The 71,118-nt window shown below is 37.4% G+C and overlaps 6 protein-coding genes, 1 long non-coding RNA gene and 1 pseudogene across 9 annotated transcripts; 4 read left to right on the top strand and 4 right to left on the bottom strand.

The window, feature by feature from the left end:
* Positions 1-17: 17 nt before the first annotated feature.
* Positions 18-737, top strand: LOC112167100 (NDR1/HIN1-like protein 10). Its single transcript, XM_024304063.2, has one exon. The coding sequence runs from the start codon at positions 18-20 to the stop codon at positions 735-737; it is 720 nt and encodes a 239-aa protein (XP_024159831.1).
* A 4,480-nt stretch (positions 738-5,217) lies between these two features.
* LOC112203922 (protein FAR-RED IMPAIRED RESPONSE 1-like) lies at positions 5,218-7,217 on the bottom strand. The gene is made up of 2 exons (XM_040506750.1): positions 7,103-7,217; positions 5,218-6,744 (listed from the first exon to the last, which is right to left on the bottom strand). The coding sequence occupies exon 2, from the start codon at positions 6,736-6,738 to the stop codon at positions 5,869-5,871; it is 870 nt and encodes a 289-aa protein (XP_040362684.1). The 5' UTR covers positions 6,739-6,744; positions 7,103-7,217; the 3' UTR covers positions 5,218-5,868.
* A 309-nt stretch (positions 7,218-7,526) lies between these two features.
* Positions 7,527-10,997, bottom strand: LOC112165896 (LEAF RUST 10 DISEASE-RESISTANCE LOCUS RECEPTOR-LIKE PROTEIN KINASE-like 2.4). Its single transcript, XM_040505875.1, has 6 exons — positions 10,087-10,997; positions 9,560-9,654; positions 9,483-9,513; positions 9,121-9,174; positions 8,945-9,028; positions 7,527-8,746 (listed from the first exon to the last, which is right to left on the bottom strand). The coding sequence occupies exons 1-6, from the start codon at positions 10,991-10,993 to the stop codon at positions 7,599-7,601; spliced, it is 2,319 nt and encodes a 772-aa protein (XP_040361809.1). The 5' UTR covers positions 10,994-10,997; the 3' UTR covers positions 7,527-7,598.
* A 154-nt stretch (positions 10,998-11,151) lies between these two features.
* LOC112203921 (rust resistance kinase Lr10) lies at positions 11,152-13,324 on the top strand. The gene is made up of 4 exons (XM_024344819.2): positions 11,152-11,170; positions 11,318-11,992; positions 12,089-12,139; positions 12,240-13,324. Exons 1-4 carry the CDS (start codon positions 11,152-11,154, stop codon positions 13,277-13,279), a joined length of 1,785 nt encoding a protein of 594 aa, XP_024200587.2. The 3' UTR covers positions 13,280-13,324.
* A 7,877-nt stretch (positions 13,325-21,201) lies between these two features.
* On the bottom strand, positions 21,202-23,471 carry LOC112165899. Of its 3 annotated transcripts, XM_024302602.2 has the most exons (4): positions 23,303-23,462; positions 22,905-22,987; positions 22,428-22,485; positions 21,202-21,435 (listed from the first exon to the last, which is right to left on the bottom strand). In XM_024302602.2, exons 1-4 carry the CDS (start codon positions 23,327-23,329, stop codon positions 21,280-21,282), a joined length of 324 nt encoding a protein of 107 aa, XP_024158370.1. In that variant the 5' UTR covers positions 23,330-23,462; the 3' UTR covers positions 21,202-21,279. The 3 variants fall into 3 exon arrangements, 1 of the variants encoding a protein (XP_024158370.1); XR_005800131.1 differs by having other exon boundaries at positions 21,202-22,485; positions 22,910-22,987; positions 23,303-23,471; XR_002923059.2 differs by having other exon boundaries at positions 21,202-22,485; positions 22,910-23,468.
* Positions 23,472-31,279: 7,808 nt separating this feature from the next.
* On the top strand, positions 31,280-41,020 carry LOC121049420. The gene is made up of 6 exons (XM_040506748.1): positions 31,280-31,434; positions 32,001-32,708; positions 32,828-33,624; positions 33,739-33,816; positions 40,634-40,809; positions 40,873-41,020. Exons 1-6 carry the CDS (start codon positions 31,290-31,292, stop codon positions 40,946-40,948), a joined length of 1,980 nt encoding a protein of 659 aa, XP_040362682.1. The 5' UTR covers positions 31,280-31,289; the 3' UTR covers positions 40,949-41,020.
* On the bottom strand, positions 37,984-38,441 carry LOC112165902. Its single transcript, XR_002923062.2, has 3 exons — positions 38,266-38,441; positions 38,118-38,154; positions 37,984-38,025 (listed from the first exon to the last, which is right to left on the bottom strand). It is a non-coding gene; the product is annotated as an uncharacterized LOC112165902 (long non-coding RNA).
* Positions 41,021-56,270: 15,250 nt separating the features above from the next.
* Positions 56,271-62,360, top strand: LOC112203918 (annotated as a pseudogene).
* The last annotated feature ends 8,758 nt before the right edge of the window (positions 62,361-71,118 follow it).

Raw genomic sequence — 71,118 nt, 5'->3', positions numbered from 1 at the left:
CAGACACAAACCCTAAAATGGCAGACCCTTCTCGGCCCGTCACCGGCTACCCAGCCCCGCCCTACGCCCAGCCCTACCCCGCCAACAACGGCCAGCCCAACGGCTCCTACCCCAACTACCCAGTCTACCAGCGTGGCCCCTACAACGCGTACACCGCACGCTCCGCCTTCGTCCGCCGCTTCGTCATCGCCATGGTCTTCCTCTTCGTCATCATCGGCTCCCTCCTCCTCATGATCTGGCTCATCCTCCGCCCCAAGATCCCCGACTTCCGAGTCGACTCGGTCACCGTCACCAACCTCAACGTCTCCTCCTCCCGCCAGTCCCTCACCGGCACCTGGTCCGTCGGCTACGACGTCTTCAACCCCAACAAGAAGATGACCATCGAGTACGACGAGATCGCCTCCTCCGTCTTCTACCGCTCCGGCTTCATTTCCGAGACCCGAATCCCGCCGTTCCGGCAGGGGAAGAGAGTCCGCAGCGCCGTGAACGCGACCTTCTCGGCGGCGAACTCGTTCGTCGACGACTGGGTGGCGAGAGGGATCAATGATGACAGGGCGGCGCGTGGGGCGGTGAGTTTCAATATCAAGCTGCTGGCTAGGGTTCAGTTCCGGAAGGGCGGGTGGAGGCTGAGGCGGCGGCTGCTAAGGGTGCTGTGCCGTGACGTGCCGGTTACGATTTCGAATAATGGGACCGGGACGATGACCGGCGGAGGTAGAGATTGCGGCGTTGCTGTCTGAGTGAGTGATGCGATCTGTTGACTGGTTTGATCTCTCACTTGAGTTCTTACATTTCTCCAATTCTCACGGTTTCGAAATGGGGCTATTGATATTGATATGTATGGTTATAGGAGCATGAGTTTTTACTAATGAGATTAGTAGCTTCAGATTGATGGGGTTAGGTTCAATTGCTGTATAGAGTTTAACTTCAATTCTTTTGTTTGTTCTGTTCAGTAATTTGATATTTCTGACCTTATTATTCTGATTGTTATTAGTTTAGGATCAAGGAATGTGATATTTTAGTGGTTAGTGACCCGACTTATGTATCCAATAGCAGTATGGACTTTCGGTTGTTTCCGGTTTGATTCATGTTTGAAAGAGTTATTTTGTTATAATCTATGTAGTTTTTAACTCTTTATAACCCAATAAGAATGATGCCAATTATTGAGAAAGAAGAATAGGGCAGTTGTGGACTGTTTTTGAGTAAGCATTCTCTAGTTGTCCTCCAAATATAACTTGCCGTGGGAAACTCGGGACTTCGGGTGATGGGTGCAGAGTTAATCCTCGTAACCAAGAGAGTAGCTAGTCCTGCCTAGGTATCCTAGAAATCCTCATCAAGCTAACTCTCATTTATTTGCTTAATGAGCCATTTGGTCTTGCCTAACCTTCTTGTGTGTTGACGATTAGTGTTCCCTGTTAACTGCTGATTGCGAGCAGTATCTGAATTCAAGTATAGCTTCTATGTCATGTCGAGTTTGACAACTCACTGGGGGGTGCTAATGGTGGAACTCATATTACTTCTTATCAGCCCTTTTGTGTTATTTGATTCTTAAAGTCCAGATGTTGAAACTGGAAAGGTCAGTCTGTTATGGAGTCTGGATAGTAGAAATTAGGTACATAGCTGTTCAACCACCAAGTGGAAATAACTGTATGGACTTCTATGTTTGACTCGTTTCGGCTTGGTTATTAGTCTGTCCAACCATAGTAGTTTTCCTTAGGATGAGATTGACTTAGAAAAAAACAAAGCTAGCCGTGTATATTTATGTATACAAGAAGAAAGATGAGTACTCTACTAAACTAATATCGATCTCCTCTATGCTGCTGTGGCAAAAATCATAGATTATTTTTCTTGGGTTGTTTCCTTGCCGTTTTGCCATTTGTTAAGATTTTCACTTAAAAGTGACCTGTTTACAACTACCTGTTTACCCCCATAGACTTGAAACAAAGAGATAGAACTTTTGAGCTAGCCAGTCCAGAAAATTGAGTGGCAGACGCCCCGGCTAATCTTGGACCGGAGCATGAAATCAATTATTGATGATCTACCATTCCGCAAATTCTCTTACATAAGCTGTTCATTGCCCTCTTATTAGAGACGGGAATAAGCGGGGTTTACTAAGGGACCCTTTGATGCTCATGAACCAGTTAAATGCTAATCTTATTCATTCAAAATGGACATTTGGTAAATGGACTTGAGTATATGAAAAGGTTCTCATAATGGTCTGCGAGAAGATACCAAACTTTGAGAAGAGGGTATCTTTCATTCTCAAGCTCTTTAACCACAAAATATTCTGGGTCAACTCATCTGCAAGCTCCAACGGATTTAAGCTGTCTCCTGGGTGCAATGGGTCAATGAACGCTTCGAGCAGTTCTCTGGCAATGTGGTTGCCCTCAACAGCATCCACAAGAACAATCTGTGTTGCCCAATTGCGAAGAATCACAGTTCAACAGATAAATAAAACTTAAGAGAGAACGCTCCTTTAAGCTTGAGTACATAATTGATCAATTTTGTAGTCCGGGTATCAGTTTGAGGACCATTTCTGATATCAACTTTGTTTTTATTATTGAAAAGTGAGATAAAAGACGAGTGTACTCCTGAAAATTGGTTGAAAAGACCATACCTGAGTTCATCCCATTCTTGATAAATGAGAAGTCGGGGACCAGCGGGAAATGAGAAGACCCCAACTTTGCTATCCTATTCGTTCTGCCCGAAATTGTGGAAATGGATCGGGTTTGTGAGAAGCAATCTTTCTTTAGTTGGTTGTTACCTTGTTTTTCCAGTTTTTACCTCTATGCTCTCATGTTCACTATAAGATTTCGATTCATTGCAGAAAAGGAGAAAAATCAGAAGCAGACTATGGAACTAGACTTTGGAGTCTTGGATACTCATAAGCCAACGTTGACTGCTGCAAGTAGAACTGCTCTTTCAAAGCAATTACAGTGTCAAGTATGCTTCTTTGTGTTTCCAATGTTAAGTTTCCATGACTTTGGTTGAAATTAGATACGGTTATCTGCTTCTGAATCTTTGCAAAATATTCTATGGCATTAAAAGGCGTAGGACAGCCGTACGGCAATAAAACCTAAAACACCATTGATATTTTGATACCTCAAAACACATCTTATGAGTGCAAAGTATTACTCCTTCAGTTGGAACCCATTTTCAAGCATCTCAAGAAATGGCAAATTGTGTTGAAAACTTGGAGATATCATAGTTCACAGAGAAATGAACCAAATAAGTCTTATTTCTCATACTTTGAGACATTATATTTGCATATCAAGACAGCAATCAAAGTTAGGTGTATTCATTTAAGAGTCTACAAGATTTTTTGTATTTTGAAAGTCTATGGGTATTCAATTGAGATTTTAAACAATCCTTTAAAATCTTGATGTATTCAATTAAGATTTAAAATTATCTATTCAAATCTGTAGATATTCAAAAGTATACTGATTTTTAAATATTTCATTAAATGTTGGATTTTAAAGGATTTTATAGTGCTTTTTGTACATATCAAAACTCAAAAACAATCCAACCACTTCCCCAAAGATTTTGATGGATTCTTTCTCACTCAAAAAATGAAGAACCTCTTCACCAAAAAAGAAAAAAAAAAAAGCAGCTCTTAATAGGTGACACTCATCCATTTTGTCTTAGACATATCTTCCCACTATCCTTCTTTGCCTCTGCCTCTGCTCTCATCTAATAATTTTTTATCTTTATCACTATAGCTCTAGAAGCCTTAATCCTTATAGCTAATTAAGCTCACTTTCAATGGTATTATTAAGATGATACATACACACATGTTTTTTTTTTTTTTAATCAAACCCGAAGCCGGGTGCCGATATATATATATATATACATATATTCATCTAAAACCAGAATAGACCGTTACATACACATATGTTTCTTTTGTAGATTAGATATGAAATAAATTATGTCATTAGTTTATTACTTTATTTTTTGTATAACATTTTGGTTGATTAGTTTTCTTTTATTATTCATATAATACACAACATAAAGAATGGTAGATTGCCCCATATATATATATATATATATATATATATATATATATATATATATATATATATACAGATCCGATCCAGAGCGGAGCTCCGCTTTGAAATTAACGTGTGAAGTTCGAGTTTTTGGTCACTTTTCGGTCACATATCCACATCTCGACCGTTCAGTTTTTAGGTACTAGTGTATAGATCATCTCTGCAAATTTTCAGCCAAATTGATGATCGTTAAGGCATTGATAACTGCCTTAAAGCTATTACGGTTCAGGTTGACAGATTCAGTCCGTCCATTGGTTTAAGCGAGTTAGATATCTTAACGATCATCAATTTGGCTGAAAATTTGCAGAGATGATCTATACACTAGTACCTAAAAACTGAACGGTCGAGATGTGGATATGCGACCGAAAAGTGACCTAAAACTCGAACTTCACACGTTAATTCCAAAGCGGAGCTCCGCTCTGGATCGGATCTGTATATATATATACACTTACTTTTTTGTCACTGATATAGTATTATAGTTGGATCCATACATCTATTGCTTTTAAAGAAGAAGAAACAAAAAAAAAATTAGCCTATCAAAAACATCATAAGAACTTGTAAAATCTACACAAATACTAGTAAATCAATCTATTATAATCAATCAAAGTCCATATAGAATTTAAACAATCCGTGGATTAAGTAAATCCATGGATTATAAAAACTCAAACAAAATCTTTTAGAGGAATGCTAGCAACCTTCCCCTCCAGCCTTTCCCTCTCAACATTTCCCATTCATTGCTTGCCACGTGTATTCCACTATCCCTAAAAATCAGATAATTAATAGGCAAAAAAGACACATTTTCAATTTCCCTCTCTACCCCTATTTACTTCACCTGCATTAATTTTCACATTTATCAATTTCTTCTTTTTCTTATCTTCATTTGCATTAATTTTCACATTTATCAATTTCTTCTTCTTCTTCTTCTTTTTTTTCCATAATTTTTTTTTTCTATTTTTGTTTGGTAGGATATGCAAGCTTTTCAGCGTTTTCATCGAAAATAAACAATTGAAATAGAGCAGGGCCTGATAAGCTTGATAATAAAGCTGTAATAGCATAGCATACTTAGGATATATACTAGTACAGAGAACGTGAAAATACTAAAAGAGCAACCTGCAACATCCTCTAACAAAAGGCTTTGAAATGAAAAATGGTGCAAATACTAATCAATGACAGAGGAATCAAGGACAAAGTAGAATTTATGTCATGGCTATAACAACTGGTTAATAACCATGAACCATAGTACTATTAATTAACACATGATCAAAACTTGTTCAGCACTATTTGATCGATATAGGTAGCTTTCCCAAACAAAAACTAGTCAATTTTGCTCCCTTATGCTGCAAATCCAACTTTCTTCTTTTGTGGTGCAAATTGAGCATTTAGTCCAGCGTATTCCCTAAAAAAAAGATTGAAGCCAGTCATCATCTCCCAAATTAAAGATCTCAATCATACTTTGCCATTTGTTCTCAAAGTCCTCCTCTGTCCACGAATGGTAGATACAATCATTAAATACCGGCATAAAATTTTCATTTTCTTTCAAAAAACTACCAAGTTTTTCTGGGAGCTTCTTCAATATATGCCATAAACAGAACCTGTGTCTAGCATTTGGAAAAACTTTTGCAATTGCAGTTTTCATGGCTTGATCTTGATAAGTTAAAATGGCAGTAGGAGCTCTTCCACCCATTGCTCTAACCCATGTCTCCATTAACCAAATGAACTTCGATGTAGTTTCATCTGCAAGGAGTGCACAACCAAGTAATGTAGACTGGAAATGATTATTCACTCCAATAAAAGGAGCAAAAGGCATCTTATATTTGTTTGTGATCTATGTCGTATCAAAAGAAACCACATCTCCAAAAATCTTGTAGTCCTCCCGGCCTTTTGCATCAACCCAAAACACATTTCTCAAGCGTTGTTCTTCATCTAGATCCATTGCGTAGAAGAAATTAAGATTCTCTTCTTGCATCCTAGTAAAATGCTCCAACATTGCCTTAGCAACGCCAGATTCCAATTCTAACCGACGTTTCTTATCCAAAAAATTTCTCATATCTTTTTGTAAAAAACCAATGTTCTGATATCCTCCACACTGTTTGGCTAAAGCAGCAAAAATCTTACTTGGTTTCACTCCAACTGAATGCAAAGTACTAATATTGTTCAAGTCACCAGAAGCAATGTTTCTATAACATGGAAAGTAGTGGACATCCTCCGGAGAAAGTTCATGATTATGCTCTTTCACAAAATTTTGAACAACCCATTTCCCATCTTGCCTTCTTTTGACATGCAACATTGCCTTGCAGTCTATTTTCATGCAGGGACGGGGGTTACGAGCGTCAGTTTTTCGCTTTGACCCAAATCTTGTACAAGCATACTTTGCCTCGACCCATTCTTTAGTTACCTTTGACCGACGACAAGCTATTTTTGAAGCAGCAAACCCTGTCATCTTGGCATACTCTAAATAAAATGACTGTGCAATGCCATCAGAATTAAATTCCATTCCAACATATGGCTCTGAATTTTTTTTCATATTAATGGAGCTTTCACCACCATTACTATGACCAAATTCTTCTCCTACACCATCTTCATTATAATTATCGTCATTCATACCATCTTCATAATAATTATCATCATCCATGTCATCTTCATTATAATTATCATCTTCCTTAGCAGCCAAATTTATGTCTATTTCCAGCCCCATGAACACCTAAAAAAAATAAAGAGAATGGAGCACATGAAGTAAAAAAAGAGCATCACCTTAGTTGAGGTTCAAAATTCATAATTCTCTAATCCTATCAATAATCATAAGCATAATTTGAACTGATTGCACAAAGCCACAATTGTAGAGACGTAATGTTGTACAATTGCACAAATGATTGATTACATAATTTCAAAAGCATAATTCTCTAATCCTAATATGAATGGTAGACTTTTACAATTGAACAAATCAGAAGCATAATTTCATATTGAATTTTCTAGCCTACTCCTCAACGATGAACTATTGTTCATAATCTAATGTAATCATAGGTTTTATTAGACAGAAGAAAAAAAAAAAAAAAGGAAACCTGAATATTTAGATCAGTTGCCTTTGTTGTCTTTGAAAACCACCGCTGCTTTCGAACCCAGTGAAGAGAAAAGATGGAGACTGGAGGATGGCATCAATGGAAGTTTAAGAGCTTCTGTTCCACGACGATTCAGAGAAAAAAAAGAAAAAGAAAGAGAAGTTGATAAACGTGAGAAGACTGATGAGTTTTAATACTGTTGAAAGTGAGTAAATAGGGGTAGAGAGGGAAATTGAAAATGTGTCTATTTTGCCTATTAATTATCTAATTTTTAGGGATAGTGGAATACACGTGGCAAGTAATGAATGGGAAAGGTTGAAAGGGAAAGGTTGGAGGGGAAGGTTGCTAGCATTCCTCTATTTTAAAATCTGAATTGAATACACCCCCCTAAATTTAGTTGTATTCATACATTAAAACAAACTAAAAATGTTTTTATGCTATCAATTTATTGAGAAGTTTCATGGCCCTTACATCCACATATTGACAAATATAAATTCACTTAATTTGCATCTGCACTCAAATTGATCTCTGTAGATTCTGTCATTCTTGATGCACTTGTGGTACTTAAATTGTCCTCAACATCATCGACTGGTATTTGCTGTGGATATAAGAAAGGCTTTGGAGGTATTTGGAGGCTCTCAATTTCTCCTTCAAGCATTTCTACTACTATGCTCATTGAAGGGCGTTCAATAGGTTTCATTTGTATGCACCACAATGCCACTATGATCATCTTCTTTATGATTTTCATTTCATCTTCAGTGGCATCTCCTATTTCGATCTCCTTCCCTTGATTCAATTGATCAGCAACCCATGTAGGAAAGTAGATTTGGCTAAATTCGCTTGAATGACCTATGGCTGCATTCAAGTTCTTCCTTCTACCTGCCATTTCCAACATTAACATTCCAAAACTATATACATCTGCTTTGTATGATACACCTCCAATGTTTTTGTAGAATAACTCTGGAGCCATGTATCCTATGGTTCCTCTTGCTGCAGTCAAAGACACAATGCTGTTATCCAATGGGTATAGCCTTGCTAATCCAAAATCAGAAACCTTGGCAGTAAAATTCTCGTCAAGAAGAATGTTGTGAGGCTTGAGGTCAAAATGCAAAATTCGCATGTCACATCCTTGATGGAGATATTGGATTCCACGAGCCACTCCAACTGCAATCTCAAATATTTTCTCACAGCTTAAGGAGATAGCACCTTGCTGAGAGAAAATGTACTTGTCAAGAGAGCCATTTGACATGAAATCATAAACAAGTGCACGGTTTGAACGGTCAACACAGAAGCCAATAAGTCGCACCACGTTAAGATGGTGAATCCTTCCGATTGTTGCAACCTCATTGATAAAATCTTGCCCATTAGTTTTGGACTTACTCAACATCTTGATGGCCACAAAGCGACCACTGCGGAGCTTTGCCTTGTACACGGTGCCAAAGCCTCCTTCACCCAATTTGTCCTTGAATCCGCTAGCCATCTTTTTGATTTCCGAGTAAGAGTACCTTACTGGCATGAGATTATTGTTACTCTGCAGAAAGTCTTCAATATTGTCATACATTGACAAGTGCCTCCTTCGCCATTTGTATATTAGTATTGCAATTACAAATGGAAAGCCAATTGAAAGTTTTGCTGCTGCGAATATTCCTGTGTGGTTCAGAAAATGTAATCCATGAGAAGGATATTTAGTGATTGCTGCAAGAATATTGACATCTTCCTTGGTAAATATTATTTCTTTCCAAATCCATTGTCATAGAATCATCAATTTTTATTAAGTGGTTCACGAAAATTAAATACTTAATTTTTCATGTGTCTACTTTTTGGTGATCCACAAGAATCTCTTACCGCTATAAAAGACCACAAATAACGTAAGCAGCTTGTAAGGCCCAAGCATCACGTAGTCGAAAGCAGCACGTACAGGATATGGCACTGGAATAGAGGTGAAAAAATTCATCATGCAATGACTAAGGTAGTTAGATAGAGATAAATGGAAATAAAGTTTGACAAGCCACTCTACTCACCCAGTTTATGGATTATGGATCTGATGATCTCCACGATCTGATGATCTCCACGAACTGACCCAATTTACAAAAGAAAGCAATGACATTAATTAGCTTACTTAATTTGTCAAAAATTATAGTTTAATATAAGCATAACCATCTTCATTTAATACAGTATTTGTTTTATTTTATTATGTCAGTTTAAGAGGAAAAATCTAAACAGCCGTTCATTATGTCAGTATTTGTTTTGTTTGCATTTATAATTCTTCCTTAATTTGCAATCTTTTATTTATTTGTTTCTTTTGCAAAGAAAGAACTTTATAACCTAAAATATGGGCCAACCAACAAATAAAAGGAAAGAAAGAGATCCAAAGGACATCTACCGAAAACGATACACAATCCGATGTTGCACTTCTGGGTATTAACCCATGTACACTAGCCGGTAAACCCCGCTTAAAACCATAAACCGCGGCGGAAAGTATAAGAGAAAATCGCTGTCTTCAGCGATAACCAAAGAATGAGATGGATCTGAGAGAAAGACTAGATCTGGCATCCCTACGTTTTGAAGAAGAAAACAAGAAAACAGGAAAGAAATAAAAAAAGAGGCATAAAACCTAAGATTTGGGACAAGCCCAAGCAAAAACCACACATATGGAGGGTGGAGAAAGCACCGCCGAACCTGCGGAGGAGAAAAAACCAGGGACGAAGGAAAGAGAGAAAACCAAGTTGTATTAAAAAATTTAGCTAGTTTCTTTCTTGATTAATTGTTGACAAAAAAAAAAAATTTAATCTTTGCTTCACTTCTACATGTAATAGCAAATAATTTCATTTATAAAAGGCAAATTAATTAACTTCATTGTGCGCAGGACAACAGTAATTAATTTTCTGACAAACATTTATTTAAACTGTAAACTTTGATCCAACAGTATAATAAAATTGTCCGTGAATGGACTTTCTTGCAAAATTTCAGGATTGGCAATTGTTTACCTTTGTAGCACTCAAATCTGGTAATGTTGTCGTGGGTCAACACACAGAAGTTATCTGGTCCGCAGTTTTCTCTACACCCATAACGAACCCATGAGAGTTGAAAGCCATATGCTAGTTGTTTATATATGCCTTGACACGACTTGCTGTACTTGTCAGTGGGAGTGGGAGGGGGGGACACACGAGCCATGAGTGTTATTTTGCAGGACAACCCCCATTCAGCCGGACTCAAATCTTCTGGGGAGCCATCATCATTCAAGCGCCCAAGCATGAAATAAGAATACACTGTGGACAGGGAAGAATCAGAGGAAGAGTGGATGCCGGTATTCTTGATGCATGGAGCTGTTTCAACAAAGAGATCGGAATGATTCATTTGATTTGTGCAGCTCAGGAAAATTAGAGACACTGTTAATGGAACCCCACCAACGTATTGATAAGGTTCTGGTTCTGGATACACACTATATGGGTAGGATAAGAAGTAAGGATCATCAGAACTAGTATCTCTTTTGATAGAAGGATCATCAGAACTAGTAAAGTTGAAGAAGCTTAAAGAGTAAACTGGGTTGGAGAAGTGGTTGCCCTTGGTCTTGTGAACACCAGCATCCAAGAGTCGGATCGTGTAGTTATTGTAATTGATTGCCTGTACGTAATATTTTCCTGAAAACAAGTATAATATGGCCTGATGAGATTGACTGGTACCGTCTGCCTCACAAGATAACTCATAGCTCTTGTTGCCGCACTGTCCAGGATCTCCTTGTAAACGAAATGGAGAGCTTATCTTAATGTTGCCACAAGAAGGAGTACATTCGGAAGTAGCCCAGGAAGTTTGCAAACGACTTGAAAGCTGAAGAAAAAGAAGAGAAACTGTGTGAACAGAAAATAGGAGACTGGCTGTTCTAAACATGATCATAAAGGAGGGGCAGGAGAACAAGAACGAGAATGTTATTAAGAGCCTATTGGTATTTGAAAAGAAGAAAAGAATCTAGCTAGTACGTGATGACTGGTATGCAATTTTCGTTGGGGATGTGCTAGTAAAGTCAATGCTGAGCCACTTGATATATTTAATACATGCATCATTTCTGCGAAGGTGAGTAGGGCCCATATCTTCCAAAAAAGTCCTTATTGTGCTATGAGTTTCAGACAAAGAAGCAGGAAGCTAGCTAGTAATCAGTTTCATCTTTGGAAATGCTTCCGACTATGAGTTTCTTGTTCTGGTTGCTTCTGATATTTGTAGATGTAGATGTTGTGCATGGTGGAGGAGTAGGTCTTGAAGATTGCACTGAAACAAGATGCAGCAGCGATGGCCCAGCTATCCAGTTCCCATTTCGACTGAAAGGTAGGCAACCGGCCCATTGTGGTTACTGGGGCTTTGATCTTTCATGTACCAAAGACAACCAGACACTGCTTGAGATGCCATCATCATTTAAGCTCTTTGTTACAGAGATTGACTACACATCACAGCAAATTGGAGCAGCTCTTACACTTGATTGCTTGGACAGAGACATTTTCTACCACGGTTCCTCTTCTGCCTTCAGATATGCAGGCAACACAAGCTTATTCAGTTGCCCACCATCAACTGTAAGAGATCAATATATTACAGACAATTTTCGTTGTCTGGCAAGATTGAGCCCTTGCCATGGTAATCCAGGCAACCATATTTATGCTTATGCTTTAGGGCGAGGTTGTTCTATTGATAAAACACCCCTAGTGTCTTGTACCAAGGTGCATGACTACAAAGATGCTCTTGCATGCACAGATGATTTCTCAGGCATGGCTCTCCACTGGTCCATACCATCTTGTCAACATTGTGAAGAGAAGGGCAAGCTATGTCGGCTGAAGAATGGATTCATAAATCAGACAGATCCTCAAACTCAATGCTGGCATCAGTTGGATGTACCCAAAGCCAAAGGTATTAATTATGTTTCACACATCAATGATAGATAGATAATTCTGTTTAATTTCTTTAACATCTCAAGTCCTTATTCACCCTAAACAAATTTTACAGGTCACAAACGTGGAGCTCCAACTATAGAGATATTAGGTGAGAATCCAGAAGGTCTTTTTCCTCTTTTTCTCTCTCAATAGGCGTATTGTGTTTTCAGCTCAAATGTTTTTGTTCTGACACAGAAGGTGATATTTTGCATGTTCTTGTACAGTTTCTATTATTCTTATAGTGACGGGAACAAAAATCTACTATGTCTATAGCTCTGTGAAAAGAGAAGAAGAAAATCAGCTGAGAATTAAAAGATTCTTGGATGACTACAGAGCTCTTAAGCCAAGCAGATATTCTTATGCAGATATTAAGAGGATAACAGAGCAGTTCAAGGAGAAGCTGGGTCAAGGGGCCTATGGAACTGTGTTTAAAGGTAGGCTTTCCTCTGAATTACTTGTTGCTGTGAAAATCCTCAACAATTCAAATGAGAAAGGGGAAGATTTTATTAATGAAGTGGGCACAATGGGTCAAATCCACCACGTCAATGTGGTACGCTTGGTTGGTTACTGTGCTGATGGATTTATACGAGCTCTTGTTTATGAATTCTTACCAAACGGTCCACTCCAGAATTTCTTATCACCAGCAGATAATGAGAGTTCGTTCCTTGGTTGGGATAAGTTGCAAGATATTGCTTTAGGTATAGCGAAAGGAATTGAATATCTTCACCATGGTTGTGAACAACAAATCCTCCACTTTGACATCAAACCCCATAATGTGTTGCTAGACCATGATTTCACTCCAAAAGTTTCCGATTTTGGTTTAGCCAAGTTGTGCTCTAAGGATCAAAGCGCGGTATCCATGACTGCAGCGAGGGGAACCATGGGCTACATTGCACCAGAAGTCTTCTCTAGGAACTTCGGTAACGTGTCATATAAGGTAGATGTCTATAGTTTTGGAACATTGCTTCTTGAAATGGTTGGGGGCAGAAAGAATTTCAAAGTCATGGAAGACTCCACCAGCCAAGTCTACTTCCCAGAATGGATCTATAACCTCTTAGAACAAGGGAACGACCTTCGCATCTATATTGGGGACGAAGGAAATGTTGAAATTGCTAAGAAACTTGCAGTTGTGGGTCTATGGTGCATCCAATGGTATCCAATAGACCGTCCTTCCATGAAAACAGTAGTTCAAATGTTGGAAAGGGAAGGTGACAATCTGACCATGCCCCCTAATCCTTTTGCCTCTACTTCATCTTCGAGTTGAATGAGAATTCATGTGCCAGCAAGAGCAACCAGTCAAGCTCAGGTGTTAACATAATAAGATTAATTGTTATAGTGATGTATTATTAGCAGATCTACTAAGAAACTGCTTTCAATTGTTGAATAATTTCATGCATGGATTTCTAGTATTATATATTTTGTTAGTTGCGGTCGAATATATAGTACGAGAAATTCTCTTAGTTGTACCAGAATATATCTATTAGTTTGGTCTATTTGAGAGTATTGAAGTGCTTTTACTTGGTGTCACTTTTGTTAGTACTTTGTTTTAGCTAAATGAAGTTTGACCAGAACATCTTTGCGGTGCTTCTCTGGGAAGTGCTTCTAATTGATTTGGTAATTCCAAAAAGCACTCTAATTTGTTCTTGCCAAATGGTCTACAAGTGTTTAGTCTTTATCGTTTCATCTTTTGGCATTCCAAAGTCACTCTCAAACAGTTATACATATCTTGACATATATAGGACATAAGTGAATGCGATTAAAATGAACGTGGCAAGGGGTTCAGATGACTTTATGCCCAATAATGGATTGCCTAAATAAGATCTGTCAAACACGGCTGCCATAGTGCAAGGGGCTCTTCTATTTCGACGTCAATATTAACCTCAAGATAAATCAAACTATTGGCATCAATAGAAGTCTCGACATCTCCATCATGATCACTCCAGCAATAGTCGAATAGAAAAGCAAGCCCTTCTTCTTTCCTTTTTATTCATAATTGACATATTATAGAAGAATTTACCAGATGAAGTGGCGTGGCTATAGGAGTTTCAATAAATAAATATTGCACTCGTTAGACTGAACACTCAAATTCATGTACAAGTAAAAGGATAAAGAGTAGAAGAAGAAAAACAAAGAAGAACCTACACTTTAATTTGTACATAATGGGCATCACAGGGAAAATTTGTGGAAATTACAAGCATCTTTTTGTAAATGGCCGACGTTGGTTATGCAAGGTTAATTGGCAACAACATATCTCTTTTTGAAGAGATCTTCAATACATACTTGGAGACATGCATAATTAATCATATATAGAGAGTAAATATTAAGGCTAAACCCCCATTAGAGAAAATAATATTTCGAATTAGTGGAGGATCAGAGTCTGAATTAAGAGGTTGAGATGACTTGAGAAGATTTCTCCAATTAGCGGACGGAACTTCCATGTTTTTCTATGATTATTTGGTAGGAAGTGTGTGAAGTCTTTACCCCTTGACAGCAGGTCTATGATAGACAGGGCCGAGGTCTTCTTCTTTTTACTCTCATTTTTTCTATGATATTATTAGGTAGGAGGCGTGTGAAGAACGTGTGGCGGCGGCAAGGCCGAGTGGAGGCCACTGCCCCGAGTGGTTTTTTCTTTTTTTGAATTGGGCTTCACTTTTTATTGAAGGTCATGATTAAGTTCAACCTCTAGTCTCCAATAAACCTTGAGATATTCAGCTTTACTAACCTTTTCATTGAAATGATAAAACTTTATTTCAGAGGATAAGATGGAGCTTCGCTTCCTCACTTTCTATTACCATCCTGACTGAAATAATGGAAACAGAGAAATTCAGTGATTTATAAAGTTTGATTTCATGCAAAGAGAGGGAGACATATATATGAACTTAAAGACCAGCTGCAAGTACCGGGCTATATGAGAAACCCCATAAAACCACACACTAATTTGAGCGTATTGATCAATTGCATGTTCTTTTACAAATGTTGATCAATTGCTTTTGCAAGTTAATTACCTTTCTAATTTTGAGGATTTTATTCATAATCAATTTTTTCTTCCCAGCAGCACAACTTATTATGATAATAGCATCAATTAGACCCTAACAGGGTTCAAGTGCTCTTTTAATGTGTTATTTTGTTCATTTTTGTGCTGAATGATTGAATTATTAGTAAGTTTTGCATGGTATTCAAAGATAAGTAATGGCAGTTTTGATTTATTGTTGCTTGTCCTGTGCTTGTTTTCGGAATAGTTGAGTGAAAATAGTTTGTGTTTTAAAGAAATGTACTAATTGAAAGTTTATCTTTATATTTGATAGAAAATGGAGCGATTGAAGTTTGTTTCATTCATCAAAGTTTTATTTTATGGATGTTCATTCTTTTTTCGCCCCCATGTCCAAAAGTTTTTGCATCCGCCACTGAGTAGCGCTACCATAAAAGTTTCTTTATGTACATCTAAAAAGACATGCAGAGTAAGGAAGTAAGAAAGAACTACACTTTGTACATAATGGTCATCAGTTGGAAAATCCCGAACAACACACCCACATTGTCAAAATTACAAGATCAAAATTTTAGGAGCATGATCTTTTCTGAGGTTGGAAACCTTAGCCATAAATCTTATTAGTTGTCAGTGAATCAAACTTATCACAACATTCCGCTACAATGAGAGCTGCTTAATTACTTCAAAACCATTAGGTGTCTTATGTCTTTCGTTGAGTAAATCCAGTCTATCATAATTTTAAGAGGCACACGGTCCCCTCGACAACTAGTCAAAGGAATGAACAATACTGAATACAGTTTCGAACACGACTACTACTTAATTATTGATTATTGATGTGACTTGTCTACATTTTAAGTTCCAAAAATTATTTCGGCATCTATCAAAAATGGAAGACTTTGACCTTTCCATAACCACATGAAGGTAGTATCTAAGTGCGAGACTCAATAAAGGAATGATTTGGTCTTTTCTTTCATGCCCAAAATGTGGGGCTTTGATCAGAACCCAAAATTGGCAGTTTTCATATAATTTTTCTATTTTTTATTTTCTTCAATGGGCATTGATAATGCACTTTGTAGTTGTTAATCTCAAGGATTAAAATATCTGTATCTACATATCTATTGGAATTTTGAAAAATAGAGATATCGGAAATATCAGGAATATATCGAGGATATAAGAGAAAATATATCATTTTTGAAAGAGTTAATTTATTTGAATTACATATAAATATATATGAATGTCAACTTCTTCTATATCCAAAAAGAGACTTAGGTGGTTGAAAAGCCACTCGTTTGTCTACGAAAATGTAATAATCAGACCAAGACGTATGACCCATATAGTACGAATTGTAGTGATGAACATGATATTTATAGATCTCTTTAGAGCTACCGGCTATTCCCCTTATAAAGGGATAATAACTCAAGAGTGTGTTATCTTCATCTGAAAATTTAATATAATTGAGGTCAATCTCATATAATTAAGAAAGATGAAGTGAATGAGTTACTTTTTGAAATTGCTTCATCATGAATTCTCCTTGTCCAGATTTGTCTTCAGGGAATTTCTGCTCACTTGAATTCCACTTCTCACTCAAATTTTCCTCAAAGGGGATACTCCTTATCCAAATTTGCTTTGAGAAGATTTCTCTTCACCAATATTCGCTTTGAGGAGATCTCTTCTCACACAGATTTGCATTTAGAATTTTAGAGAATTAATTCTCACACAGAATCGCGCATTGAGGGTATTTCTCCTCACCTGGATTCACCTTGAGGGGATTTCTCCTCACCCAGATTTCCTTTGAGGAGATCTCTCTTCACACAGATTTGCATTTAGAGAAATTTCGGGGGAAACGGTAGAAGATAAGACATTAACCCCCTAAGATATATCAGCCCGTCCAAAAAGAAATATATATCGGAGAAAATATTGCAGATATTTCAATCCTTGGTTTATATATATATATATATATATATATTTATATATATTTTTTCAAAGAATTGAACCGCTAAGTTAGTCTAGTCTTAACTTAATTTCTAACAACCCCCACCCGGCCATCCCTTTCACAACCTAAGCAAACTCCGGGGTATTGCCTTTTTGATTTGGTTGTAGTGGTTTTTTGTTTTTTTGTTTTGTTTTTTCCTCAAGTTCTACCCACCCATATCATATATCAGTGAAATGAATCATGAGGTTCATGTTGTGTTAAAGTATTAAACATGTCATAATAGACAAACTCAAGCCCAAATACAACTTATTTATCACCATGACTTGCCTAACTTGTTTAATAAATAGTTCGTGTCAAGTTTAATTTAATAAATTATTCTCACCATATAAAAGGGTTACCTTTTCAAGAAGAGCTTCTACATTTGAGAACTTCATGAGAACTTTCTAATTAGTAGTTGTGAGCATACCGTAGTTACGGTGGGAGTTAGAAGGGTTAATTAAACCTTCTCAACTTTTTATAATGTCATTTGATTGGTTGAGTGCCTTCAACTTTTCTCAAAATGTAATATCATAATTCAACATCTTGATCCTTCTGATAGAATAGGAAAGTGCCTTCTACTTTTCTCAAAATATAATATCATAATTCAACATCTTGACCCTTCTGATAGAATAGGAATGTGCCTTCTACTTTTCTCAAAATGTTATATCATAATTCAACATAACCCTTCTGATAGAATAGGAAAGTGCCTTCTACTTTTCTCAAAATGTAATATCATAATTCAACATCTTGACCCTTCTGATATAGGGGTGTAAATGAGCCGAGCCGGAGCGAATACCACGGTGATCATGTTCGGCTCATTTGTTTTTTATCTAGCTCAAGCCAGGCTAAAGCTTGAATTTTTTTTTCCATGCTCAAGCTCGGCTCGGCTTGAATATTTTTCTTAAGCCAGAGCTAGGCTCGCTCGGCTCGATTTATTGGACAAGATCGAGCTTTAATAGGCTCAACTGGAAGAAAGAAAATTTAAAATAATAATCTAAAATTTAATGTCTAACCATCACACAAATCCCATTTGACTTTATTGTAATATATTTTACTTAAAATCTTAGATTCTCTTCCAATTGAAAAGGAATGTAATAAAAAGAATTAAAGATTTGAGATCAGAAAAATTATATTTTTATTTATACTATAAATTTTCATGAGTCGAGTTTTAACAAACGTTAAGCTAACAAACTCGAGCTACTCATGAGCTAGACGAGCCGAATATATCCTTGTTCAAGCTCGGCTCGTTTTTTTGTCGAGCCTAATATTGAGCTCATACTCTGCTCATTTATCTTACGAATACGAACCAAGCAATTGGTTGTGAGTATAGCGTAGTTACGGTGGAGTTAGAATGGTTAATTAAACCTTCTCAACTTTTTATAATGTCATTTGATTGGTTGAGTGCTTTCTACTTTTCTCAAAATGTAATATCATAATTCCACATCGTTACCCTTCTAATAGAATAGGAAAGTGCCTTCTACTTTTCTCAAAATATAATATCATAATTCAACATCTTGACCCATCGTTACCCTTCTAATAGAATAGGAAAGTGCCTTCTACTTTTCTCAAAATATAATATCATAATTCAACATCTTGACCGTTCTGATAGAATAGGAAAGTGCCTTATACTTTTCTCAAAATGTAATATCATAATTCAACATCTTGACCTTCTGATAGAATAGGAAAGTGCCTTCTACTTTTTTCAAAATGTAATATCATAATTCAACGTCTTGACCCTTCTGATAGAATAGGAAATAAAAACATAAATACAAAGAATACCAAAGCCCATTAAATCCCTTTATTTTCTAAACCCTAATCTCCAGTCAAAAATCTTATATTTTACTTTTATGTTCCTTCTATTCAACCATTTTCTTTTATTTCGTCTTGACACTAGTAGAGGTTGATAAGCTAACCATTGATTCAATCTTCAATGTTATGTTGTAAGATGCATGCACTTCTCTGAATCAAAATCTAGAATTTTATGTGTTATTAGATATAGTAATAGCTATTTAAATTTTGACCCTCTTAGAAAAAAAATCTGGCTACGCCACTGGTTGTGAGACCTACTTTTCAATTGCATTTTGGCAAATTAACTATTAGATGTTTAGATATGCTAATAAACAATAATCTGTTAAATTTGAACCATTCATGTTAATAAATGATAAACCACGATTGGGTGAATGCATTAACGATTTTCAATTTGGATGAAAATTTGCATAAATCTAACGGTTGATTTGCCAAAGTGTGAACGAAAAATGTGTCTCACAAGGGTTGATTAGAAAGTGTTCATGAAGTCCCCATTTTAATGGTCCTTATTGAAAGCACACCCCACCTTTTGATCCATTGAAGACATTTTAAGGCGACTTAACTGAAAATTATGCATGAAATCTTGAAATAACATATAGTGCAAAACTTCTCAAGCTGGGCCATCGAAGACGTTGAAGTCCTAAATATGAGACAAATGTAACCTCAGATATAGAGATACATAGAAACTTGAATTTTTTAAAACTTGTAAGATCTTACCTACAAATAAGGCATATAAATGTAAAATAAAAATGTCTAATCAAACTGTAGGAAAAAATATTGACTAACACCATAATCGATTCTATATTAAAGATACGCAAAAACTTCTTACCAAGTCTATAATAAAGGTAGCTACCAACTGAATAAGTCAGATTAGTAAGACATAAAAATGAACTAAGAAATGAGAAGTCACACCAAAGATATAGATATGAGATAAGAAGAAAGAAACAAAGCAATGAGAACCATGTGTTGGAAGAAAGATGTGTGCGTGTGTTTGGTGGGGTGGTAATTAAGACAATGATTTTCTATTTGGGAGGTCATATGTTAGAGTCCCATGGGAAATGGTGGAGATAAAAAAAAAAAAAAAAAAAAAAGTTGTTGCAAGAAAGATAATGGACGAAGCAAAGGAAGAAAGAGATGATTCAATAGGAAAAGAAGGAAACGTTGGGACTGTTGGGTGCTTAACCCACATATAAGAACTTTATAAAAATTAATGCACTAATCTAATATGACAGGTGAGTTACTGGACCACAATTAACAAAAAAGATTTGTGTGGATTGCATCCAACATAAAGGATGAATTTTGGACTTAAAATGAATTTATTCATAAATTTAAGAGCTAATTTCCTTTTACATCCCTAACATTTCCTTGTTAAATCAGTTGTGGCCCTGCACTTTTAATTTGGCCACATGTACCCCCTGTGCTCTCAAATTTAATCAATCATGTCCTATAGTTCATTTTTTTTGTCAAGTATTTTGTAAATTGAAAATGTGGCTCTAATGGGCTCTCTTATATGATGACGATTCATTAATGTGGCATGCAAAATTATATCGTATGTGACTACAATTTCAAAATACGTCACATAATAGTTGGCAAAAAAGCCAAGGGTTAGACAAGATTGATCAAAATTAGTAAGTACAAGGGCACGCGTGATGAAATTAAAAGTGCAGGGGCGCAAATAATTTAAGGTGTAAATATCAGGAAGGTAAAATAAAATTTTCCAAAATTTAAAGTTAATTTTAATGGATTGTGTCTGCAGATTTTATATAACAAATCTACAGCAATGATCACACGATCACCAAGTGATTAAGGATTTTGTAGTCACTCACCCTTAGATTTAATTTCTAGAGTTGAGATTAAAAACACTTTAAATTTATTCTTTTAATCTCAACCCTTGATATTAAATTTTATGGTGAGTGACCACAAAATCCTTGGTCACCGGTAACCATGTGAATATTACTCACCAAACCTAATCCTTTTAATAATGAGTTATACAGGTTCATTCGTGTCGGCGATTTGACATGCAAATGACTCGCTCTTTAGTCGTGTCACTACACCATAAACTTCTATTGATAGCATTTGAAAAACGCTATAGTAGGATAGCATAGCGTTTTAGTAAACGCTATGTCTGCCCCAACTATAATAGACTCGAGATCTTTCATAGCGTTTGAAGAAACGCTATAAAAAGTCTAGCATCCATAGCGTGTGTAAATGCTATTGTATACGATTCAACAGCGATTCAGAACGCTATTATTGAACAATATATAGCGTTTATTAAATGCTCTTAATAGACATACTGCATCTTTTAAAAAACTCCACTACATATATTTTATAGCATTTCAATGGTGCTATGTCCTATATGTTGTAGCAACTGAAAATTGCTACTATCCATTGCCACAATATATACTTTCTAAACGCAATAATAAGAAATCAAAAGTATATGGACTTTCATTAAATAATCTCAAAATACAATGTAATTAACATTCATAAAATTAGACAAGTACTACATTGTCTCAGCCATCAAGTTCTTTTGCCCGTGTACACTGATGATACAAATCGAAAGTCTTAATAACAAAACTAATCTATTCGTCGAAAGCAGCTTCCAAAACTCACAGTGTATCTCAGAATTGAACTGAACTTCCAAAAGTGTAAAGGTAATCTGAAATTTCACACAAACATATATAATAAACTAAAACATACTAAGTAGATACATGAAACTTTAGACATATTATATACTTGATGAAACTTAAATGTGCGATACTCTTACCTATGAGTGATGGTTAAATATGAAGAAGTCTTGGCCTATTAGCTTATTCGAAAAACAACCTCTATCAGCATCTAATGTTACTACATTAATCATTTCTCAACAAGACAAATTACTAAATATATATTCCTCTGCCATCAGACCATACCTTTAGGGAATTAGAATTCTATAGCAACAAAGCAAACCAAAGCCCCAATTGCAACACATTAAACAATTCACATATAAAAAAGAGTGAGAGCACTAAATGCATTATAACAAGAACTCAAGAACAAAACCAAACATAAACTGGAAACGCCAAAAAAAAAAAAAATCAGGAAAAACAAATTAAAACCAAACTCAAAATCATGATAAGAAGGAAAAACAAACAAACATTTCCTTAACAGATTGTGAGGCAAAAGAAAAAAACAACCAAATTTATTATATTACTGAACAGAATTCTTTGAGCGAAGAGAAAGAGTACACAAATTTAGAGCTTTTTGAAGTATTTATTCATTCCATCTTGCAATAATGTACAACATAACAATCAATAATGATAAAGCTTATGTCAGTCATCAAGAGTGTATCAAAGCTAGAATTTTATCATTCACTAGTTGTGTTAGCATACCGGCCATAAATTTCAATTTAAGAATGCAAATTATAATACTAAGATGTATTTGACCTATTGTGACCATTTAAGATATTGAACCATATGGATATATTTCTTCAAACTAAAGAGCATGAACCAGATGTTGATATTAAAACTCTAATACTGAGCAACCCACAAATTAACTATACCCAAAAGTTATGCAAACTGTGCACAATGAGATTTAACAGAACCTAAGAAGAAATGAAAATAGGTAAAGAAAAATAAAGAAAGAACAACAACAAAAAACAAAGAGAATGTATACCTGATTATTTTCTTTTCGGAGTTGAACCAAACAGAACAAACTAACTTCCACTCTAAATCTGCAATTGACCAAATAAACAGAAAAAAAAAACAGAACAATTAAACTCATTAAGATTTGTATACAACGTTCAATGATAACAAGGCACTAATGTGAATCTTGGTCTTCTTCTTCTTCTTCTTCTTCTTTTTTTTTTTTTTTTTTTTTTTTTTTTGAAGATCTTGATCTTCTTATGTAAATAAAAATAATAAGGCAAAGTCCAGATATCGATGGTTTCAGGGATGATACTAATGCCAGACTTCTCTGTATAACATCTCCACCCTATTCCTACAATCAATAACTATGAAATTCAATAGTAAAGAAAAACAAACAAGAGATCTAATAAGATAAACAAGAGATATAATAATGGCGTTTCAATATCTATTAAGATAAAAAACAATAACCAGTCTAAGTTGTTTGAACTGCAAAATTTTGCAATACCTTACTTGGAAGCAGTGAGATGCTCTGCTTGTTCCCAAAAAGATGTTCTGGATCAACGCCAATATATACTCTCTTTCACCAACCTATTGAGTATTGATGTTGTCATCAAAGTACCTCAACCCCGTATGCAATCCGGCAAACATGATATAAATATGAAAACATAGATACATATACAGTGAATCCAATGCCTTATCAAAAAAAATCATATTCCCGTTTTGGGGCTGTATTTGAGATTGAAAGTTTACATAAAAGAATTCTGATTCAATCTGAAAACAATTCATAAAAAATAAAAAGTAAAAATACAAAAATCCCCAATTTAGATTTCTCTAAACCCTAAGTCAAATTTCCAAGAAATAGGAGAATCATAAAGACTAAAGAAGAGGATAAGAGATCCTTACCGATAGAGAATAGAGCTCCACTACCATAGAGAACAATAGAGTTAAAGATTCCAGGAGGAGATGGAGTCTGCGTTTTCATTCTGGCCGGCCAACACTTCTATCTATTTATCTTGTTAATTTGGGGCACGACTTCTAATCTTCTATCACGTTTTCCCTTTTCGAAGGTGAAAATTTTAAAACCCCGCGTCTTTTTTAATGACCCGCCACCTACCCACATATAATAATGGCGTTTCAATACCTATCATAGTGACTGTAACTTCTACAGATTTCCAAAATTAACCATTTATATTAGGGCTGTCAATTCCGACACGACCCGATAACACGACTCGAAACCCGCAAGAAATAAAGCGGGTTGAACCCGCACGATTAAAAAGCAGGTCAGCCATGGGTCAACCCGCCATGACCCATTTAATAAATGGGTCGGCCACGGGTCAACCCGCTAACACGAAGTGAACCCGTATAACCCGATTATGCTATACTTCATCCTAAAATTTTAGACTTTGAGAGTATTTGATCATAGGATTAGACAATTTGAAATATTTTACTTTATAATTATTGGATTTAATTATTTATGAATTATATATAATTATTTATATTCTTCGTCTTGTAGAGTTTTTAGTGAATTTAATCAATTTATGCATTTTTTTAGTTAAATTGGTCGCATTGTTAACCCTTAAATGAGTCATTTTGTCAAACACGACACAACCTATTTATTAAATGGGTTAAGCGGGTTGGAAACGGGTAACCCGTTTAATAAATAGGTTGGGTTTGGGTTTAAATTTTTGACACGATTATTAAATGGGTTGGGTTTGGGTTTGTATCTTGCCACACGACAAATACTTTGACCCGACACGAACCCAACCCGACACGACCCATTGACAGCCCTAATTTATATCATTTTGAGAAAATACGCTATAACAAAGTGCTATCAATACTAGGCTTAGTTTGGGATTGATTCTTGAGGTGTTTTTGGGAGTGCTTCTGCTTTGGGGCCAAGAACATAATGTTTGGTAAAATATCTAAGAACATAGGAAGCTACAAATTGTAGCTTTTGAAGACCTGCTTTGGGAAAACAAGGAGCATGAACAGTAGAGTTTAATGAAAATTTGGAGAACTGCCAATTCTGTCCTCCTCCTTTTCTAGAAATTACATCGAAACAGCAAACCCATCGCGGCATACGTCTCATTCCACATCTCCTCCTTCCTCTTTGCCGTCACTGCCATTCCACATCTCCTCCTTCCTCTTCTTCGGTGTTTGGTTCTCCCTAGTTTTCTCTCAGATCGCCTTCTTCTTCTGCTCATCGTTGGTGACCTCATTCAATTGGTGGATTGTCGCCGCCTTCCTCCGCGCCGATTCCACCTTCCTGCTACGCTATTCCTTTTGTCCTCCATGTTCTCAACTGTGTTCCTCTGATTAGCCGCTCGCTGAGAACTACACAACCGTTGTTTTACCCGTATCTGAGGACTCTTGGCAACATCAGCTCCTCTGGTGCAACCGATTTGCGGGTAATTCCTTTTATGCTAGGATTTATTCTTCGCCAAATTTTTGTTCTTCGTCCTCAGTTTTTATTATGAATTTGGATGATGGGTTTTGTTGGATTTTGGTTGTTCTTATGGGTTTTGTTGTTCCTCCGACAAAGAGGAGGTGAGAGTGAAAAAGAAAGAGAGAGAAGAGAACAGGAAATAAGAGAAAGAAGAATAAGAAGAAGGAGACGAAAAGCTCTCTGGGTTTTCTTTGATCTGTTGGTATTTATGGGAATCTGATGTTGTTTTTGTCTCAATTTTCTGATTGAACTTCTTTCTGGGATTTCTTATGGTTCCTGTATTTGTCTTCAGCTGACCAAAGGAAGATTCGTCTTCAGCTGACCAAGCCTGTTACTTAGCCTCCATTGGTATGGGGAGTTTGCAGAGCTACTGCCTCTGGTATGCTCCTTGCTTCTTCCTGATGGTGCCGTCTTTGCATGTTTATAATTACGTTGTAGTTTAGTTTGACAACTGCAAACAAATAAAGCATAACCGGATGATAAGTGAATTGGTTAGTGTAGGCAAGATTATTCTGATAATTATGTTGTAGTTTAGTTCTCAGCAATGTTAAAAAAGATTGCTTGCGAATTGATTTGAAATTTCCTATTCTTTAGATTGATTAACAATGCATGTTGCTATATTCTACTATCTTTATATTCATCAATATGCACCAAAGAATTTCTCATGAAAATCATCTTCATATCTCTGTAACAGAATGTCACACCCCGAATTTTGAAATAAGGATTCAAATTCGGAACATGACTAATAACAATACAAATAACGTTATGAATTTTTCTCTCAGAAATAACCACTAGTTACACCTCTTGATATTACATAAACCAAATCCTCAAGCTATTTATTACAGCACACTCTCACCAAATCAAATTGTAAAACTCAAATGAGTATAATTCTCCTCACAAAACAAATGCTATAAATCCAATACTAATACTCTAAACCGCACGATCACTGCCCTGATTCTCCTGACCTGTGAGATTACCCGCTACACAATTTGAATAGTGTACTGGGAATTGCAACAACACAAAACCCGGTAAGCTTTTGACAGCTCGTGAGTAAACAAGAAAGAACTGTTGATTTATTATGTTACAATTATTATAACTCAAGTAAACAATCAACACACTCACAAGGTAACTCCAAAAATCACAGAAACATAAAAGTAAGTATTTTTCGATACTCTCTTTTAAAAACTCAACCAACAAATATTTCAACATTAATATGTGAAATAACATTGAAGCAATGCATGCTTGATTTTCTTTTTACTAACACCTTCACATATTCAAAATATATCATGGATAGATATTTGATCAAAATAACATAAGTACACTTCTCTTTTTAGTGAATTTTCATATTAACTGGTAACAAATCATAAATCCACGTATTAGGGTCCATAATACCAAAACACGGGAAAACCAGGTTGACTGGTAACAAATCATAAATCCGCGTGCTAAGGTCCATAATACCAAAGCACGGGAATCCACATGCTAGGGTCCAAAATACCAAAGCATGGGTAAGCCGCAGCATACCAAGGACACCCTCCAAAGTATGTATACTCAAAGTACCACCCTTCCTAAGAGTATAATAGTGCACTATCTGAAGGGACTAGGGCCCACAGCTTAATCGTCATCATAACATCAAAACACATTTACCAGTAATTCACTTAAGCACGGGGTTGTTGAAATCACCCGGCTTCATAATTGTACTTTTCAGACATAATCAATTTCACAACATACAATCTTTATAAATTTTAGATCGTATAATTGTATATGTACACCCATATAAAGAGACATATTATTTCAAGACAAATCTTTACTTCTTAAAATAATTTCCACATATTCACAATTGGCCATATAAAATAGCTTTCACATCATATGATCAACATTTCATTATTCAACAATTAAATGGGAGATTAATAGCTTGAATAATATCCAATCAATTCTCAATCATTTCATCATACCAATCACACGCCAATTAACATATATATTTCACGTAAATATATATATACGTAATCATCCGCTCAGGAATGACCACTAATACCAACTATAGTTCAAGTATAAAAACCGTGAAATTCATTTGTATAATAAAATCATTTTACTTACCTATGGACCGTAGTTGATCAAGTCCATATGATTTAAAACAAATATTTATTCCATAAATATTTTCACACAATTACCACAAAAATAAAGTAATTAAATTTATTCGGTTCGTAATATGAACCATGTGAGGTTTACTCACCTCTAATCCAGCTGCGTCTTCTAAAAAGTCAAATATAACAATATTTCAAACGCTCGTCAACTCAAACCGTCAAGTACCTAATCAAGTACGGTCTTTGCTTAGTAAACGAAACACCAAATAACCTTAAACGACGATCCAATGGTCAGATTCTAAAATAAAGACGATCCAACGGTCGGATCCTCACGGATCGCCCTTAGGATCATCCTCCAAAATTATCACGAAGATCCAACGGTCGGATCTTCCTGAATCGTCCTTACAAACATCTCCTCAAAATTATACGAAAATCCGACGGTCAGATTCTCACGAATCTCCTTCCGAATCACTATTTCACAATTATACGAAGATCCAACGGTCGGATCCTCGCCCGTGACCTCACAAAGTCATCGGGACAGTCATACGATCAACATATTAAAATTTGAAGTAAATCTGACGGTCTGATCTTCACAGATCGTAAACCGAAGATAAAACGTAAAAACGTTAAATAGTAACGTCAAAACGTAAATCCACTATTTATCAACTTTTTCAAAAATAACCTTGTAATATATCAAAACGCTCGTATGGATGCGTAGATCATCGTCCAGATAATATAAACTCAAAATATGGTCCGACGCGCCGCCACAAGCGGTGGTCAGACGGCGGTCAACGCGGCGGTCAACACGGCGGTCAACAACCTCCGATGCAAAAGTTGTCAACTACAAACTTCTTCAAAATGAAGGGTTGATGAACTTTCATACCTGGAGCTAAGTCTGGTTCGGCCTAGATCGTCCTAGATCAAGCTTTAAAGTTTGGATCAATCTGGTGCGTCTGATCAGATTCCAGATTGAATCAGGGACGTCGAAATCTTCAACTCGTGATCTTTCACTCCACACTCAAAATCGTCGTGCAAGGCTTATATGGGGATGATCAGGGGGAAGAGTAGATCACAAAACTGGGAAGGATCGGCCCGTGCAACGCCGGCACGACCAAGATCCGATCGGGTCAAATTCTAGGCTCAGAGGTGCTTCGATCCAGCTAGTGGTGCGGCTGCTGTGCAAGGCGAGGCCGGGGAGTAGCTGGGCGTGCGGCGGCGAGTTCGGCAAGTGTCGGGTCCGAGGTGGTGGCGGCCGGGAAGGGATGTTTCCGGCCGGGTCAGGTCGGCGGTTCGACGAAGGTGGAGAGGGGGTTTCGTGCGAGAGAGAGAGCGGAGGGGGGGGGGGGGGTCTATTGCGCAAAAATGAATTTTTTTCGTCCTTAATGAAAAATCCGGAAATTCCCTCTATTTATAGAAAATTCCCAAATTTCAAATATTCATAACTTATTCACACGAACTCCGAATATTGCGTTCCACATATGCACGCGATCGTATCGGCGAGCTCTACAACTTTCATGAAGGAAATTTTCCCAAATTCCATACGTATAAAAAGTCACTTTTTGAGATCCCCTAAATAACGTTCGATTTCGAAAATAAAATCGTTCGAACTACTTCCACAACTTCTCCAAGCTTCATACTCGCTCCTAATACCGAGAAATCAATTCTAAAAATCCACGGAATTTAATTTGGATTTTTCGGGGTATTACACAGAACTCGCTAAATTGGGATCCTTATATTCAATGTCTTTTCAATAGTGGATGTGGAATAGTTCTAATTTCATGTGTTTCTAAAACATGAGCAAGCTAATTATGATATAAAGCTAATGTCTTTACATTATTTGGGTTATTATTATTAGGGCTAAATACGGGTTACTACCTTGTACTTTGGGTCCGAAATCAATTCAGTCCCTATAGTTTCAATTTAATCAAAAACACCCCTGAGGTATCAAATTTTGTCTAATCGATCATTCCATTAGCCATCTGTCAATTGGCATCGTTAATCAGCCTATGTGGCGTGCCGCGTCAGCTCATGTGGGACCCACCAATCAAGTAAATTTCCAAAAATGCCCTTGACTCATATCTGACCCAGAAACCCTATTACAGCCCCCCAAACCCAATTACGCATATCTTGTTTCGTGACTGACCTCCTAAAACTGTCCCAAATCCAGAAATCCTCACTGGCGTGCTTTCAAATTGAAAAAATCGAGAAGGCTGATTGAAGGCTCAAAGAAACAAATGCGTCTGCCTTGATTAGAAGAAGATTCGACATGGCCGGCAATGAGATCGAAGTTTGGATACCCAGAAAAACGAAGGGTGGAGATGATATTCCTCATTACGGTGAGTTTGGTGTTTGGGGTTTTGGATTACGGTTTTGGATTAAGATTTTGGATTACTGTTTGAAATCTGGTAAATCGAGGTTGGTTTTTGAAATTTTGAAATTGGGGAAAAAGGATCTGGTGTGTTGGGTTTGAAATCTTCGATATTGGGATTAAAAGGTTTTGGGTGTAGATTTTGTTTGAGGTACAGGGTTTGAAATTTAGGATTCGAAATTTTGATCTGGGGTTCAGAAGGGTTTACGTTTTCTGGACCTGGGTTTGGTTTTAGGGTTTGATATCTTCTTCGGTTTAGAACCTGGTTTTAGGGATTTAGGTAGAATAGAAGTTGGGCAAACTTGAAGAAGTAGGTCCTTATGTAGTGGAAAAATGGTTCAAAGACAAACATGTGTGGAATAGAAAACAATAGTTTCACCATTTCTAGAAAAAATACTTGCTTTTTTCATTCAATTTGTCTCATTTGATAGACTTAGTGCTTATTCCGATTTTCAGCGACCTTATTATCAATATTATGTAGAATATATTATCAATATTGTTTGTTTGTGTTGGTTGGTGGCTGGGAGATTAAATTATGTTGGTGCATGTGAAAGTTATTGGTATAATGAATATGAAAGTTGTCTGTTTCTTATCTTTTGGTTTTGGTCCTTGTACTATTGGTTATAGTAATTGTTTATGGCCTTAGGGTGATGGATGTTTTGGTGGATATTGCCCTTTATTATTTGGTAGTATCCACTGAGCTCTTGTATAAGTGGTCCACTTTTGAAGGTTGACTGACAACATTTTTTTTTCCTGTTTTGTGGTTTCATGCAGAACACCGTGATTACTTTACCATGAAGATTTATCATGGAGGGAACATATTCGGGAACAAGTATGTAGGTGGGAAGATCTCATATTATGATTACGTGGACAAGGATAAGATGTCTTTGACCGAGGTAGATAACATGGTAAAGGGGCTGAACCCAGATTATGGTGGGAGTAGGATAGATTATTGGTTTAGAATAGGTTCAGAAGATGATGCTTTGACCAAGTTAAATTCAGATTTGGATGTGATGACCATGGTGTGTTGTGTACTAGATGAGAAGTTAGTGATTCTATACCTAGATCACATATATGAAGGTGATGATGAGGAGGATGAGGTGTACATGTATCCAGCTGACTTTGACTTTATGTTTAGTCAGTCTGGATCTACTGGTGTGGTGATTGAAGAGCTCCCTGATGAGCCTAGACATAAGCCGACCTGTGTGATTGAGGAGATATTTGATGATCCCAAGAAGCCTACTAATGAGACTAGGAAGCCAAAGAGAAGTACTGGTATAGTTATAAAAGAGGTTGATGATTGCACTCTTACGCAAGGCAGCAAGGTTTCTGATGCAAATCCGAAAGAGAAGGGGAAAGGAAAATTGTTTCCTGAGGCTAGGGCAGATGAGGTTAGTGGTTTAGATGAAGAGGGTTTACATGACATAGACATTCTTGACTACATGCAGTCTTTTGGTTGCATGCGTAGTCAAGAAAAGAGAGTTGAAGATGAGTTTGAGGAGGATGATAGTGAAAAGGATGAAGACTACATACCTGCTTTTGAGGATGAGGATTATGATTATGGGATTGTTGATGATGAAGATGAAGTGTTAGATGAACAGAATATAGGGTTGGAGGTTAATGCAATTGGTGAGTGGTTGGGACCAAGCATAAACGGAAGTGAAACACAATGTGGAGTTCGATAGTGGGGCGGAATTTCAAGATAATGAAGAGATGTTTGGAGTTGCAGATTCAGATGAAGAAAGACCTGGGCCAGCTTTGAATTCTGATGGTGAGGAGGATGTCATTTTTCCTGAGTTTAATCCTAAGACAGATATGCAAAATCCAGTTTTTTGTAAAGGGATGATATTTGGCACATCTGCAATTTTGAGAGAGGCTATAAGGGAGAGAGCTATTAGAGATGGCTGGGAGGTCTACTTCATTAAAAATGACAAAACAAGAGTGAGGGCTATAAGTAGGGCACAAGATTGTCCATTTGAGCTCTATGCATCTAGAATGCAGCACGAAAGCTCTGTACAGATCAAGACATATGAGCATGAACACAATTGTTCTAGAAAGTTTGAGTCATGCATGTTGAGCGCTAAGTACTTGACCAAGCGCTTCATGGAAAGAATCAAGCTAAACACTGGATGGAAGACAGGTACACTTGATACTTCATTTATATTTTTCAAATTTTCTTCTTATTTTGTAGCAAGGATTGTGTTTTCCATTTGATGATGCTCCGATTATACATTCAATTTTTTTTCTTCTTATTTTGGTGTACTGTACGTTTTCCATTTCAGGATGCTCCTTTTGGCCAGCTTTTTTTTTTTTTTGCTTCTTATTTTGCAGCAAGGATGTTGGATTTGGATTTCAACTTTGTTTTGGTTTTTTTTTCTTCTTTTGGTTTACTATTTAGTTTTCCATTTCATGATGCTACTTTTTTTGTTTTGCTTCTTATTTGGCAGCAAGGTTTCTGCTTTCCCTTTTATGATGCTCAAATTATATTTTTTGTTTTGCTTCTTATGTTGCAACAAGGTTTCTGATTTCCATTTCATGATGCTCAGATTATATTTTTTGTTTTGCTTCTTATGTTGCAGCAAGGTTTGTAATTTCCTTTTCATGATGCTCAGACTATATTTCTAGTTTTTTTTCATATGTTGGTTTACTATTTATGTTTTCCAAACATGATGAGTTAATGCTTTGGTTTCTGATTTGCTTTTGTAGAGTCTTTGGCTCAGACCATGTCTTCGGAAGTTAGAGTGAAGGTCTCCAAGCAGATGGCATATAGAGTGAAGAAGGCAGCCATTTTGGCGTTGGAGGGAACAATTAAGGAGCAGTATGCAAGACTTAGAGATTATGGGAATGAGCTTAAAAGGGTGGACCCCTCAACAACCATTGATATTAAGTGTGACTTCAACAACTCTAACAAGGATCCGGTGTTCAAGAGGATGTATATTTGTCTTGGAGCTCTGAAAAAAGGATTTAAAGCTGGTTGTAGATCTGTGATTGGCTTGGATGGTTGCCATTTGAGGTCTGCTTTTGGTGGCCAACTATTGATAGCTGTGGGAATAGATGCCAACAACACCACTTGGGTAATTGCCTATGCCATGGTTGAAATGGAGAGCAAAGACAGTTGGATTTGGTTTTTAGAGCTTCTATGCAAGGACCTCAGTATAAGGGAGGATGGAGCAGGTTGGACTTTCATCAGTGATAAGCAAAAAGGGCTTCTCCCTGCTTTTGAAGAGGTTGTGCCATCTGCCCACATTAGATGGTGTGTTAGGCATATGTGGACTAATTTTACCAAGTTATTTCCTGGGAAGGTATTGAGGGATCAGATGTGGGCTTGTGCAAAGTCAACTACAATTCCTTTCTTTACAAAAGAATTGGATGAGATGAAGCTGCTCGATAATGAAGCATACAAATGGATGATGCGTGAGTTTCTGTTTTAATTCCATTCATGATGCTTCATTTATATTTTCTGTTTTGGTGAGCCATTTTGTTGTTTTTTGTTAACATTGAGATAATGGTAGCCTACTTTTGTTGTATTGCAGATGAGGACAGGCCGGCCAAGCATTGGTGTCGAGCACACTTCAACACATGTTCGAACTGTGACATTATGATCAACAATTTATGTGAGAGCTTCAACAGTTACATATTTGACGCTAGAGGAAAGCCACCTGTTACTATGTTTGAGGAAATTAGGGGGAAACTTATGAAGAGGATACAGTTGAGAAGGGAAAAGATGCAATCAATGGTGGGAAATATATGCCCCAAGCCGAGAGATATACTAGAAAAGAACAAGGTGAAGGCTGCCACTGATTGTATTCCAAATCTGAATGGTGGTGACATTTGTGAGGTGGAGAATATTGAAGGCTCAAAGAATGTGGTTGACCTCAATGAAAGAACCTGCACATGCAGAAGGTGGGAATTAAGTGGTGTTCCTTGCAAGCATGCAGTCTCGGCTATATACCATAAGAGGCATAATCCGGAAGACTATGTTGCTGATTGTTACTTGATCAAGACTTACATGTCTATCTATGACAATCTAATCCAACCTATTAATGGAATGGAGATGTGGAGTAGAAATGAAGAGGCCTGCATACTTCCTCCACAGTATTCAAGACAGCCCGGAAGGCCAAAAACAGTACGGAGAAGGGATGCATCAGAGAAGTTGGCTGGAAATGGAACAAAGCTTGGAAGAATCCAAAAGTCACTTAAGTGTGGGAACTGTGGAAGAGTTGGCCACAACGTGAAAACATGTCACAGGCATCTTCCTCCAAAGGATAAGAATGCTGCAAATAAGAAGAGGAAGAGGAAGATGAACAGTGGAGATGCTTCTTCATCTCAGGTCTTGATTTACTGTCTATTTCACAGCTTTCTATTTCTGTTTCTATTTCAAAAGTTTTAGTTTCTGTTTTCAGTTTTTGGGAAAGCTGATACCTACTTTTTGGAAATTTTGCAGCCTAAACCTGGAAAAAGGCCACCATTGAGTAAAAATGAATTGAGGAAAAAGCATTTACAAGTGGCAGAATATCAAAGGGTATGGAATTTCAATTTTAGCTGGTTAACTTTGTATGTTTTGGTTGCCGAAAAAGTTGTATTGGTATGGATGAGTTGATGAAAAGGTTGTTTGCAAGTTTGGATTAAGGTATTGATGTGTTCATGAAAAAGTATGTTGCAGATTTGGATTTCGGTTCATGTATTGTCTTTTAATAGTTTGGAAGTTTGGATTATGATCACTACTACAAAAAGGTCATCAGACGACGGTGGATTTGTGTTGTGTGATGACCAAGCTCACCGTGGTCTAAGTGAGTGTTGTGTGATTGAAAAATCAGACAACGGTGATTTCACCGTTGTGTGATAATAGTTTTCTCAACAGAAATGCCTATTTCCGTTGTGTGAGTTCTGCGCAGCATGTGCCTGGCATGGCATGCGCGGCGATGCCTCGGCACATTCAGATGACAGAAGATGAAATTTTGCCGTTGTCTGAGATTCATAACACACAACAGGTATAACTTATTTTTTGTTGTCTGAGATTCATAACACACAACGGATATAACTCATTCTTTGTTGTCTGAGATTCATAACACACAACGGATATAACTCATTATTTGTTGTCTGAGACTAATAACAGACAACGGATATAACTTAATATTTGTTGTCTGAGGTAAGTAACACACAACTGAAGTAAAATTATCTCCCTTGTCTGTTAATTACTTAGACAACAGTGATCATTTTGTTTCTGTTGTGTGTTATGAATCTCACACAACAGAATTTTGTTTTCTTTTGTTGTTGGTTGTTAGTTCACACAACAACTATATTTGGTTATCCGTTGTGTGAATATTGTTAGCAATTGGGTACCAACCAGTGACTGTTGTAGGAGAAGCCTCAATTTTGAACTCTTTTATCATCATACAACACATGGTTTTGCATTAAAGAGTTGCATGACTGAATATTAGATAGTAATTAACACATAAACAGTACTCTAATCCATATCATTCAATCACCATTTTTCAAACATCCATACATTCAAGATAGATAATGTACCAAACAAGAAATCATTCCTAACTACCTATACATGAAACAAAAGCTGGTATAATATCTTTTCACTTCAACGAAGTTTCCTTTTGAAGAACAAGGGCAGTCACAAGAGACTTGTCATTTGGCCTCTCATGAGGTTCATACTGCAAACACCATGATGCTAACCGCACCAACTCAATTCCTGGGATCACTCTTTCTGCCAGAGAAAAGATATTAACATTCAGATCAACTAAAAAGTTTCACCTCAATCAAGAAATATGTTCAAAACTCATCCATACAAATTGTACATAATTGTAGCACATCTGCAAGTGCATAATTGTACTCAGGTTTAGGATGTCAAATTTGAAATATGCAAAAGCTGAAATCTTGTTTAAAGAACCTTAATTAGTAACGAATTTTAACTGAAATAAACTGGGAAATAATTCAACCGAAAACTGAGACTAGATTGATCATGCAGCAGCAAGAAGCCAAGAGGATGATGTATGCTTTGTCGCTTGCCTTTTTATGCAGAGAAACTAAAGCCCACCAAGTTTAAAGGCTTGAGAAACCTAGAAAGAATAGACAAAGGAAATTAGAATTCATTATCAAGTAGCATGACATGGTAACCACCGAAAAGGCACTACATGCATAGTGTAGACAATACCTGGAATGATTAGTTTGCTAAATTCTTGTACAAACGGACCACAATGCATTATCTATCTGCAAAAATACTCTAACAGAAAGGATTCAGAAAGCAATTAACCTACTCTCAACTTCTTTTCTGAATTCGAATCCTCAGCACCGTACATTATGCAAAACATGCATAGTATTGAGTGAGTTAGAATTTAGAAAACAACAGAGATTACGGAGTTAACAACCTCCTCCAATGATTCTTTAATCCAGCATTTAGCACAACTGAAACTAACTGTTTTGGTCAACCAACTGGGGCTTCTCTAATATCTCTCTCCCCTCCTGCCCCTGTACGCTCTCACTCGCTCTCAACTACCAAAATAGACAGATGGATGCGAAAGACAGCAGCTATAATCAATTGACAGTAGTCCAACTATATCTACTTCCCTTGTTTACCAGATCAAGCATCAAAATACCTTTCTGGTCACTAGTCCAACTATATCTACTATCCTTGCAGTTATACGACTAGTAAATGTGCAGTGAGATTTCTGAATAAGAGGTTACCTTTCTGGTCACTAGTTGCTTTCCAAAGTCCACCCATTTATTCTTTGCAGCCTGGGCGCAAGCTATTTTGAAAACCGATGCATCAAACTTTTTCTGCAAGTCACACCAGACATGGTAGCAGAAATCAAATGGTTCAAATCGCCAACTGTACAAAACATAATCAATAATCAGAACTCCAATCTGACTATCAAATGACATCAAAGTATGTATAAACATGTTTATATATCAAAATACCAATTCAACAATTAAAGCATATCAGTCTGTACCAACATGACCATATATCAAACACCAATTCAATAATAAAAGGATATCACAATTTATACAAAGATAACCACATATGAAATAGCCATCCAACAATCAAATGATATCACAGTTTGCACCAACATAAATATATACCAGAAACCTAATTCCACAATCAATAGATAGCACAGTTGTACCAACATAAACATATATCAGAATTTCAATTCGTTAATCAAAGGATATCACAGTTTATACCAACACAAACATATTCCAAATCTTCACAGTTTGTAGCCACATAAACATACATCAGAATCCCAATCAAGATTAAAATAGAATCAGAATAGGATCTTACAGCTTGGGGCACTGAGCTTGAGTGTGCGGAAGCAAATGTCATAGAGAGCTTCGGCTTAATCTGCCAGCTTGAGTGTGCGGAAGCAAATGTCACAGTGACATCCCGAAAACCATACAATATGACAAAAACATGCCTCCTGAACCAAGGAACTGTGGAAGAGTATTCAACGATCCCCTAATATCTGATGGGGCAGTCTCGGATATGTAGACTGGGACAAGAGTAACCGCTAAACCAATTCCAAATCCATCTAATAGCCTTGCAAGACATAGTACATACACATTGGGTGACCACAACATCACCAAGCCACTCACAAAATAAAGAACTGATGATGCTATTAGCATTGGCCTCCGACTAAGCCAATCTGATATGGCTCCTGAGCATGTTGTAATAACTGTTGCCCCGATGAGTGACATGGCCACAACAAGACCTTCTACCGAGCTACCTAAATCAAAATCGTCCGTGATGTAAACAATAGCCCCTGAAATATGAGCACTAAATGAGAACAAGCAAAAACATGAACTGAACACAACAAAATGGACAAACTCTGATTGAAATGCGTAAACCAGATAAAATTATTGGAAAGATTCAATGAAGCACAATACACAGAGCCTACGAAAAACAAGAATTGAAGAAAGCTAAAAAATTTCAAATAAGTACCAGCAATTGTAGCATTGTCCCATCCTTGCAGAAAGTTACCAATTGTAGCAGCAAAAGCCACAAGCGCAGCTCCCTTCATGTTTTCACCAATGAATGAATGTAACCCCCAATCTCAATCAAACCTGAAAACTGAAGCACCAACATTGTAATGTCAGAATTAGGAACCACACGAGTGCAACTTAAACAAGGTGATTAAGACAACTAAAAAAGAGTATAAGGGTTCAGAGCCGCCGGGGCCTAAAACCTTTGGCTGTTTACCATCTGGGAACAACTCTGTCACAAGTTGTTTGAGCTTTTTCATGTCTTTGGCATATTGTTCAGCTTCTATTCTTGCACCTACCCCACTCCCACATAACTCGTTTCCTGTTAAACCACACGTAGTAATCAGATTAACATACCAAAATTGTATCTATATATACAGTCAAAAGTAAAAGTGATTTCATATACCAAGCTCATATGACTCAGCAGGGTAACCCTTTGAGATGGTGTACTCCATGAGATCACGAGCGTTTTTTGCGTCCCAATCACCAACCCAAAGAATCTTGTCTTTAAGGTCCGCTTGCTTCCCATGAAGGGCATTCAATCCAAACAAGAGTTTGGCTTGTGTTTGGTTGAAGAACTCATGGATCTCATCCCATCTTTTCGGCTGAGGACAACCGCCACGGAACAAGAAAGGCCCAGAACCATCTTTCACGATTTGGTTGCAGTCTTTCACTCCATAACCAAAATTATAAATAATTTGGTCTTGCAATGAACGTCCAATTCTGATCCTTATTGTATTGAATGCTGAAATTTAACACAAGAGTCAGTTTCTTCTGCAACACTTCAACAATATCAGTAACCCTAACTTCTACTCAAAATATTAAGAACCTACTCACCCTTTACTGCATTGATCAAGGTCTTGTTCTTCAAATCCTGCAAATTAGTTTCCAATTACGCAAGAAGGTTAACTCAGTTCCTCATCACTTTGTTAACAAATTAAACAAGATGAAACAGTGAGAAAGATATATATATATATATATATACCAGATTAAAAATTCCAGCTTTTCCCCAAGGACATTGATTGTAATCACATTTATCAGTTGGCCACCAATCCAGGGTTGCACATATGAAATTGTCATCTGTGCTAGCTATCGAAACCACTCCTCGAACCCTGACATCGACATATTCAGCTAAAGCTACTGAGAACAATGACAACAGAATGCAACATGCTATAGCACTCGACCCCATTTTTCACAGAAAGAGAAGCTGATTCTGATGAATAACCTCAAGAACATAAGAGTACTTATATAGAAAGGAAGACTAATTGGTGCTTATCTTTTAGTAGCATATGGATAGGATCAGATCTAGCTATGCATTAGATATGTGTATCTCAACATAACTATACTAACTCAGTCTTACTAGCAGTCTAGCTCATCGAATCCATATTGAAACCAACATGTTTAGCATTCCGTAATTTAAAAAGCAACAACTCCATAACAGAACCAAAATAAGATATAAGATGGGCCCGAATTTACCTTGTTGCCTTGGGTGTGGAAGACTCCTCCAATTTCAACAAAACTTGAGCGTTGAGATTCTTCACTAGGGTGTCCAAGTTCTTAAACTGTGATGAGTAATTACTACCCTCATTTTCTTGCACATAATCACCAATACTGCAAAATTGTTTAAAGAAAAAACCCAAAACCCAATTAACAACCAAGAATTCAAAGACTACCCAATTCCAAAACAAACACAGAATCAAAGCAAAAACCTACTTAAATTCACAGTGAACGTTCTGAGAAGCCCCATCAGCCAAAGCATCTACACTTAATGTTCCATCAATCACCTAAACCTTCTTCGAACCCTTTTCTGGGTTCAAATACACGAACGCGTACTCGTTCTCGAACTCGTTCCATTTCTCAATACCCACTTCCTCTACAAAACCCCCCAAAATACACAATTTATTTAGGGTTTGGGGTTTTTAGGACAGAGCAGGGTTTAGTACAATTCAAAAGGGTGAGTGACGTACCTGGCCGTTAGATTCAGTAGGGTGAGCGGCGAAGCCAAGAATGAGAGTGAAAGGAAGAGGGAAGAAGAAAAGCTGGGAAGCAATGCCTGTAGACGACGAGGGACCCAAACGACACCACTTTTGGAGTACCGGAACACCAAGTCACTGAGCCAGAGGTACCAATCGAGGCGGAGAAAAACCGAAACTAGCTAGGACGAGGCTCAGGCTGTTGAGGATGGTGACGGCGTGGGAGAAGAGGTTGAGAGGATGAGAATAAGGAGCGGAGTACAAAGCTTGAAATTGAATCCATTCGCCGGAAAAGGGTTCGAAAGAGAGATGGGTTTTTTGTCCAGCTTTGTTTGGAATTTTCAATCTATGAAGAAGAGGACTGAGATCGAGATGGGTTTGTAAGAGAGATGGGTTTCTAGGTTTAAGAGGCTGAGATTTCGTTTAGGGTCGAGAGAGAGCTGAGCGTCGAGCGTCAAGTGTCGAGAGGAAGGCTTTGTTCTTCTTCCTTTCTTTTGGACACGATGGCAATTAAACCTAGCTAAAAAATTTCAAAGTTATTCACACAACCCAAACCTTACTAACTGTCGTCTGAGTGCAGCACTAAAAATCAAAATGTGAAATCATGGAGGGAAACATGGCGCCTACATCATTTTGGCTCAAAATGTTGCCGCTCAGTTCCAAGTTCACACAACAGAAAATCTTACATCTGTTGTACAATTTCTATAGCTTGCACTAGGCCTATCTAGGGGAAGACATTCAAGCAAGCTTCCTCAAAACTTTGATGCTTAGTTTTTCAATCACACAACGGAAATAGTAAAACCCGTTGTCCTAGTAGCCCAAATTTCAGTGTTTCAAGAGCCAACCAAGACACGAAAGTGGAGGGAAATCTGTCGCTAAAGTTTTTAAGACTCAGACGACAGACATTACTTCATTTCCGTTGTGCCATGTAGTTATGATAAAAAAGTTATCACTTAGTTGACATTCACACAACAGAATATAAATAAAACCTTTGTATGATAGAACTTACTTAAACACACAACAGATGATTTCTATTCCGTTGTGTGATTAGTGTTGTGTGATTAAGTTTTTGTAGTAGTGGATATTGATGTGTTCATGAAAAAGTAGGTTGTAGATTTCGATTTGGGTGCATATGTGTTATCATTTAATATATAGTTTGAAAGTTTTTGGACCATGGTACTGATGTGTTGGTGAACAAGTAGGTTGAAGATTTGGATTTTTGGTGCAGATGTGTTGTAATTTAATAGTTTGAAAGGTGGAACATTTTGTTATTGAAATATTCATATAAAAGTAGGTTGAAGGTTTCGATTTGGGTGCATATGTGTTGATTTATAAGTAGTCTGATGCATATATGTTTGGTCATTGTTTATGTGAGTGTAGAAGAAGATGGCTGAATTGAAGGCATCAAGGAAACAAGGAGCCAAAGCTACTGCTGCCACAACTGCCAAAGCTGCTGCCACATCTACCTCAACAAGCACAAGGCCTCCAACTTCAACCAAAGCATCAAAGGGTCAAGCTCCAATAGCTTCCAAATCATCTCAAAGGATCAGGGACAATTCTGAACGAGGGGGAAAATAGGAAAGAGAAGTAGAATGTCACATTAGCAAGCTCTACCATTTTTTGTCCAACCATGTTTTGTGTAACTTGGTTGGTAGCTCTAATGCCCTTTTTGTTAACATGATTAGAGCTATTTGAAATGCAAACCTATGTTATGTTGCAAACACATTTGAGCTGCTAAGTCTTTTGGAAATTTAAGAAACTTTCATGTTTCGTATGAATGTTGTTTAATTTTTTTTTTTTTTTGGAATGTTGTTTAATTTATGGCCCTTAATTCTAACTTCAAATGTGTTCCCCTACAAGTTGTGAGCTTTGCGAAGTTGTCTTCCGAAGACAATACCTTATGTTTGATGCTAATCAAGTACATTTCAATTATGGAGTATGATTTTTTTTTTTTCAAGTGTCCAAGTTTTTGGCGGGAAAATTTAGGGAAAAAAAAAAGGGTGTGGGGGGCTGTAATAGGGTTTCTGGGTCAGATAAGAGTCAAGGGCATTTTTAGAAATTTACTTGATTGGTGGGTCCCACATGAGCTGACGCGGCACGCCACATAGGCTGATTAACAATGCCAATTGACAGATGGCTAATGGAATGATCGATTAGACAAAATTTGATACCTCAGGGGTGTTTTTGATGAAATTGAAACTACAGGGACTGAATTAATTTCGGACCCAAAGTACAGGGTAGTAACCCGTATTTAGCCCTTATTATTATTATAAAAATACTAGTTTTGTGATTCTTTTGTGAATTTCAGTACAAGAATTGCATAAAATAAAGGAAGAGTTGTTGGAGTTGAAAAGGAAGAGACCACTAGATCCCCTAGCTAAGGAACTTCACGAACAAAGGTCAGGATTAATGGTTAACCTCTACCACACTTCTGGTCTTTTTTGTTGTCGAACATCTCCATTTCCTTTATTAATAGTTAGGACCATTGTTCCAAAGTGTTCTAAAATGCTATGTATTTTTTTTTTTTGGACAGAAACCCTTTTTTAGTTGCCCAGCATTTGCATTTTGTGCTGCTATGGTTAGTTAGCTTTTATTGGTTTTTATGATTTTCATGTTCATTTGTTAATGCCTACTGCCTGCAATAGTTCTTGATCAATTAATTTTGATCTGGTCATGATAGATGATGATAACATTGTGCCGGTTACACAGTAAAAGTCTCACATACAGGACAATTGGCATAGGAGTTCAGTAAACTTATCTAATTAGTCAGTAATACCTTCTATTTCAAACTTCCAATGCTTTTGTATAGAGAGATATTAAACTTGGAGAAAAGAAAATATCTGTCAATATTACCTTGCTGCAATATTAAATAGAAATAATAAGTTATTATAATAAGTTCTCTTGATTAACCTCTATATAGTTTAAACCAATTCAGCTCGGCTTATGCACATGGTGCGTGTATTCTAAAGTACAATAGAAATAGCTGCATTTTGTGCCTGTTTGCCGCATTTAATTTTTTTCTCTCTCTCAACAATCTATTCATATTCCTAAATATATCAACACTGTGTATACCTTGCTTTACATTTTAGGACAAGCTAGTGTTTTGCAGAGCTAAAATAACCAGATTTGTGCCTGAAGATGCATGGTTCTATGCAGCCGTCCTTCAAAGCAAATGAAGAAAAAGCCAGAGTCAACTACTAATCTGCCCATATCATGAAATGCAGCAGCCACTTTACATGTAAAACGCAATCCAAAATTTAGATTAGCGTCTTCAATTTTAAAACTATCATGAAAGATGGAATATGATAGCCTAAGCAAACTGTGTAACATTGTTCCTTTACAGTTTGTTTCAACATCTATATCAATAAATAAGCAAAACTGTATTTCCAGTCTGTTTGCTTTTTAAAGTTATGTTTTACGATACCATGAGGGAATCCTGTAACTACATAGAAGGACTGAAAAATCGAAAAGATCGGCGAAATTTCGCCGAAAATTTCGTTTTTTTGGAGGCCTGATATATCCATAGCATACTATGACAATTTCGGTCGAAATTTTCGATATTTCCCTATATTTCTCGAAATTTTCGATATTTCCCGATATTTCCCCATACATTCCATCTTCACCAACAATTCTCACATACAAAGTCAATCTCCGTGGGCCCAACATGTGTGGTGGATGAGTAGTTGGCATAAAATTCAATCCAAAAAACCAACAACAACACCAAATATCGAACCTTGGTCATCCCACTACCCTTTGAGAGGGTTTGCTAACTCTGCTGCACAATTTTTTATGTATTAATTACAACATTCTAATATATATTCATTTGCCTACGAATCTGAAAACTTAGATACACGTCAAATCAATAACTAACTTGAAACACTTAATTACTATATTGAATTTATTTTTTTACTAAATGTTCAAATATTTTACAACAACATTTCAAATTATAACTTCTATAAATAGTTTAAAATAATCTTCATACCTTGCACCAAATAATCTTCATACCTTGTACGTCATAGGTCTTCTACGTTGTTCTAAGTTTCTCATGTAATTCAAGGTGTAATGTATGATATGTACAAAAAATGTATATAAGGCGTGATGGCTTAGCCTCTCATTGGGTTTCTAGCCATAAAAAAAAAAAAATTAGATGTTTATTTAAAAAAATTTCAGAGTTATCAGTGATTCAGCATTTACCGTTTCATCTTAAATTATTACAAATTACTATATAACAAGGTTTTCTTTCTATATATAGTAGACAATTGATAAAATAAACATATCTAAAAGTTTCACTTAAAATTTCCATGTTTTTCTTCAAATTTCCATCATTTTTCTTGATTATTTACCGAAATCGATATATCCTCGATATTTCCGTCGAAATTTCCGTTTTCGGGACTATCGATATTTTCTCGAAACTCGATATTTTGGTCCTTGACATAGACCATAAATTTTGATACCTCATAGTACAATTCATTGAGCTCTTTTAGGTCTCAATGGTTTAGTTGCAATGCTGCATAGAAAATTGGAGGTACATTCTAATTCATGGTTTTGTAATAACCATCTTACATTGAAAGTATATAGGAATTGAAGTTGATGGTTCCATATGGTTTTGTAATAACCATCGGTCGGGATTCTTTTTCTCATCGATTTTTGGCCGATGTCTGAGGGCATAATTCTAGTAGTTGTCCGGGAAGACAAGAAATAGAGGTGTTAAGAAATGCAATTGCACAAAGTTTAATGAATGCATTTACTAGTTTCATTTAGTTGCAAATTTCAAGTGATTTTAATTTATTTTGTGTAATTGTTCCAGTTGAACTATGGTCGGGAAATTAATCCAAATATTTTATATTTATTTTGTGTAATAGTAAAACATAATATGCATATTGAAGGGTTTAATTTATTCGGTCCAACCAAGGGTAGAAGAATAATACATGAGAAATTTTTTCATTTGATATGGTTACATAATCAAAAAACAAAATTATGTATTTTAGTAGCATATCTTACTATGTATGCCCATTTTGGTAATTATTCACAGCCAAAGCACTTTTGCCTTGCAACTTACCAAACACTTAGAAATTGCTTTTCGTTCTCACAGCACTTTTCAAAACAGTTTACCAAACACCTCAGCTGCTTCCTCTCACAGCAAGTTCGGAAGTGCTTCCTCTCACAGCACAGCAATCCCAAACTAAGCCTAGGTTTTGTTGTAGTATGTGAGTTCAACCTACTTTATTTCGTGCAAGTTTCAATCTATTGAGTTCACACTCTTTCGAGTCAGTGTTGTAGTCTTGGATTCCAATGGGCATATGTATTTAGGTAGTTAATTTGTTATCAATATATAGGACCCAGTCCCTAGTCGATTTTAGGGTGTGTGGTTTAGTATTTACCTGTTCAGATGTGATTGACATATCTTGGGATGGCTCATTCAACAATTTACTGTTCTTATCACATGGCCCAACTATTGCTAATTTTGCTTAATTGATTTGGTTAGTTGCTCAATCTTGTTCTCATCGTTGATTCCATTGGCATGTTAGTCTCATATTTTCGCTAATTTGAGTCTTAATTTTGATGCCCTCTTTCCAATTGTTTTTCCTAATTCGGTTTTTCTGGGTAAATCAGCTACTCATCGGCGATCATTGATTTCTAAATGGTTAGACATTCGAATTGGTAAGATTCCCTTTACTTACTTTCAAGGGCTTGCTGATAGGGTAAAAAGTTGTTTCTCACAATGGCGTGGAAGCGCTCTTTCTATGGCTGGTCAGGTAGTTCTTGTTAATTCAGTGATTAACAGCATGTTCTCTTATAGTTTTTTGTATTTATGCCTGGCCTCATACAATGTTATTAGATTTACGGCGGTGGGTAAAGAACTTTGTTTGGACAGGAAATGTGCTTACTAGTGGTTATTTGTCAATTTTTTTAAATATTTCCCGAAATCCGAGGTGTGAGTAAAAATAAAAATAAACGAATAGAAAATAAAATCGACACTTTGTTAATTGAATTGACTTCTCAATTCAATATAAGGATAAATCCAACTCAAGATCACTAAGAGTACTCACTTCCGGAATAATGATCTTACATATACAAAACTCCAACTAACTCTAATTGCTTTCGATCACTAATCTTCATAGTTCTTGTGTTTAATAACCTGCAAGACTATTAATGGGTGAGCTCAATCTGTGGCTCAGTAGGGAGCTATTTCTCTTCACACAAAAGATAACCAAACAAATATCATATGGTATGCATGATTGCATGTTCTATTCCCCGTTAATTCACATAGCAGAATAAACTGAGCCTACATGTCTCATACCATGTATCTTACCACGAAGGTGACTCAGAATACCCAACTGTATGAAACTAACCCCCACCCAAAATCAATCCCCCTAACCCTCTTTTGCTAGTCATCTTGTCCATGCCCCTTTCGCTAGTCCCGAATTACCCTTTCAATCCTATACTAATTGCGCATTAACAATGGGCATACCTGGGATCTGGTACCTGCTGAGTTTATGGACTCAACTATGCAAAAGATAAATTTCAAACTTTCTTATACCGATAACATTACACATATCACCATTGCCACCCTTATACTTCATATGTACTCAATGGATGATGCATCAATTGATGATATATACTTCGCAATGTAATTGCATCAAATATACATTCATTCCATAACAAACATGTCAGGCAACATATATGCATACAATATAATTGAGTAGAGGTTCCCCAAATCCCCCTACCTAGATTCCAAGCTATTGTATAGATACACATTCTTGCATAAAAAGTAAATATCCAAGTACAATTCACGTTTTCTATGCATAAGCACATAATTTATTTTAAACATAAAGCTATGATTCTGACTAAAGAACATACTTCAATATTGAGCTTATGTCTTAAGAAAATGGTACCTAAAATCTCAAGCCATTTAGATTTCATTTGAAGTGCTAACTAACCAACCAAAATATCTTGCAGATTTCTTATGAAGAAAAACAGATATGGCTAGCCAATTTCACAATGACTTAACTATATGAAATAAAGTCTAAAAGTGGTGTCATAAGTTTGTTAAGAATGCCTATGTTCAGTTTGTGAACAAGTTTGAATAAAGGAAACTATTGAAATCAAATGAAACAAACAGAAACATAGTGACAATTGAAGAATTTCCTGATGCAGACCCTCAACTTCGAAAAATGATAACTTACTCTAGAAAAGTATTTTTCATGAGATTTCAATTCTGAAATGATCTTTGAGATGTCTACTGAAACTTTCATGAAGATACCAACTTCAAATACCCAGCCGAAATGTACAGTTTTTAGTAAAAAGAAAACTGGGTCAAAAACAACAGATTGCAGACCTCTGTTTTAACCTCAAAATTAACCACTGAATCTTACATGAAATTGTATGAAACTGTACAGATATCAAGCTTACATTATAAGCTTTCAATACACGCAAATGGTTTCTAAAATGAAGGTCTAGATCAAAGGATATGTTTGCTCAAAATTAACTAATGATTATAATGCAAAAACTTGTTCTAGCTTTCTCCAATGCCTACAAACTAATGTTTGAGGTTACTGCTCAGTCTAAGGTTGTTAAACTGATGCATATAGGTTCTTTGATCAGTCTAACCTCTTGTTGTTAAGACAAAATAAGAATTATAACCCAAACAGCAACCTAAGAATTTACTCAGGACACCCACCTTAAGAAAGCCATCTTTCTTATCATCTTAATCTGTTTCTATGCTTGCATTCTGTTTGAAAATCATTTAGGTTACTAATTGTACAGAAACTTTGTTAACGTTAGTGATCCGTGGGATCTCTAGTTAGCTTTAGAGAGAGAGAGAGAGTGACATGAGATGTATAGTGGTTCGTCTCCCGCCTTAGCGGGAAACTACGTCCACTTGAATGTTATACTAGTGTGTTGAGCATTTCGGCCCAAGGGGATTACAAAAGATGTAATGGGATGATCTTGAAGTGGGAGGAGGCATTCCTTTTATAGGTGAAGGAAGCCATCTCCTTTACATTTTCTTAGATGTGGGATGTAAAACCACTATTCTAGTCTTATAAATGCCTATTATGGAGACAACTTGGCAAGGCTGGGAAGGTGGCTTCCCAGCGACGTATTTGCCACTTCCGGATACCGTGGCGTAGCTTGAACATAGGGCTACAAGGTGCAAGTAGCGGTTGGGCCTCACCATGGCTTGTGGGTGTCCCAAAGAGGGTGTTACTTATGCTTGGTGAGATAGCAAACTAGTCATGCTAGTAGGTATCTACAAGTCCCCGAAGTCCGCAAGCAAGAGAAGCTTCTTGGTTGGGGAGTTATAAGCATGAAGTCAGCAAGCATAAGTGACCGGGCGGCACGGAGCCCCTACAAGTCCCCGAACTCCGTAAGCAAGAAGGGACCCGTTTAATCCTGCACAATGAGACAAAAAAAACGCGCATATGTAGAATGCTTGTTGTATTGGTTACCGTTCGTATTAATGGAATGCGAAAAGAATTCGATTTGTAGCGAACAACAAATGGTAGAAGAATTCAATATTCCATTAATGTGTATGAACATGTAAAATATTGGTAGTTGTATATGTGGATCTTATGGCCATATAACACGCACAATAGATAGTGGCAAGTGTAATGGGTGTCCAAAGTAATTTTGTGGGAGTAGTCCCGGTGACATAGAATGAAGCGTTTGTGAACTTGGGGCTTAAGTAAAACATGTTGGACATGATCGAGCAAGTTGGGTGTAGTTGAGTGTGTAGGCGCTGTGCGAGCATGCGAGGAGTGGCCCAAGCGCAAGTCGTGGCCATACTCGATACCCAAGTGAGTCGTAACCCGAGCAAGTCATTTATCCGAGCATGTTAATTAAGTCGTAAGTGTCACAAGCTTCTAGATGCATGTCACATGAAAGTGCATTTAAGCATGTATGTGTGTAGCATGTACTTGTAGTAAAGTTGCTAATAATATTTTGTAGGCATGCTTAAGGGTCATGGAGACATGTATAGTTATGGCAAAAGCTCTATTTGCAAGAGCGTAAGAGATAAGATATAGTGACTTATCTTGTGTCGATTTGGAGGCTAGCGGAGTTATCCGAGCATGACGCTCCATTGTTCCGACAAAGTACCTTAGTCGAAAGGTGATGATTTCGCTAATTGGAAATGTGATCGGTGATTATATCTCCTTGAAACAAAATAGGTGATTAGTAAATGAGTATGTAAAATCAACACTAGTATTTTGTATGATTAAATACTTGTTACTCCTCAAAGTTTTGCCTGAAAAATAGTTTAGTCCCTTGCCTTTCAAATTAAACTGGATAGTCCTTATTCTTTCAAATTCTTACACAACCGGTCCAAAACAGGTCTAAAATGACTATTCTACCCCCAAGATCCTTTTTTTATTTTTTTCTCTCTTTTTTCAATTTCTCTCTCTTTTTTTATTTATTTTTTCTGCTTTTCTCTCTCTCTCTCTCTCTCCCTCTCCACAAATCGATCTTCTATCTCTTTTTTCAATTTCTTTCTGCTTTTCTCTCTCTCCCTCTCCACAGATCGATCTTCTCTCTCTTTTTTCAACTTCTTTCTGCTTTTCTCCCTCGCCCTCGCCACTAAATGGGTTTTTGTCTTCCTCGCCCTCGTCTTTCGATTCAACTCCCTCAACCGGCTCAGCAGCACCGCCGCCTCCGACGCCTTCTTTGGCTCCAACTAGCTCGGCTTCAGCTTCTAGTACTAGTACTACACAGAAGAACAATAAGCTTCAGCTGAATCCGGAGAAAGAAAGCGATGATCGGAAGCAGTGAGGTGGCAATTTCTCTCTCTTTGTTTGTAATCTGGTAGGATCGTAAAAGCTTACAACACAAAACTTGAAATTGCCATGCAACTGGTTTTCGACAAGAAAGTAGGAAAGCTTTTGATGTGCTTTCATGAAGCTGTGTTTTACTTGCTCCTTTTGAGTTTGGGATTGATAACCTTTTGATCGGATTGACAAACCACGAAGCTCTGTTTGGTTAGTGAGAATTTTTTGAAAAAACATAGAAATATTGAACCCTATGAGGAATGTTTCCTCTCGTCTGGATATTTGATTTCGGTTTTGTGATTGAAATGTAATTCGATTTCCTCTGGTATTCAGACAAGTAACAAACCTTTCAATGTCGTTTCATGAAGCTGTATTTTCCTTGCCCTTATGTTTGACCAGTGCTTGGAAGATATACATTACTGTTGATATTTTTCGTTTCCCTAAATTCAATATTAATTGTTGCAGGTCTTGGGATCATCACGATATTCTCTCTGTTCTGCCTGAATATAATTCAACTAGTCACTGCTCAACTAGTGCGCGGTTGAGATCAGTTGCTTCTTATATTGGTAGGAAGGAGACTGTTGTTTATGCTACCGACGTAAATACTGGAGTTGTGATTCGGTGCAAAGTTTTATCGACAAACTTTCCAGAATCCAGATATTTCATAATTATGTTAAACTTGACTTAGATGGGCTTGCCACTCTTCAAGTCCGTGCCTTCGATGATGAAGGTATTTTCATGATGCTGGTTATCACAGTATGTTTGGGCCTATTAAATTATGTATTTGCGACAAGAAATTGAAAAAAGAGAGAGAAGATCGATCTGTGGAGAGGGAGAGAGACAAAAGCATAAAGAAATTGAAAAAAGAGAGAGAAGATCGATCTGTGGAGAGGGAGAGAGAGAGAAGCAGAAAAAATAAATAAAAAAAGAGAGAGAAATTGAAAAAAGAGAGAGAAAAAAAATAAAAAAAAGATCTTGGGGGTAGAATAGTCATTTTAGACTTGTTTTGGACCGGTTGTGTGAGAATTTAAAAGAATAAGGACTATCCAGTTTAATTTGAAAGGCAAGGGACTAAACTATTTTTCAGGCAAAAGTTTGAGGAGTAACAAGTATTTAATCCTATTTTGTATATACATGTTGCATATGTACTTTGATGAGATTTTAGGCAAAGTGTATATGTAGTAGTTGATGACAAATAGCATGCATATATATCCATTTTGAATGTCAAATTTGTGTTTAACCGAACGCATTCGGTGCCATGATAATTGGAACATATTAATGACGGCATCAATTATGTGTAAATGCACTAGTCATGTGGCAGTAGTGAGATAATGTTTTTGGTATACATATGCAGCAGCTTATACACGTATATAGGTCCCTGCCCAAAATATATGGTAGAAGCATGAGCTTTTGTTGGCTGCCATATGAATTTCAAGTTGGTTATGATATTTTAGAGACATTTTGAGTGAAATGGCACTCTGCGAGGCACAAGCCTTGTTTAATAGTCATGTGGCTTAGTGCGTAGCACATGCATGACATAGTGGCTGTGCTCAATATATATACATGCTCCTGGGTCGCCCAGCTATGTACCAATTGTGACCATTTATATATATATATATAAAAAAAAAGGTGATAGACATAGTTGATGAAACATATATCCGACCTAAAGACAATTAAATATGTACTTGTCAATTGTCATAGAGGCATGGGCCTAGCTAGCATGTTTAATAAGTGATGATATTTTATTATCTTGCATGCTGTAGGTAATGAGTAAAGGACAAAATGTCGTGTATCGAGCATCATCTAGATGCTTCAGTAAGTAGCATAGCACGAACAAAGCAATTATGTGGCTATGTGTGTGTGCGCAGGTGGACAAATATGACATGTTGCTCGGGTGCTTTATATGGATAAATTATCATTTCCCACTTTTGCTAAGCTGTGGGTACGTGGTGAGCATATAAAGTCTACTGATCAGATAAAGCAGGAATGAAGATAACTTATCTTTGTTGGCTGTTCAACCACCACAGAAACCCAGCACCACAAGCAGGTACTCAGGTCGACTACTGGAGCAGGATACTTGGATAAGATCCCGGTGGGTTAGTGTAGGTTCAGCCGAGATATGAGCGGGCACCTGTGTGGTTGGAGTTGGTGGGTGTCTTGATCACTTTGGGATGCTGGAGAGGTGATGTAGATGAGCATCGTGCTAGTTTAGCGGGGCCTTGGCTAGCGGATGATGACTGGCAGAGGTGGAACTTTGCTCAGCAGTGGATGCCTTGGTCGGCGGTGGCTCCTATCCGGCGGAGACTTTGTCCAGCGGTGAAACTTAGCGGTGACTTTCAGCGGTGCAGCTAAGCAGTGAAGTTCCGCGGTGAACTTGCAGCGGTGCAGGTCGACAGCGAAGTTCGGTGGTGAACTTCCAGCGGTGCAGCTCGGCGGTGAAGTTCAGCGGTGAACTTGCAGCGGTGCAGGTCGACAGCGAAGTTCGGTGGTGAACTTCCAGCGGTGCAGCTCAGCGGTGAAGTTTAGCGGTGAACTTGCAGCGGTGAAGCTCGGATGTGAAGCTATCCGGCGGTGAAGTTTAGTGGAGCATGGCCAGCGATGCTTTGTTTTTTTGCCGGCGGAGGCAGGCTAGCGGAGATAGTCCGGCGGAGCTTGGCTTGGCAAGGAGCTAGCTGCCCAGCGGTTTCTGGTTGACGCTGGAAGAAGGCCTAGCGGAAGCGCCAAGCAGAGGATGGCGTTTGGCAGGTGTACAGTCGAGCGGAGCTTTGATCGAAGGAGGTGGCTAGCGGAAGAAGACCGCTGGGGCATCAGCCTGCGAGTCGCACTAGCGGGAGGTAGTCGTTGGCGGGAAATGACCGCTGGGTATTGCTAGCGCGCTGGACACGAGCCGTGCTAGCGGAAGATGTCGCTGGACTCGCTGGAGGATGGTGCTTCGTTTGAAGAAGCGGGGCGATGGGTTGGTGCTGGACGTCGGGGCTGCTGAAGCGCGCTCTGGTGATCGGGGCCTTGTCCAGCGGTGGTGGCCAAGAGGCACGGGGTGTAGAGAAGGACTTGGTGCGCAGCGGAGCCTTGGGAAAATCAGCGGAGCTGAATCTTGGTCAGAGGAGGATGCCAGCGGAGCGGTGGCTGGGTGTTTAGCGATACCGCTGACAGAAGTTGGCGGTGCAAGTTTTGTGTTGCCGCTGAACTAGTGTGGCGGTGCCGCTGATGATGATTGAAGAGTGGCCATGGGAGCCCAGAGAAGTTCTCTGGGTGTCTAGAGTAAATCAGAACCAAATTTTTTTTTTTAGTGTTGACTTTCGTTGTTAGCGTTGACTATTTGTTGACCATGTTTGTTCGTCGTTGACCGAACTTGATCAGCCCTGAAGGGCATTGACCGGCTCAAGTTATGAGTGGGTGTAGCGTTGACTTTTCTTTAACTTGAAACCTTGTAACTTAGCAAGCATTGGGAACAAATTTATGTTGAAAAATTTTGTTACCGCCAAGGATGGGGCTGGGTGCAATGCTTGCTGGCGGTTTATATAATAATTCAAAGATGAAAAAAAAAAGAAAATGGCAGTGAGCAATTTTGATAACTCAAAGAAGAGAAGAAAGAACTCTTTTGAGCTTCGTTAAGATGACTTAACTCAATGGTAAGTGACGAAGCCTTTGTATTGGCTTCCCACAGACGGCGCCAATGTTAACGTTAGTGATCCCTGGGATCTCTAGTTACCTTTAGAGAGCGAGAGAGAGTGACACGAGATGTATAGTGGTTCGTCTCCCGCCTTAGCGGGAAACTACGTCCACTCGAATGTTATACTAGTGTGTTGAGCATTGCGGCCCAAGGGAATTACAAAAGATGTAATGGGATGATCTTGAAGTGGGAGGAGGCATTCCTTTTATAGGTGAAGGAAGCCATCTCCTTTACATTTTCTTAGATGTGGGATGTAAAACCACTATTCTAGTCTTATAAATGCCTATTATGGAGACAACTTGGCAAGGTCGGTAAGGTGGCTTCCCGGCGACGTATTTTCCACTTCCGGATACCGTGGCGTAGCTTGAACATAGGGCTACAAGGTGCAAGTAGCGGTTGGGCCTCACCATGGCTTGTGGGTGTCCCAAAGAGGGTGTTACTTATGCTTGGTGAGATAGCAAACTAGTCATGCTAGTAGGTATCTACAAACTTAAACCCATTTAGACAAGAGCTAAGCTAAAAATAATAACGAGAATAACAATTGGAATAGCTTATAGGATTGAATTCACCTTTGAATCCCATTCAGAATATAAATCAAACTTCTCTTGTTAATTCCTCCTTCCTTCACTTTAGGTATCTCTCTCACGTCTCATGTTTCTCTCTTCTATTTTCTCTTCCACTCCTAATTCTGTTTCTTCTTTCATTTCCTCTAATCTCCTCTATTCTATCTTGATCTCTCTCCCTTTTTTTGTTTTCTTCTTTTCTTTCATGCTCCTAATCTCCTATTCCTCACGTCCTCTATTTTCTCTCTTTAGTTTCCTTCCTGTTTGTTTCTTTCTTTCCATTCTACTCCAGCCCTTCTCTCTATCTCCCTCACTCTCACGTTATGTTCTATTGTATAGTCAATGTGAATAAGGTAGATAGCTCCTATTTATACTAGTCTTATAATAAAATCTGCATAAATGTGTTTGTCCATACCTATCACTTAATGACTTAATCACCAAGCATTCAGTAGATATACTTGTATAGTCCTATCTCTTAATAGAAGCCTTCATCAGTAAGTATTGCAGAGATAGGTATGAAATCTCTTACCCCTTAATAACTTAATGACCAAGGTTATATATAAAAACATATATGAAGAAGATAAGCTTTATTTCTATAATATAGGGATATCCAAGTGATAGCAGTAGACTAGAAGTTTTAATGATAAATAAATAGAGCTTAAGCTATAAATTGAGAGATGCCACCTCGAGCTACTAGCTAGTCTACAGGTTCATCAACACCTATAATTCCTAACTTTGCATAATCACCTAAATAGATCATACTTGCTCACACTTGGATATGAACAATGACTAATAAGAGATTCATTGATTGGGTTTATAAGGTCTCATCCGAAAATGTTTAAACCAATTGAGTAAAACTAGCTTCCTCACAAGTCTACATGTAATAGGTAATAGACTTCTCGAACACACACACACACAAGCTATGGCGTCTTACTACTGATTGGTTTAATTGTCGAGCTACTCTTGCTACTATGAATGTAAAAGTTTCACATATTTTTTGGGAAGGTAATAGTGTTGCTGATTGCTTAGCTAATTTGGGTGTGGATAATGTGGGAGTTCATTGGTGGGATTCGTGTCCTGCTTGTGCAATTGCAGCCTATTCCCATGATTTAACTAGTTTTCCCAACTATCGCTTCATTTTTTGAATGATCAGTGGCTGTCTCCAGGTTTTGAATCTATGGACCAACGTTAAAGGAAGCTTTCCCTGCTATTCTCTTAATTTGAAAGCTGCTGCTCTAGTTTTGGCTCAGTTTGTGGAGCTACTTTGTTGCGGGTGGTGTACCTTATATTGACTTATTCTTCTCTAATTGCCTTCTTCATATGAGCTGGTCAATGGGGTCTATGGCTATTGTTTGTTTAGCTATTTAATTATGTATCATTAGTGCCTTGACTTTGTGGGATATGGTGTTGATAAAGAAACTTGGCTTGCTATGCACTTCAGTAATTGAAGTCACATTTGCAGAAGCACTGGATTCTGTCATTGGTTTCTGGTTTGTTGCTTTTTGGCCTCCAAAGGAATGTTTTTTTGTTGGTTCTTATTTTTGGGTGTCCTTAGTAACTCCCAAGTTTTTGTTTCGGGTTGTTCTTTTTTGTTTTCGGGAGGGGTTTTGGTTTATGTCTCCCTCTCCCCCTTTGTACTTTTTTTCTTTTTTATTCAATAAAATTAAATAGAGGGACAGGCGGTGGGTTTCCGAGTGTAGTGGTCCCTTCCTCTTTACGGGGAGGGTAGGCGCTCTGTGCAAAGACCGCTAACAAGGTGCTAATATCGCCTAATCCTCTGTTTTAAATTAAAAAAAAAAAAAAAAAGCTAAGCACAAACACAAACCAGACTCACCAAAACTCAGCATGATGAAAATTAATGACGTGGTCTATACTTATATGTCTAATCCTTGTAGCTAACTAGCTAAGCTAAGCCTGTGCCTCTAATAAACAATATGCATGTTTCTAGTGTATAAGATTTTTCTTCTTTTTGTATTTTTTTAGATCTAGAATTTTTTTCCTATTATAAATCTATAAATAGTAACATAACCTTTATATATTTCTTTTTGTTGTCATTATTGTTATTCTCGCTAAATTTATCAAAAAATAAATAAATTAATTGTTCGCCTTAGGCCTTTTGAATCTCAAGACCGGCTCTAGCATTGTCTTTCTCCAAATTATTTTGGTGAATTTTTATTATTTAACAAACCCATATCTGTTTCACCATATTTTTATTTTCACTAATTCGAGGATCTTAATTTTGATGCCCTCTTTCCCTTTTTTCCCCTAATTTCTTTGTAGGCCCAAATGAGCTAAGCACAAACACGGACCAAACTCAACAGAAATTGATTGTTTTCACAACATAATTTCAAGCCATTTACAGATGAATTCACAGTAGAAATAATTGATCCTTTCACAGCAACAAGAACTAATTATTTTCACAACAACAAGAATACTACTCAAGTCAACCTAGGGCTTATGGTAGAATTCATTGATGATCAAAATATGGAGACATACAATAGCAATATGTTCAAGAGAAAAGAAAAGGATTAAACGAGAGAGAGGAGATCCAAATTTCAAGAAAAAATGAGAGGGAGGAGAAACCCTAGAGAAGAGGTTGCACGTACCTAGATGTTGAGTTGCTTTGCAAAAAGAATATTGTGGAAATCTTTGGTGGAGACGTTGGATTTGTTTGGAGCTTTGGTATTTATACCTGAAGCTATACAATCCACAAGAGTCCCCATTATTTTATAAATTCTATAGAATTAGTAGATTTTTTGAATACCTTCATATTTTTATGGAATTAAAATCTCCCTTTACAAATTCAAATTGAATACCCTAATACTTATAAAAACTCTTTAAAAGTCTTAATAAATCAGAATTGAATACCCACAGATTTTTCAAGTCCAAAAAAGTTTTTAAAACACCTTAGAAGTTAGAAGTCTAAATACAATACACCCCCACCCCCAAATCCTAAACTTTCAATGCCATAAAAGAATTAATGATGTAACGTGTAAAGATGTTATGTACTGCATCTCTTGAGCTACCCTTTAGCTTAGCTTCGTTTCAGAGATAAATGGGGGTTCCATCGTTTTTTCGTTGGTTGGTAAACAAGTACCCTAAAGTGGTGGTGAAAGCCATTGAAGCGGGAGAGGATCAGTTTCTAGATGCAAGCTTGCCAAACCCAAATGGCATAGAGTTCGATAACCTGTTTCTAGACATGAATGGGATTATCCATCCCTGCTTTCATCCGGAAGAAGATGATGATGATGACGGTTATGGAGTAAGATCACAGTTCTATTTCATTTCTTTCTAATCTATGTCTTAGTTATGAAGTTCTTCCTCTGCTTGTTTAAGAGCTTATTTTATATATATGTTGTTCAGCTTGCACCGCCAAGAACTTATGAAGATGTCTTCAACAATATTTTCGAATACATTGATCGGCTTTTCAATATTGTTAGACCAAGGAAACTACTCTACATAGCCATTGGTGAGAAAATTGAACTAATTTGTTTGTTTTTAACGTCTTGCCGTTAATTATTAGACTTTTGAGATGCTTTTACTTTCAATTTGTATTTTTTGTCTACCGCTATCTAGACAAATGTACTATTGTAGTAGATGTCAATTAAAATTTTCTCTTGTAGATGGAGTTGCTCCGAGGGCTAAAATGAATCAACAGCGCGCCAGGCGTTTTAAGTCGGCAATGGACAAGAATCTTGCTGTGGGTGTATCTGAAATTCACATGAGTTTTCTATGTGTTATGCTTTGAATTAATTTGATGAAGACATATTGATGTTCCCAACTGTTGTTTAAATTATAATATGTAGGAGGCTGAAGAAGAGAAACTAAGACAGCAATTTGCAAAGGAAGGGAAAAAAATCCTACTAGAACAGGAGTCTGAAGTTTCTGATTCTAATATAATCACCCCTGGAACGGATTTCATGTACAAGTTATCCAAGGCTCTTCAAAGCTACATCAATCTACGTTTAAGCCAAGATTCAGGCTGGAGGGACATCAAGGTCTGGTCTATTGATATGACGAGTACTAGTACATGAACTGATTAAGTGCAGATTAGTTCCTTTTTAAATTTTAATCAATGTTGAATAAAATCATAAATAATGCATGCATATTGCACCAAGGGTGTTCACTGGTGCTTATATTTATGTCTCCTTCCAAACTTGATTCCTATATTTTCTTTTGTTAATTTCCTTGCTTATTCATTTAGGTAATACTTTCTGATGCCAATGTTCCTGGGGAAGGAGAACATAAAGTGATGTCGTTCATACGTCACCAGCGAACTGTTCCTTCTTATGATCCAAACACCCGCCATTGCTTGTATGGTCTGGTATGAAAAAATGACTATATGGGATGCAAATATAAAGAATTTATTTCCTATATATCCTTTTGCCCATCTAATTTTCAATTTATCTCGATTCTTGATTTTACATTCTCATACATTACCATTGGCAATTTGGCATCATGACAGGATGCGGATCTTATAATGTTGTCTTTGGCAACACATGAAGTTCACCTTTCCATACTAAGAGAGGTTGAATTTGCAAACCTTTCAAGTTTTATCAATTTCCTTTCTCTCTCTCTTTTTTTTTTTCGGTTTATTTTTTACCATGTTACAGCTTGGAATTTGGTCTTGATGAATATCTGGGCGTCATCTAGTTTTCAAGGGTGATAATTACTTCTACCCATGTACAATTTATTGAATTATAAAACAGAGTTTTAGTTAAGAGTTTTCTGGTAGCATTGAGTACTAATTCAAGTAGAGGTTTTGAACACTACTCATGAGGATTGGCATTACCATATATGGAAACTGACACAATATTATGAACTTTTGTATTAACTTGTCATTTTTGGGAAATAGAATTTACTAATCCAAAACCAGCAGCAACATGCAAACAGTCAATTGACAATTTCATCTGCAATATCAGACAAAAGAACAGTGCACATGATGAAAAAGCCTAATCAGGTATCTTAATTTTATTAACTTCCATTAGGGTAGTGTAGCTGCTTCTTTGTGTGAACTTTTTCTTCATCCAATTTTCAGTTTCTGCATGTTTGGATTTTGAGGGAATATCTGGAGCTTGACATGCAAATCAGTGATCCTCCTGAGAACTTTAAGTTTGATCTTGAGCGTATCATTGATGATTTCATCTTTATATGTTTCTTCGCGGGAAATGATTTTTTACCCCACATGCCAACATTGGAAATTCATGAGGTTCTATGCTAACTTATCAAATGGTTTATGTAATGAGAAACTAAGTATTCACATGAAAACTAACTTTTGTGAAATACTTGTTCTCAGGGTGCAATTGATTTGCTGATGACAGTCTACAAGAAAGAATTCAAGAATATTGGTGGCTATTTGGTTGATATGATTCAGGTATATTAATATAAGTTAGCCATATCTTGTTTTTTTTCTTCACAACAAAATCAATATAGCTAGACAGGTTCATGATCATTTGCACAAAGCAGGTTCATGACAAGAAGTTGGGGTACATCAAACTATCTAGAGTTGAGAAATTTGTTCTCCTTATTGGAGCATTTGAAGAGAAAATACACACGCGCATGTTCTCCCCATGTATATGACATGCATGCACGCTCTTCCCATGTATATGTGTACAAAGAGATATGCTTTGACTTCTTGGTCCAATTTGACCAGTATTATCTTAAATCTTCGGTTACTATTTTGCTCCTTGTTCATGTCTAAGGGGATTATTATCTCTTGCATAGTTTTTTTGTTTTCTTTTTCTTTTGGTGTGGGACTATGGGTAATTGATATTTACTTTCAGATGCTTCTGCATAATTTTACTCGGGTGGTTCTTCATTTTCGGACGTGGCTAAATATTTTGGCCTCCTTGTTATCTATATCATTATGTTGCAGATAGTGGAAAACTCAAAGGAATTGAAGCAAAAATTGAAGGCCAGCATTAGATGAAAATCTGATCTGTTTAGGAATGGTGATTTTGGCACTGACAAAGTATGGAGCACTCCTTTCTGGAAGTTCCATTATCTTATATCATACTTCTTCTGAACTTACAGTCTGACTTATATATGTTTTCTCATTCATCCACACAGGTACGACTGGGTGCTACAGGATTCAAAGAAAGATATTACAAATGCAAATTTTCTGCTGAAAGCCCGGGGGAGATTGAAAACAAAAGGAAGGAAGTAGTATGTCTGGCTATATATTGTAGCTTAATCTTGCATTTACTGTTTGCAAATTTGTCCATGTTTTCTCATTTCTCCACTTCTATTTTATTTTCTTTTGAACAATTAAGCTATCTTTAATTATACCAAGCACTGATTTTGGTTGATTAAGTATGAGTTTTGTACAATATTGGGATTTGAGTTTATGTTTGTTTCAAGAGAACTTAGTTTCCCCTGCGTATTTTTCACTAACCCATCATAAAAATTACTAAAATATATAACACAAGATCTTTTCCTTTTGAATTTTTGTTTCTTTCTAATTCCATTTGCTGTTTACAATTAGGTTAAAAGCTACACAGAAGGACTGCTCTGGGTTCTTTTATACTACTTTTCCGGCCCCCCATCGTGGAAATGGTAAGACATATCTGTGATGTACAGCTACTCAGTATTGTTATGATAATCAACTAAAGATAAAGTAAATTATCATTGAAACATCCTATCAGGTTTTATCCTTTTCATTATGGACCATTTGCCTCTGATATGAAGGGCCTAGCTCAGGTCAAACCACAATTTGAGAAAGGTTCCCCATTTAAACCTATAGATACACTCATGGCTGTCCTGCCACCAAGAAGGTAGCTTTAGCTTTATTTTAATTTTTTTGCAAGTATTTCTTATAAAATTAACCATTTTCCTAGAAGATGAAACAAATGTTCATTTCTGTAGCGCTCACGCACTTCCTAAGGATTATAGGACACTTATGATGGAGGAGTGTTCCACAATCATTGATTTTTACCCTTCTGGTAATGCAACTATGTCATTTATATTTTATCTAGTGGATTATTTCACTTCAAAAGTTTTAACTCTAAGCATTGCTTCATGTTTAGACTTCGAAATTGACATGGATGGGAAGAGATTTACGTGGCAGGTTTGGTGGTTTTGTTTTCTTCACATGCACCATTTTTCTAGTGTTCTGTTAAAGATCCTCTCGCGTTGCTTTCCATTGACTCTACTGATCTTCCATTTTTTAAAATTGGTTGTAACATGTTGTCTTCTAAAGGGTATCTGCAAACTTCCCTTTATAGAAGAATCCCGACTTCTACATGAGACCAGAAAATTGGAAAAGGAACTAATGGTATCATACTCCATTTCTATTTCTCAATTATATCGATAGAAGACGTTTTATCATGACCAATTTATCTAGAACTGATTCCAAGTTAATGTTACTTTTCTAGGCAGAAGAAATTGACAGGAATGCTGAGAAACTTGATCAGTTATTCATGCGAAGCACCCACGGTATGGCATCACAAATTGTTTCACTGTCTAATGGTGACAATCAGTCGATCAAGATTGACACCAATTTGAGGTAGGTCGTTTGTTCTCTGCCTTTCTTAGTCCTTATTTTCAGTATTCTTCTAAGTATTAATTTTTGACATTTTGTCATAACTGTTTGTTCTCTTCACTTTCCAGCTTTGGAATCAGTGGTTTTATCCGGCAGCTTGATGACAATGATGCCAAGGTCAAAGAAAGAGATGATAGCTCTGAAGAAGACTCTGTCTTGTATGTCAACAACATTGCTAATAGCTTATTTATTTTTTGGATTTTTGGGATTATTTTTTAATTTCATCATGTTGCAGATGTACCCTCTATGAGCTTCCTAATACAAGTCTGCATATGCCTCGTTTACTTGATGGTGTACAACATCCTTCCAAGGTATAAATAGGTCATTAAGTCTTACGATTTTTATTAATTCTAATTTGCCTGAACTGTTTTATGTAAATAGTTCTCTTTTTTTATCTGCTTAGTATGGATATATATGTTCCTTGCCATTGCGATTCTATATAATGATTTCTTTTGGATTTTAGTACACTTAATCATTGAACTGAAATCACTCCCAAATGCATGCTATGAAGTTTGATTATTGACCTCCAATTATATCATGAGAAAAAGTTTCTGCAGCATGTTATATTCAATACAATTAGAAGCTCTGATGTTTGGCCAAACAAATCAAATATATATTTGCAGACAATAAATGAACACGAGCTTATGGAAACAGTTCTATGGCATGAATGTCAGGGAAATGTGATCTCCCGCAGGTGTGTCAGTCGTGCTTCAACTTTCTTTCATTTATTTTTTTTACATGCTCTCTCCGGACTCATTTGGTAAAAGCAAAATGCAGCATCCAGCAAGTACAGGCAAGGTTTAGATAACCAAATGATTTGGGAAATGCAAGTTTTCACAATGGTAAATTCACTTCAAGCTCTCCTGCCAATTCAATTCACAAATTTGCTGGTTCTGGATGGGGGTGTGGTAGAGGAACAAATGGTAGTTCTAAGTCAGGAGACCGAGTTTATGCTCCAAAAGGAATATCCAAGGATCAAAGAGTAGTGTCATCTCCTAGCTCATACTATGCCAAGGGTACCTCAGATTATAGAAAAGGCACATTACAACATGGCTTCAGGGAATTAAATATATCAGAGTCAGGCCAATGCTGGAGGCCTAATGGAAGGGGAGTTCAGTCATTGAATAATGATTTATGGCCATCTAGAAATAGTCTCTCAAGACAGAAACTTTGCTGGTCATGTTTCACAGTCCTATCATACTTGGGGCCGTGGCAGAGGGCAACACAATTCGTGGCAGCACACCTATCCATTTGCTGGTACAGGTAGAGGCCAGCAAGACCCTTGGACACACACCCGGCCTCCTTTTGCTGCTAATTGTTCATCATCACATGCCGGTGGAAGAGGGAACTTTGTTCAACGTAATCCTTTAGAAAGTCAGAATGGGCAGCGGCGGGCAGGGAGCTAAAGCCTTGCATGTAAATGGAAATGTTGTAGTGTTTTGTACAAGTTTTAGTCTACGATTAAGTCAACAAGATTAGGCAGGCAGTTCATTTTGATAGACCTTTCTTGTGTATCAGAGATTTGTAGTATTTTTGCTGTAGTTGGACCAAAGAAGGAAAGGAAATTCTATAAAAAGGACTAAGAAGTCAACATTCATGTTACAAATCTGATTTTCTGGATTGCTAAATAGAAGGAAAAAAAAAAACAGAAAAAAAAAATAAGAGGACATATAGTGGCTTTATTGGGGCACCGCCAGTGGAGGGAAGTGCCGTTGCTAAGGTTTAACTTTAAACTAGTCTTCAAAGATAAAACACTGTTGAGGTTTTGAAAAATCGACAGCACAATTAGAAAGTGCAAGTGCATGAGAGACTTATAAGAGGAGTTTAAGAATTCAAAATGTGTCCAATTCCATGTAAAGTAAAAAACTTAGAATGTCCCTTTTGCAGAAGCTATTCTTTCAATAATTCTGGTAGGGAAAATTTCAAGAAGAGTACATAAAGTATTGGTCATTCTAACCTTTCGTGAATCAACTTTTGTTAAAATCAACACGGTACATCAAGTTCAAATTTCTACCCAATTTGAGTACATGCCGTCATCTTTTCCGTTAGCCTTATGTAATTATTCATTTGTTAGAGGGTAATATAGTATTTTTACAGTTTTTTTTTTCTCTCTCTCTCTCTCTCTCTCTATCTATCTCTCTCCTCACCCTCTCCGACACTCTCCCCCCCCCCCCCCACACACAGACCCAACCCCTTTCTCTTCCTCCATGACCGCAACCACCGCATCTCCTCCACCTTCCAAATCCACACCCATCAAACCCAACTCCCCATCTTATCAAACCCACAATTCAAATAACTCATTTTGCATTATCATCCCTTCTTAATCTCCCAAACCGAACTCCCCATCACTACCAAATTCATATATTAGTTCAATTATGAAAATAGGATCACCCATCAGTTAGTTGACAACCAGTACCAAATTCATGTGTTAATTAAGAAACATGAGCTCACATCAATGAGAACAGAATCTGTCCATAAAGGAGAAAAAGAAACAAAAGAATGAATAAAATTATTTTCTACACCACTACCTACAACATCAACAAGGAGTTGCTCAATTCATGCAATTGAGTTGTCAGGAACTCTCGGATTGAGCATCTGAACAGTACCCGCTCAGGGGTTCAGCTAGAATTTGTGATCCATCTTCTGGATCTAGTTCCGGCTAGTCAAGCCCAAGGCCACCATGGGGTACAAAACGACGTCGTCCAGTGAGGAGGAGGGTGGAAGTGGAAGTCATGGGGTACAAAACGACGTCGTCCAGTGGCATATTTTGGGCTACACTCTGTAGATCTAGAATTCTCCGCACTTCACTATTTTCATGCGGTTTGGGGATCAAAATGAGACATTGTGGGGACATTCCATGTTAATTCACGCCGTTCATCAGGAATAGTCATGTTCTTATCTCCCCCTAACGGCAGGAAGACCGTCTCATCAAAGTGATAATCCATAAATCTAGCGGTAAAGAGATCGCCTGCCAAGGGCTCGAAAGAGCACATAATGGATGGGATTCATAATCGACATGTATGTCCATCCTTTGTTAAGGACCCAATTTTGTACATTGTGACTGCACAATTGGCACAAGGACTGCATACCCAAATGCGCGTAAGTGCGAAACATCAGGTTCGTACCCAGTCACCAACTGTAACGCGGAGTAAGGTTGGTAGCAGTGGGCCTCAACGGGACCAACATAGCTGCATGCAAGATTGCATAGCTCCATGCAGAAATTAGAAGCTTGGTGCGCATTACCAAGATTCTATTTGCGAGACCATCTTGGGTGTGAACATAGGGAACTATATGTTCAGCATCAATCCCAAGGGATATGCAATAATCATCGAAAGACTTTGATGTAAACTCTTCGGTATTATCAAGTCTTATAGACTTTATGGGATAATCCGAGTGGTGAACCCTCAATTTCATGATCTGGGTGAGAGTTTAGTAAAAGCAGTGTTTTCTTGCAGACAATAGTGTAACATGTGATCACTTTGTCGATACATCAACCAAAATCATTAATATTTAACTGGTCCACATGGTGGTTGGATATATATGTCCACAAATTTCCCTTGGATTATGTGCAGAAAAATGGTGGTGTATGTACTAGTCTTTGCACATGATGGTCTAGTATTAACTATTCTTAACTAGTATGTCATAGTATGTCATTATATACAAGACCCTTATTCAGAAGGGGATGCACTTGCGTTGAATTGAGGATACGGTGCATCATACTTTGACCTGGGTGTCCCAAATGGTCATGCCATAGCAAGTAGTTGCTTGAATTAGTTAGCTTCTAGCTAACAGATTTCAATTTCTCCAATGTACGCTTCTGGCCGCACACTCGGAGGTTATGCAAAGATATTCCACGCATTTTTCTCAGTGGTTTCAACGTGGTAACTGTTGGTTCGAATATCCTTAATACTCAATAACGTTCTTCAGGAACGTGGAGAATATAAGGCCTCATTAATGGTAAGTTCAGTACCATTGGACAACATAGAGTAGGCTTTGCCGTAGCCCTCTATCAGGTTGGATTGCTCTGATACGGTTGTCACAGAGGTATGAATAGACAATAAGTTTGAAAAACATCTCCGATATGGGAGTATGGTGTGTGTAATAGCACTTTTAACCAGACAACAAACTTCCCCACATTCATTTATTTAATTCAATGGATCACATGTATAAAGATGTTTATTGAATTAAATACATTCGAACATAACCACATTTTCATAATCCAAAATGATTGAAAACATAAATCACCAAAAATAATCTGAAGATGTTTCATTCATTAAGATGAAATAGATATGACACAAGGGACCAATTATACCCATGTCTTCGAGTTCTAATTCTCGGTATGTTCAATAACTGCCTGAAAATCCATGATCTCTAGTGTGGAATCGTTAGAAAATTACCCTTCAATAAAGTTGGTATTTCGAGTTCTGACACCGGCGTAATACTCATCTACTGCTTTGGCTATCGCACAACAGGTGAGGGACCATGTGAGCCCCCGAAAATTTTATTTAATTTTTAGAAGGTAATTTCTCACCAATAAGATTTCTCCGCAAGGTGATTTAAGTGGAGGAAATGACTTTGTAGACTATTTTGGTCTCAAGATCACGATTTGGACCTTATAATATGAGTTTGGGCCAAAGTCTTCCTTTTGGGCCGAACAGATCGCCAAGTGTTACTGAGATAAAGGATTGTCGGAGTTATTTTACAAAGAGATGAATTGGATCCTTAAGCAAATCGAGTTTTGAACCTATACGAAGTCGAGAATTAACTTGGGAAGTTTACGACGAAAAACGAATAAAAGCAAAGTTACGAGCTCAAAACCGAAAGCAGTTAGTTAGAGGAGTTTTGTAACTCGTCAAAAGGGCAAAATCGACATTTCTCACACACTAGTATAAATAGGAAATTAGAAACCCTAACACCTAAACTCTCTCATTTTCTCCCTCACTCTCGGCCGCACACTCTCTCTCTCCCCGACCTCACTCTCTCGTCCTCTCCCTCTGCCATCGCCGGAACCACATCGTCCGGCCACCGCCTCACATCACCGCTACCACCAATCGAAGCACCACCTCAATCCGACCTAAACCCATAAGAGATCGAAGCCATGCATTGACCCGGCCTCTTTCTTCCGCTATCCTCCTCTCTGCCACCACCGGAGACTCCATCTCCGGCCACCATCTCCCCACACCATCTTCACCAATCGATGCAGCATCCAAAACCAATCCACACCTGAGCCTTACCGTCGAAATACATAGTCGGCAGCCTCTGCGCACGACCACCCAAGGCTGCAACGCCACTGTTGCTCGACCCTCGCCGGCTCCCAGCCATCCCTTCACTACACTGCCGCCTCAAGTGAGCTCAGAAAGCGCCGAACATCAAGCCCCCAACATCCCATCACCAGAAGACGTCGAACGCACATTGCCGGAAATCGAGCTCTGCATGCCTTCGTTCTCCAACCTCCAGTCCAAATCGAGCTGGACTACCTCCCTGGATGTGATCAGCACCTCACTACCCACCTGTTCCCGAGACACCGCCTTCCGATTCCGACCAGGGCCACCGTACGCGCTACACGCGCCGCCGCAGGCGCGTGGACCACCGTAGCTCTGTCGCTCACGGTCTCCGGAAATCGTCAGGACTTTTTGATTAGGTAATTTCGTGATTCCCCTTTTAGCTGGAGCTTATGGTTTGGTCTAGATTGAAAACCCTAATGGTTGTTGTTCAAATTGGGTTGTGTGAGGTTAAGGATTTCTGCGTTTCTAGAAGTTTTGGAGAAGGAGATGACTACTGGCCGAGTCAGTTTCAATTGAAACTGGAGAAGGTGTTACACGACTGTTATGGTAGATTGCAGCAATTGGAATTAGCCCTCAGTTTGGAGAAGAAGAATTGGTAAGGGTCTGGGTCTCTAGTTACCGAGTACTGTTGGTGTGGTGATGTTAAAATGGTTGTAACTGTGGCTTATCGATTGAAAGCATTGAGTTTGAATTGTTGTTGATTAAATGGTTGGAACCCGGTTAATTGCTTGATTGATTAATGCCTCTTAAAGTTATCGATTACAATAAAATATAATGTGGACAAGCATGAAATGAATAAATGTGTGGAGACGATTAGTGTTGTTAGTTAAAACGATGACGGAGTTTGAATTGTCATATTGTACAGTAAATGGTTGTTGAAAAAAAAAATGAGGAGCTTGAGTAATTATCAATGTTGAGTGGGGTTCGGAAATGAAAATGGTGGATTTTGCTTGATTGAGTTAAATTAGGATATTGGATTAAAGTTCATGAAACAATTTACAAATGGAAGTACTCAAGTGGTATCTTATCTCGGAATGAACATGTAAGCTAAATCATTCGAGAATGGTAAATTACCCCTTTGTTTTCTTAAAGTAAAATGCTAAATAAAGGAAAGTGAAAGTGCCAAGTATAATCGCCATATCACGAATGATTCAAATGCTACATCGATCATTTGGATTATTCGGGAATGGTGAGTGTATTTGTTGCTTAAGAAAGGAATGCTAGACAATGGTACCACCTATTTAATCTGAACTATATTATCGAAAGAAGTATGATCACCATATCCCGAATGAGTTTACTTTTCTAAGTGAGTTGTTCATGAATGGTTTTTAATAATTCTCGATCATGGGTTACTTGGTGAATTTTAAAGTGAGTTATGAATCAATTACTTATCGATATGATTTTTGTTCAAGGACTCGAGTGTGTGCACATGAAATTGGAAGAAGTATTGGACGTCGGAAATGAAGCCGAGTTTGGGCGAGCACTCCGATTCCAGGTAGGGTGAGCTGTCCCTTCCTTGTTAGAGGCTTTTCTATATGTGGAATGCTTTAGTATATTAATATGTTGCCTGCAAGTACGTTTTTGGGTTGTTCATTAGTCGATGCCTCGTGATATCCGTGTTTCCAAAACTGATAAATGTTTATTGCGAAAACCGAGGCTAGACTTGCATGTTGAGATATTGTACCCATCGTATGTTTACACTTGTGACCTGAAAGTGAATGGGACCTAGACGCGTAGATTCCTAAGGATCCCACGGTGTCGATAACTGTGAACCTCCGGAGGGGGCCGTGCTCCTATGTTTGTCGAGGAAAGATAAGTATAGACAGTGAACCAGTCATAGGAGCTCAGGGCCAGGAAATGGACACTTTCGCTACTTGTAGTCAGAAGTACTACAGAGTAGTTGGCCGGTTCTCGAATTCAGGATGAACCAGGTCGGTCATCGATTTGTTTTATATTAGTCGGCAGGTAAGTATCTCGGAGCTCCAAATTGTGTGAAGCATACTGCATATGCTTTATAAAAGAAATAAATGTTTGTGGTTGCCTATTTTTTTAAAGTATTTTTGATAAACGTGCACAATATTATGTAGTAAATATTTTCAAGCATATTATTATTTTCAAACCTAGCATGGTTGGGTCGGCCCCTACTGGGCATGCGAGGACGAAAGCTCACCCCTACAACAGTGTGCAGGTTTTGAGCATGTGGTCGGGAAGCGTATAGGAGAGGCACATGGCCCGGCTTGGCGTATTCCTCTTTGTCTTTACTAAAGTACGGTTTTGGGTCCATTATCGGATTTCGAAGTAACTTATTTATTTACTTTCTTACTAATTTATTTATTTATTTCCTATTCGCTTACAAAAATTCCTGGAGATCCGTAACCCTGGGGCGGGTCTCTCATGTTTGTAGTTGCTTAGTGATTTGTTTTATTTTCCAAATTGGGCTCCGATTGCAAGCCCAAAACTCTTAGCCCATTTCAAATTCCGCTTTTGAAAATGCGTTGCTTGGTTGCTAGAACGACTTGTCCAAGAAAGTGTTTTGTAAACCAACAGTTTGAACCCAAAAAGCCTTGCGATTTCGGGTTGATGAGTTATCGGGATGTCATTCGTGACTTGTCGGTTTCTCATTGGCTTGGGGTCGCGGCGCTGTGGGACCCCTCTCTTGGGTCACCACAGACCAGCAATCAATTCTTCCACATCAATAACAAAGATCATGCTGATTCTGGTGGCAGCGGGCTGGACCAGTGTTCCTTTCAACTCGGGCTTGCTGAGTTATGACATCATGGTTCCTACCATGTGGAGCCTAATTACGTGGCCTCTTGGACTTTGGCCAAGTGGCAGACGGTCATATGGGTTAATTTCGTTTTGCCAATCATGTCTTGCTTCAAGCAAGAAATGGTCATCTGATGGTGAAAGTGCTCTTCCAGAGCGACCCAAAGAGTATGTATATCATCTTCATCGGATACTCAACTTGGAGTGTTTACTCCATATGTTTCCTTTTTGAAAATTATGGCACTCATATTAAATGCCTTAATGATGACATTGTTAGCATTGATTGTTGATCTTATCTTCTTTGCAGTCAGATGAATTTTCACATCTTGAGTTCACTTTAGATAGTTTCTTCTGGAGACCTCCAAAGCAACAAAGTCAAACATGTTGAGATTTGAAATTTCTTACAGGAAAGAAACAAATAATATTAGTGCTTTGGGTAATATCATCCATAAGCAAGTAATGAGAACTTCAGGTTCTATAATATGGTATGAAAAATCGGATTAGACATGTAAAATCTACTAGTTTTTATCATGTGTGGTGAATTTATGAAAGAATCTTCAAGTTTCTTAAATGGCATTATCAAAACTACAAGTTTGATTTATGTATGAACTACTGGTTCATTTAGAACTTCTAGTTCATTAGGTACCTGCATTTTCTACACATATATTCTAGTGCGAAAATTTAGACAAGTAACATAAAATATTGAATGAAGTAAATTGTAATAATATCTCACAAATTGGATAAATGGAAATCATAAATCAATTGAGATATTAATTGCATGCTAGTAATATAACAGATTAATTATCACACAATTATGTAAATAAATGCTTCCAGCAATTAATTACACATATTAGATATGGAGAATCTATTTACAATATGAAATCATTTTTCCTTTTATTTTGATTCTGCTAGACCAAAGAAGGAGTGGGCTTGATAGTGAAACATATCGAGCTTAGTCTGCAGGCTCGTGACCTAGGATTTCATGTGCTAGTCAAAGAGTATGTGAGGCCTGCTGGGCTGCTAGGTCCTACAGAGGGAGAGTGGGCCTGCTGGGCTCAGTCTAGTCTACCAATGAATGAAAAGTTATTACTCAACCCTTTCGGTAACTCCAATTGAATACGAGCAGGTAAGGAAAGATGAGGTTTAGGTGGAGCGAGGCTCGCTTAAGTACACGGCCTCATTTGAACCTTTCCTAGACATCGCATCCAACTGGATGAGCCTAGTTTGAGAAGATTCATAACTTTTGTCATGGTAACATTTAGTGAGCTTCTATTCTGGCCTTGTAACTTGGGCCTGAGCTTCTGGCTCGAATTTGTTGCTATGACTTTGGGCTTGATTTGAGCTTCTGACTTAGCCTCTATTAATAGTCACATTTATAACATAGCCAAATTCAATATACGTTATTAAATCGTAACATAAATATACCTAAGGAAATGGGTTCAAATCCCATTAATGCTTCTAGCATTACGTACAGGTAATAAATTTGGCAAATGCTTCTGGCATAATGTTTATGTAATAATCACGTAATAATTTAGCCCATAATGCTTCTAGCATAAAGAATTATAATGGCAGATTTAAATTTGTGTAACAAAAAATTAAGCCCATAAATCACGCAATACACAATATTCAAATGTAGTAATAAGTATTGTGAAATTATTATGGCAATTGTTTTGGATAAATGTCAATCAAAACCAAAACATGAATTGAATCAATTGATCAATCACCAATTAAATGGAGTTGAATCTGCTTCCAGCAGTATTAATATTAAATGGTGGTGATAATTACCAATTGGCCATAATGGCACAGTGGACAAACATGCTGGGCTGGTACACACTGTGGCTGGGTTCGAATCCCAGAAATAGTAGATTTTATTTTTGCATGATTGATTGATGCTCTTTAGTTGTGAATTGGTGCTACTGGACCAAGTGCTAGAAATAGCTACAGCCAAAGTATCGTAATTTTTTTCTTTTCCAATCAAACAATCCAAAACACATGAACAAATATATACAAATACGTATACCAAGTAAATAAATCATGTAGGATTTGCTAGGGTTCATGCATTATGGTGATTTTTCATGTTCAATCAATAGGCTTCAATAAGCAAAAAGCATGAATATAAAATTAGATTTTGGAAAAAATTACTTGATGAAGGACGGATGAATCTTCAGCTTATGTGTGCAGAACTGAGAAGGCTGTCTTCTCAGCCAATCCAAGAGTTATTCACCTCTTCTAGACAGCTCCCACTTTGAATGGTGTACAGGTCTCAAAATGACT

Source organism: Rosa chinensis, chromosome 5 (genome assembly GCF_002994745.2).
Source record: "Rosa chinensis cultivar Old Blush chromosome 5, RchiOBHm-V2, whole genome shotgun sequence".
Lineage (NCBI taxonomy): Eukaryota > Viridiplantae > Streptophyta > Magnoliopsida > Rosales > Rosaceae > Rosa > Rosa chinensis.
The sequence above is the reverse complement of the archived record's forward strand: the minus strand, read 5'-3'. Positions and strand labels throughout refer to the sequence as shown.

What these genes read in the sequence shown, in the direction of transcription:
- LOC112167100 (XM_024304063.2), top strand. Translation starts at nt 18, where the DNA reads ATGGCAGACCCTTCTCGGCCCGTCACCGGCTACCCAGCCCCGCCCTAC.
- LOC112203922 (XM_040506750.1), bottom strand. Translation starts at nt 6,738, where the DNA reads ATGGGGCTGGAAATAGACATAAATTTGGCTGCTAAGGAAGATGATAAT.
- LOC112165896 (XM_040505875.1), bottom strand. Translation starts at nt 10,993, where the DNA reads ATGATCATGTTTAGAACAGCCAGTCTCCTATTTTCTGTTCACACAGTT. An exon ending in ACTTTCCGCCGCGGTTTATG is followed by an intron (nt 9,514 to 9,559) that starts GTTTTAAGCGGG and finishes GTTAATACCCAG; the next exon opens with AAGTGCAACATCGGATTGTG. An exon ending in CGGATTGTGTATCGTTTTCG is followed by an intron (nt 9,175 to 9,482) that starts GTAGATGTCCTT and finishes AAATTGGGTCAG; the next exon opens with TTCGTGGAGATCATCAGATC.
- LOC112203921 (XM_024344819.2), top strand. An exon ending in GGATGTACCCAAAGCCAAAG is followed by an intron (nt 11,993 to 12,088) that starts GTATTAATTATG and finishes CAAATTTTACAG; the next exon opens with GTCACAAACGTGGAGCTCCA. An exon ending in ATTAGGTGAGAATCCAGAAG is followed by an intron (nt 12,140 to 12,239) that starts GTCTTTTTCCTC and finishes GTTCTTGTACAG; the next exon opens with TTTCTATTATTCTTATAGTG.
- LOC112165899 (XM_024302602.2), bottom strand. Translation starts at nt 23,329, where the DNA reads ATGGTAGTGGAGCTCTATTCTCTATCG. An exon ending in TCTCACTGCTTCCAAGTAAG is followed by an intron (nt 22,486 to 22,904) that starts GTATTGCAAAAT and finishes GGTCAATTGCAG; the next exon opens with ATTTAGAGTGGAAGTTAGTT. An exon ending in TCCGAAAAGAAAATAATCAG is followed by an intron (nt 21,436 to 22,427) that starts GTATACATTCTC and finishes GTGAAATTTCAG; the next exon opens with ATTACCTTTACACTTTTGGA.
- LOC121049420 (XM_040506748.1), top strand. Translation starts at nt 31,290, where the DNA reads ATGCAGCACGAAAGCTCTGTACAGATCAAGACATATGAGCATGAACAC. An exon ending in AAACACTGGATGGAAGACAG is followed by an intron (nt 31,435 to 32,000) that starts GTACACTTGATA and finishes TTGCTTTTGTAG; the next exon opens with AGTCTTTGGCTCAGACCATG. An exon ending in GAGATGCTTCTTCATCTCAG is followed by an intron (nt 33,625 to 33,738) that starts GTCTTGATTTAC and finishes GAAATTTTGCAG; the next exon opens with CCTAAACCTGGAAAAAGGCC.